The sequence below is a fragment of the Ricinus communis genome, chromosome 2 (assembly GCF_019578655.1).
Source record: "Ricinus communis isolate WT05 ecotype wild-type chromosome 2, ASM1957865v1, whole genome shotgun sequence".
NCBI lineage: Eukaryota > Viridiplantae > Streptophyta > Magnoliopsida > Malpighiales > Euphorbiaceae > Ricinus > Ricinus communis.
In genome coordinates this window covers 25491041-25552047 of record NC_063257.1, presented here as the reverse complement: position 1 = coordinate 25552047, position 61007 = coordinate 25491041, and the positions used below count along the sequence as shown (strand labels likewise).

The window sequence follows — 61007 nt, the reverse complement described above, 5'->3', positions numbered from 1 at the left end:
CTTGCTCAAATCCTTCCTTTCTTACATGTTCTTTGTCTACCTTTATTTTTTATAAAGATACTATTTGATCCTTATGCTTAGACTTGTAGAAATCCTGAAATCATACCTATATTACAATTTTTGTTTGTTTCTTTTGTACCTTAATGTCTAGTATGATGGTTCGTCTTATTTGGAGACCATAAATATGGTATTTGTTGAGTGAAAGCAACAATCATAGGCCGATCTAATGCTTAGAGGAATCGCGAAGAAAGAAAATTAGTTGATCGGTATTGATATCATTCGAATGATCATTAATGAATCTTTTTAGAGGAAAGAGGGAATGATGAGAATCGAGGCCGCGAGCAAATATTCTAATTCAGGATTTGTATCATTAGAATCTCCATCATTCATTGTTTCTCTAGCCACGGCGACATATGATGATACAAGGATTGGCGTAAGGGTGTGAAACACAAACGATAAGCAGTGTTGATGGCATTGGGGAGCAGCTTTCAATTCAAGCGAGACGAGACATAAATCCACTCGCCTTGATGGAGAATCATAATGTTATCAATGAATCCAAGCATAATATAATCGGGAATCTGAGCTTTTTGATCTTTAGGATGCATATAATTAAGTAATTTGGTTTGGAGTGTTATTAGGTAGGCCCACATGAATTTTCCCTTGTTTCATTAAGCTAGTTCATAAAATTTGGGATCTCCATCATTCCTTATTCTGAAAAGAGTGGTTAGCCACTCTCGTGAGTCCCAAATTTTATGACCTAGCTTAACAAAAACAAGGGAAATTGAGTGAGCCTACATAATAACACAGAGCCTAAATTAGTTCATGATATTCATCCCAGAATATCATAGCGCTCGAAATCCCTTGTATTATGCTTAGATTAATAAAAGACAACATTATTTCTCCCTTATGTGTCATCAAGATAAGACCTAATGCCATCGATCAAGCTTATTAATTACAATCCCATGATTCACTCCAGTCCTTCTACCGTGAGTCCTCGAGCTTGAAGGAATAGGGAATGATGGAGATTCCAATAGTGTAAATCCTAAATCGAATATTTGGTTGTGCCTCGATTCATGTCTTTCCCTTTTCCTCTAAAGCTTGTGATCATTGGAAGAATGATATTGATACACGATCAATTAATTTTATTTTTCATCTTGGTCGAACTATTCGATCGGTGCCTATGATTACGCTTCACGAGCTTTCCTTTGAACACTCATGCTTATGCTCCTAAATAAAACCCAACCATTATACTAGATAGAGATTAGAAAAGAGACATAAAAGAGCAAACAAATGAGAATAGATGGATTTCATATCCAATAAGGAAAGAAATCAAAATTTCTTTACTCTCTTCCATACTACTAAGCGTAAGGATCGAATCAAATTGATTTAAACACAAGGGTAAACAAACAACCACAAGAGAGAAACAAGGGCGTGAGAAATAAGTCTATGCTCTGGAGTAGATGAGTGTTGATAAGTCCACAAAGTTCTTGAAAGAACCCATAACTTGATTTCCATAAGGGTAGAAAAGCGAGATAATATGCTCATTGGCCTCAGTATTGATTGCATGCGATTTTATAGTGCAAAAGCCCTTATTCCATAAGATGAAGAAACTCTGAGCTAAATATGAATAAAAAATAAAAAAGATGAATAAAGCAAAGTCAAATCAAGAGCTGTAGAGGAGTTGGTGATCAACAACTCTCGTAGTCCTAAATTTATGAGTAAGTTAAAGAAAATATGGGAAAATTACATGGCTTCTCTAATAACACGCCAACCCAATTGCTTCATTCTATGTGTCCCAAAACATCAAAACACATATTCTCGCTTTATTTAATCGTAAACAACATGGTTTCTCTCTTACTCATGGATTTGGGTCTCCTATTGCTCAATCATTAAATTCATTTAGTACAAGTTGAGCATCAATTGCGCTCCCATGATTCTTTACACCAATCGTTGTGTCATTAGGTGTCCTCGTGCCTAGAAAAACAAGGAGTGATGGAGATCCCGATGGTGTAAATCCTGAATCAAAATATTTGGTACGTACTCGATTCTCGGCGTTCCTCTTTCCTCTAAAAGATTCACTGCGATCATTGAGGCATGATATCAACACTCGACAACTAATATTCTTTCTTTACATTTGTCTAAGCATTGGATTGGTGCCTATGATTGCCGCTTCCACGCCAACTCAACACTCACATTTATGCCATGAAATAAAACCAAACCATTATATATTATACATAGATTAGAAAGAGACAAACAAAAGAAACAAATAAATGAGAACATAGGTAGGACTTACGTGTCAGATAAGGAAAGAAATTTCAAGTTCTTTATTCTCGTCCTACATGGCTAGCGTAAGGATCAAAGCGAATTGATTTCAGCCCGAGGGTAGACAAAGACCACAAAGAAAGGAAGGACATGAGCGATAAGTCTAGGTTCACTCTGCGAATCTTCATAAGTCCACAAGGTCTTCAAAGAACCCATAATTTATTTCTTTGCAAGGTAGGAAATTGAAATAATATGCTCGCTAGCCTCAATTATTCAATTGCATGTGGTTTTCATAGTACAAAAGTCCTCATTCCATAAGGCGAAGAAACTAGAAGCTAAATATGAATGAATAAATAAATAAAGATGAAGAAACTAAAGTCCAATCAAGAATTAAAGATAAGTTGGCTGGCCAATAACTCTCGTAGTCTCAAATTTTATGAGGCAACTAACGAAAATAAGAGAAAATTCATGCGACCAGCGTAATAACCCTCCGATCTAAATTACATCATTATATGCATTCCAAATATCAAATTATGTGCATTCTCAATTGGATTAATTGAAAGCAACATGATTTCTCATTTTATTAGTTTATTTTGTGCCTCGCTTTCTAATCTTTGTCTAGTATGATGGTTTTATTTTATTTAGAGAACATAAACCACGGAGTATTGAGTGAAAGGTCATGGGCGGAAATCATAGGCACCTATCCAATGCTTGGACAAATCTGAGAGAAAGAAAATTAGTTAATCATGTATTGATATCATTCTCGAATGATCACGGATGAATCTTCTAGAGGAAAGAGCAAGCGATGAGAGTTGAGGCATGCCCGATATTTTGATTCAGGATTTTGCACCAGGTATCTCATCATTCCTTATTCCTCTAGGCCACGATAACTTCTAATGTCATAAGGATTGGCATAAAGGGTCATGGGAACTCAATTAACAAGCTTGGCCGGTGACATTGGGGCTTAGCTTGATGATCAAGCGGACGGGGCGTAAATCCACCACGCGTAAAGGGATAAATCATGTTTTCTTTATTAATCCAAGTGTAATATAGCGACAATGCGAGCATTTTGATGTTCGGAACACATATAATGAAGTAATTTAGGTTAGAGTATTATTAGGTAGGCCTATGCGAATTTTTCCTTATTTTTGTTAAGCTAGCTCATAAAATTTGGGACTCTGGTGACTGACCGGTCAACTACTCTCGTATTATAAAATCGCATGCAACTGAATACTTGAGGGTAGTGAGCATATTATTTAAGTTTTCTACCTTGTAGAAAAACAAGATATGGGTTCTTTCAAGAACTTTATGGACTTATCAAGACTCGCTTTAGCGAACATAAACTTATCACTTATGTCCTTCATTTCTTTTGTGTTCTTTATGCGACCCTTGTGTTTAAGTAAATTTGATTTGATCCTTTCGGCTTGCTTAGTATGGAGAGAATAAAGAACTTGTAATTTCTTTCCTTATCATATATGAAATCCACCTAGGTCTTCATTTTGTGCGTTTCTTTTGTTCCATAGTATCTAATTTCTGTCTAGTTTGGTGGTTTGCTTTTTATTTAACGAGAGATTGAAAGCGGATGGAAGCGGCAATCATAAGCAGCGATACAATGTTTGGACAAATGCGAATAAATAAAATTAATTGATCGAGTATTGATATCATTCTCGAATGAGCGGGAATGATACTTTTGAGAAAGAGGAATATCGAGAATCGAGGCCGCCCCAATATTCCAATTCAAGATTTGCACCCTTGGGATCTCTATCATTCCATGTTCCTCTAGGGATAAGGACTCCTAATGACACAAGGTTTGGCATAAGGAATCATGAGATGCAATTGACAAGCTTGTTGGTGGCTTGGGGTGTGACTTAATGATCTAGCGGAGATGAGACATAAATCCACACGCATAAGGGATGTTGCTTTTGATTAATCCAAGCTGGAATGTCGCGTGCTTTGATGCTTAGAATGCATATAATTATGTAAATTGGGCTGGGGTATTATTAGGTATGCCCACATGGATTTTTCCTTGTTTTTGTTATTACGGATTAGAAATTTGGGACTGCGGGAGTTGTTGACGGTCAACTCCTCTTTGTCTAGTATGATGGTTTGATTTTATTTGGGGAGTATAAACACCACTATTAAGAGAAAGTGCATGGGCGACAATTATAGACCACCGAATCCAATGCTTGGATGAATGCCAAGAAGAAAATTATTTTATCAAGTATTGATTTCATTGTCCAAATTATTACGGGGCAGATCTTACGGAGGAAAGAGGAAATATGAGAATCGAGGCACGCCTTGATATTTCAATTTAGGATTTGCACTATTGGGATCTCCATCATTCCATGTTTCTCAAGCACGAGGACTCCCTCTAAAATCAAAATTAAGATGATCAAGAATTAAAACCTAAAGAAAACTAAGTCCTTTAAACCCTAAGTCTAAACACGTATAAGGATAGATCAATTCTTTGATAAGTGAAAGGTGCATATTCAATATGAATCGAAGAACAAGCAAATTCGTTTTGCTTATATAAGTTCTAAATATTTCATTATTCTTTCTTGATGTCGACCAACATTCTTCTTAAAGAAGTGTTTAGGATTTACAAATAAAAGAAATGCCAAAATTACCCTTCCTAGTCGAATGGACAAGTTCCATTAAGAAAAGAAATCCAAATCCTAATCTAATAAGGCTTTAAAAGCCCAAACATAAGTGGCTTATTATTCAGAATAAGAAATGCCTAAATATGACCTTATTTTGTGCTAAATAAAAGCCTAAATAAATCCAAAATTAACTAGGATATGCAGCCAACCTATTAAAGAAAAGGATTTAGGCTTCCATAACATTAAACAAAGCCCAATCACATGGATCATTGTCTAGCCACAAAGTTCTTGGCTTGGGCTACAAGTTTTCTTGTAATCGCCTAATTGTGATGAATTAATGTTGGCCTACTCCCTGAACATAAGTGATCAATGCTCCTTGAAGCTTCTTAGCTCTACTCCTTGTAATTTGACCTAAAGGTAAGCCCGATGGATCTTTACTTGACTCCTTGATTATTCATGTCCTCTCCATCAAGCTCCTCTCCTATATGATTCCCTCATTCTTTGAAGATTCGTCCTCGAATCAAGCTCATTCCCTACATAAAAAGGATGCAAATTAGAAACATTAAAAGTGCCACTTACATTCCTCTCACCTCGCAAATCAATCTTGTAAGTGTTGTCATTTATCCTTTCGATGACTTGAAAAGGACCATCTCCCAGAAGGTTCAACTTTTATTTCTATTGATTAGGAAACCTCTCCTTACGAAAATGCACCCAAACCCAATTTCACGGTTAAAAATCATGGGTTTCCTTCTCTTATTCACTTTCTCTCCCACTTCTCAATTCTCTTTTTAACTCGACATGCAACTTATGAACAAAATCCGGCTTTGGTTGTACCTTCAACACTAACAGAGCTTGTTAAGAGGTAAAGGACTCAAATCAAAAGGGGTCGGTGGATTAAAACCATATATAATTTCAAAGGTGAAATGTGTGTAGTGCTATGGACAGCCCTATTATATGCAAACTCAACAAATGGTAATAAATCTTCTCATGATTGCAAATTCCTAGAAATTAAAGCACGAAGAGGCTGAATTAAAAGTCCTATTAATAACGCGGTTTGACCATCGATCTGTGGATGATAAGTAGTAGAAAACAGCAATTTAGTCTCTAATTTAGCTCACAACACATGCCAAATTACTTCATTATATGTATTTCAAACATCAAAGCGCTCAAAATTTTGGCTTGTATTATGCTTGGATTAATCGAAAACAAGATAATTTCTCTCTTACGCGCTTGGATTTACGTCTCTCCTACTTGATCATGAAGTTAAGCCCCAGTGGCATTGATCAAGCTTATTAATTGTGTTCCCTTGTTTCCTTATGCCCAACCTTACATCATCTAGAGTCCCTCGTGCCTAGAGGAACAAGGAAGGATGAAGATCCTAATGGTGAAAATCATGAGTCAAAATATTTAGGCGTTCCTTGATTCTCAGCATTCCCTCTTTCCTCTAAAATATTTATCTGCGATCATTTAGAGAATAATAGCAATACACAATCAACTAATTTTCTTTTTTCACATTCGTTGAAGCATTTGATTGGTGCCTATGATTGCTGCTTCCATGCACTTTCAGTCAACACTCATGTTTAAGCTTCCCATATAAACCAAACCAACATACTAGATAGAGGTTAGAAAGAAAGATACAAAAAATAAACAAACAAAATGAGAATATAGGTAGGATTTCAAATCCGATAAGACAAGAAATTAAAAGCTCTTTATTCTCTTTTTATCACGAGGCTAAGCGTAAGGATGAAATAGAATTGATTTAAACACAAGCATAGACAAAGAACACGGGAGAAAGAAAGGGCGTGAGGATAAGTCTATGCTAAGCAGATGCAGTATTGATAGGTGATATGAGCGTGGCTATCTTGTGCCAAACCCGTATTCAATGTTGATGTCTTCCCAAGGATCATTCATCTAATCAAGCAAAGAAACTTTAACTCCCAGTAAGACCCTTAAGTAACTTGTACCTAAGAACTTTAATTATAAAGAATTAAAGGTTGTTTAACATAAACAAAACTTTAAATGAAACTAAGTTTGTACAATACCAAGCCTTCACTTGATAAATTTTTCACCAAGTTCATAAAAATAAAAGAAGAGAATTAACTTCGAAAAATTAATATACAACAACTCCCTTTAGATAGAAATTTGTACTAGGTTATATAGGCTAAAGAAACCTAATTCTATAATGATAAGGAAGCAAATAACAATAAGACTAGGAGTAGAACTCCTAAACTAAAAGGATGACTTAAAAAAGCTCCGAACAGTTGAAAGACTTCTTTAAATGAATAAATACTTCTAACATTTGTCCAACCCTAGTCCATATAATAAACATGACAATTGGGCTCGAAGTAGCATGTGATATGCGACCCATTCTTGAGTATTGGACTCCAAATAGCTTGACTTGATTATCTTGGGCTTATCTTGTCTTGATCATGCCTCCATATGTTGGCTTGAGTTGATAAGAGTATCTTGAGGCCCATTGTCTTGATTAAGACCAATCTCACTTAGACTTTAAATCGGACAAGGACTCCTAGATGGATTAGGATTCCTAGTCGAAATCGATTCCTTTTATCACTTGAACTCCTAATATCATGAACTCTTTCTTTGGATTAGGATTCCTAATGGAATTAGGACACCTTGTTGAAGTAGGATTCCTTGAGCAAGTAGGATTTGTGTCATTAGGTTTTCTTGTTGGAGTAGAGTTCCTTGTGCTATATGGGTTCTCATCAGTAAGTCCACAAATTTCTTGAAAGAACATATAACTTGATTTCTTGCAAGGTAGAAAACTAAAATAATATGCTCATTAGCCTCAAGTATTCATTTATGTGTGGTTTTATAGTGCAAAAGCCTTCATTCCATAAAAAGAAGAGACTAGAAGCTAAATATGAATAAATAAATAAATAAATAAAGATTAATTAACTATAGTCGAATCAAGAACCGGAGAGGAGTTGGTGGGCAACAACTCTGCAGAGTCACAACCAAATTTATTTATTTATTTATTATTAATAATTAATATTCATTAGCATGTCATTAAACATGTTTTGATTTATGAAAATATTGATGATTATGTGTTTTGGAATTGTTTTAATCAAGAGTGAACATGCTATTACTTATGATCTTGAAGCTGAAATTTCTGGGCAGACTTTTCACCTCTGATTTGGTGACCTTATTAGAGGCTTAATCTCGAAAATTTCCAAACATGAAAGTTGTAGGTATATGTTTCAGGAATATTTCTGTAAAATGGTTTTTCGCGAGCGTTGAGTGAGTATGAACTTATAAGGTGACGATTCTTTCTTTGCTCTGTTTGTGGTTCAGCAGGTGATCTAGTTTTTGTACTAACATTTTGAGGCATTTAGAGGCTGAACCAAACAAAGAGTTAACATGAAAATTGGTCATTTATATTTCTAGTATATGCCTGTGAAATTTCATAATTTTTGGTTGAGTATAACGTGAGATATGTTGAACTTAATATGGCCTTCTTGAAGCTGTTTTAAGCAAAATCGGACTTAGGATTCAAAAGCTTGTTACTAATTGTGTGTTTCACAACTTGGGCTAGAGAAGTCCAAATTGAGTAAAATTAGTGTCTATAGAAACTTTAGGATGTTAACTTTATATTTGCAGGAGTTTCATCGGAAAATTTGTTCATTTGGCTGGTCATTTAATAGGAAACTTTTAACATTACATTTAAATGAAAATTGGAGCAGCTGTATTGAAAATGCCATAACTATTTTTATACCAATGATTTTGAAGTGATTCATTCTGCTATGGTATCTATAAAAATGGAAGTGTAATTCTGGAAAGATGAGATTTTTATTAATTGTACATAAGTTTTGGTGTAATTTCTAATTCAGTACCTACAAGCTGCCTTCAACAATAAATATGTTGATTTATTGTCATTCATCTCATGCATCATATTAACATCAAGAATATATGTTATTTTGTTGAAATCACGATGTTTTATGGATAATAAAGATATGTCTATTTATGCCTTGTGATTGAATTGTATTTGTATTGAACATGTGAATAGGTTAGGTCTAAAAGGCAAGGGAAGTGGTAAGAGAAAAGAATAGGATTACTTTCTTTTCCTATAAATTTTAGTAAGTATTTAATAGACTAAACTTTATGTATATTGAGTAGGAGCTAGCATTTGATTACTTAATAATCTCTTGGTTGGTGAGTTGATATTGATTATATTTTTGGCTGTTGTAAAGTGAATTGATTGTGATGTGTTATGAAGTGAATTGATTGTGATTAAGGATTGATGACTCTTAAATTGATATTATATGATCGGAAGAGCTGGTAGGAGGATGGCTACCCGAGTATGTGAGATGGCAAGGCCCGAGCCGGGGAGATAGTCTTGTCAAATGGTCCTTGAAATTTGAAAATGTGAGGACATGTAAGGATGAGTCATGTGATCCTAATTTGATAGAAATAATGTGGAATTGAATTATTTGACTTGGTTGAGTTTGAGATTATTTGCATTATGTGAGATGAAATTATTTGTTTATGTGAATAATTGAAATGGTTGATTTTGTGATTGTCAGTTAAGTGTTGGTATAAGTTTCTGTATTTGATAGAGACTTGATAATTCTAGCCTAATATACTATAGTTTAGTAAATTAAATGCTTATTGAGTCGCTAGCTCATTCCTTAGCAGATTTTTTTCCAGGTTAGTGCAGTTGTAGATAGCCTTAGCTGTGCATTGCTCTCTTTGCATCAGTCAACATTATCAGGTGGGCTAGAGGAGTTATCTCAAGCATTGGGGCATTTTGGGTACTTATGTGAATTAAACTAATGTATAAATATTCTTTATGTATATTAAGTATGTTATGCCACTTAAATTGTATGAATCTATTGTAACTAAGTAATAAATTATGTTTATAAAGTTAATTATATATATATTGCTATACAATTGGATGTTTGAGTTTGGGTGCGACCACCTTGATCCCAACTTTATGAGCAAACTTAACAAAAATAAGGGTAAGTTCGGGTGGCCCTACCTAAAAACACTCGACCCAAATTACTCCATTATATGCATTTCAAATATTAAAGAGCTCGAATTTCCGACTTGTATTATGCTTGGATTAATCGAGAACAACCGGATTTCTCCTATCGCTGGCGATGGATTTACGTCTCTCTTGCTTAATCATCAAGCTAAGCTCCAATGCCATAGGTCGAGCTTGTTAATTGCATTCCCATGATTCCTTACGCCCGACCTTGTGTAATCGGGAGTCCTTGTGCCTAGAGGAATAATGAAGGATGGAGATCCTAATGGTGCAAATCCCGAGGTCGGAATATTTAGGCGTCCCTCAATTCTCGGCGTTCCTTCTTTCCTCTAAAAGATTTCTTGCGACCATTCGGACAATGATATCAATACACGATCCACTAATTTTCTTTCTTGGCATTTCTTTGAAGCATTGGATTGGTGCCTATAATTGTTGCTTCCATGCACTTTTACATAACAATACTCGGGTTTATGCTCCCGTATAAAATCAAACCAACATACTAGATAGAGATTAGAAAAGAGACCTGAAAAGAAACAAACAAAATGAGAATATAGGTAGGACTTGGATCTAATAAGGATAAAAATCACGGGTTCTTTATTCTCTTCCATACGGCTAAGTCTAAGGATCAAATCGAATTAATTTAAATACAAGCATAAACAAAGAACACAAGAGAAAGGAAGGGCGTGAGGGATAAGTCTATGCTTGGTAGCGCGAGTGTTGATAAGTCCACAAATATCTTGAAAGATCGCGTAACTTGATTTCCTGCAAGGGTAGAAAACTGAAATAATATGCTCATTAGCCTCAGCTATTCGGTTGCATGCGGTTTTTAAGAAGAATAGAACTCTTACTTAACTAATATGACCTAATATGAGTTTCCTTACAAGCTTGAAGATTCTAAAATCTAACCAAATAGGATACTAAGAGCTAAACAAAGCCTTCATAAACTTGGACTTTTATAGTTCTGACCCTTAGTTCATAGGGGCTTGATCATGAAGCATTGATTCAAGGTCCTCGCCTAGCCTTTATTGGTCTTGTTCTAAAGGTAAGAATATTAAATAAAACCCATTTTGCCTCTATAAACTTGGACTTTAAGAACATCAGACAAAGCTCATTTTTATGAATTTCATTTACTTGTAGAATTCTATTGGACTTCCATTGTTAGCCCACTCTTGCATGTAGCCATTTAAGGACTCTTGAAGCTTCTTAGCCCTTAACCTTGTAATTGGATCTTGTGGCAAACTTAATAGATCCGTCCTTGATTCTTTCTTGTTGCCCTCATCATCAAGTCCATCCAAACCAACATCTTTAGGCCTTGGCTAGATCCATATCAGTTGTCGATTGCTCTCCCGGGGATTCTTTAAGCGAAAATAAGGAGAAATTTGTGTGGCCATACCTAATACCACTACGGCCCAATATGCTTCATTATATGCCTCCCAAACATCAAAACCACGTTGATTCATGCTTGGATTAATTAAAAGCAACATGATTTATCCATTATCGGAACCAAACTGGCACAACGAATCTTATTCCAACAAGGACCCTTGATGATGCAAATCCTACTAGCTCAAGGAATCCTAATCCAATAAGGAGTCCTGAATCAACTAGAAATCCTAATCCCAGAAGGAGTCTTAATGATATTAGGAGCTCAAGCAATGAAAGGAATCTTAATTCAACTAAGAGTCCTAGTTCGATTCAAATTTCAAGTTAATGAGGTTATCTAAGACAATTAGGCTAAGGACACATAATTAGATTTAAGTTCAAGATTCATTAATCTAATTTAGTTTATTGGGCTTGAATGAATCTAATTAGGCTTAGAAAGATCAAAGAAGTAGAATTGGAGCATATGAAGACTTTAGGACAAACTTGGCTTATGTTATGAGGCCCATCCACATGTCTTACATAAATTAGGATTTTATGGCTTATTTTGGGCGGCCACACATGTATTTTAACCTAATTAGGACTTTAATTTAGTTACCTCTTTTAGTTATGAAGGTTATCTTTATCCTAGATGGGATGTAAATCCTTTTTAGTTAAGATTTAGGGTTTTCTAAGGCCAATATATGGGTAGTACGAATTTTGATGTACAAAATTAAGTTGAATTGAATGATAATTGGTCATTAAACCTAAAAGCTATTTTGCTTTTGTCTTTTTGTTCTTATGTAGAATGCATGCTTAAGAGATATTCAAGTAGATTGGTCAACTTCTTATGGAGTTATATGTATGGGTTTACGTCTACGTCCTACTTACTCATCAAGTTAAGCCCCGATACCCTTTGGTCGAAGCTTGTTAATTGTGTTAGATGATTCTTTATACTAATCCTTGTATCATCAAGACTCATAGGACCCGGAGTAATAAGAAATGATGGACATCTTAATGGTGCAAATCCTGAATCAAAATATTTGGGGCGTACCTCAATTCTTATCGTTCCTTCTTTCCTTGAAGGATTCGTCCATGATATTAGGAGAATCATACTAATACTCGATCAACTAATTATTTTTCTTTGCATTTATGCAAGCATTTGATTGGTGCTTATGATTGTCGCTTTCTCTTGCGCTTTCACTCAACACTCATGTTCATGGTTACCAAATAAAATAAAACGATCATACTAAACAGAGATTAGAAAGTAAATTAACAAAATGAGAACATAGGTAGGATTTTGGATCCAATATGGAAATAAATCACAAATTCTTTGTTCTTTTTCATATGATTAAGCGTAAGTATCAAATTGAATTTATTTAGGTACAAGGGCAGACAAAGAACATAAAAGAACAGAAGGGTGTGAGGGATAAGTCTATGTTTACTAGCGCGACTCTTGATAAGTCTACAAAGTTCTTTAAAGAACTCATAACTTGATTTTTGGCAAGGTAGAAAACTGAAATAATAGTTTCTTTAGCCTCAAGTATTTGGTTACATGCGGTTTTTAGAGTCACGAGAGACCTCATTTGATAAGAAGAAGAAACTAAAAGCTAATAATGAAAAAATAAATAAAGCAAGATGAATAAACTAAAGTCAAATCAAGAGCGAGAGAGGTAGGCATCAACTCTTGCAGTCTCAAATTTTATGGTAGGCTTAATAAAAATAAGGGTAAATTTGCATGGGCCTCTGAAAAACACTCCAACCCAAATTACTTCATTATATGCATTTCAAGCATCAAAGTGCTTGAATTTCATCTTATATTACAATTGCATTAATTGAAAACATTAAAGCATACATGCATATGACTTAAACACGGTACATTGAGAAAAGGCTCATGGAAGGCGGCAATTATAGGCACTAATCCAATACTTGGACAAATCGCGAAGAAAGAGAATTAGTCGATCGGTATTGATATCATTCTTGAATAATCTCGAACCAATATTATGGAGGAAATAGAGGATGATGAGAATTGAGGCCGCTAAATATTACGATTCGGGATTTGCACTATTGAGATCTCCATCATTCCTTATTCCTTTAGGCATGAAGACACTGATGACACAAGGATTGCCATAAGGAATCATAGGAATGCAATTGACAATCTTGGCCGATGGCATTAGGTCTTAACTTGATGTTGGGACGTAATTTCCCGCAGCGTGTAAGGGAGAAATCATATTGCTTTTGATTAATCTAAGCACGAATGAGTGTGTTTTGATGTTTGGGAGGCATATAATAAAGTATATTGGACTGAAGTGTTATTAGGTATGCCCATGTGAATTTTTCCTTATTTTCGTTAAGGAATCATAGGAAAGCAATTAACAATCTCAGGCGATGGAATTGGGATGTGACTTGAAGATCAAGCAACACTAGATGCCCCAATGACTTCAGTCAAGCTTGTGAAAGCCCTCATTCCATAAGAAGAAGAAACTAAAAGCTAAATATGAAAAAAGTTAAATAAATAAAGATAAATAAACTAAAGTTATATTAAGGACAAGCTTAACAAAAATAAGGAAAAATCTGCATGGGTCTACCTAATAATATTCTGATCCAAACTACTTCATTATAAGTGTAACAAACATCAAAAAGCTGGCATTCCCACTTCTATTCGCTTGGATTTATTGAAAATATCATGATTTCTCCTTTACGAGAATGGATTCATGTCTCATCCTGTTTGATCATGAAGCTAATCCCCAATGCCACCAGTCAAGCTTCTCAATTGCATTCTCATGATTCCTTATGCCAATCCTTGTGTCATTAGAAGTCCTCGTGCCTAGAGGAACAAGAAATGATGGAGATCATAATGGTGCAAATAATGAATAAGAATATCTAGGCGTGTCTTGATTCTCGGCGTTCCTCTTTCCTCCAAAAGATTTGTTTATGATCATTTGAAGAATGATATCAATACTCTATTAACTAATCTTCTTTCTTTCCATTTTGTTTGAACATTGGATCGGTCCCTATGATTGTCTCTTCCACACGCTTTAACTCAACATTGATTTTATGCTCGCCAAATAAAAGCAAACCATCACAGAAGACATAGATTAGAAAGAGAGGAACTAAATAATGAGAAAATAGGTAGGATTTTATATCCGATAAGCAAACCATCATACAAGATATAGATTTCAAATCGCAAGCTCTTTATTTTCTTCCATGGCTAAGCGTAAGGATCAAATCAAATTGGTCTAAACAAAAAGGAGGGGAAAGAACACAAAAGAAAGGAAGGACGTGAGCAATAAGTATATGTTCGCTGCTGCGAGTCTTCACAAGTTAGCACAGTTCATGAAAGAACCCATAACTTAATTCTGTGCAAGCTATAAAACTAAAATAATATGCCCACTAGCCTCAAATATTCGGTTACATGTGGTTTTAATTGTGTGAAACCCCTCATTCCATAAGAAGAAGAAACTAAGAAGCTAAATATAATTAAATAAATAAATAAAGATGAATAAACTAAAGTCAAATCAAGAACTAGAGAGGAGTTGACTAGTCAACTACTTTCATAGTCCCAAATTCTATGAGCCAACTTAATGAAAATAATGGGAAATTCACGTTATGCTACCAAGTAACGGTCAGGCCAAATTACTTCATTATATGCATTCCAAACATCAAAATGTTCATATTCAAACTTGTATTACGATTGGATTTAATGAGAACAACATGATTTCTCCCTCACACGCATGGATTTACATCTCTTCCTGCTTAATCATCAAGCTAAGCCCTAATGGCATCGATCAAGCTTATTAACTGTGTTCCCATAATTCCTTATGCCAATCCTTGTGTCATCAGGAGTCCTCCTGCCTAGAGGAACAAGAAACGATGGAGATCCCAATAGTGCAAATCCTGATTTAGAATATTGGGGCATGCCTCGATTCTCAATGCTCCTCTTTCCTCCAAATGATTCGTCTACGATCATTCCAAGAATGATATCAATATTCGGTCAACTAATTTTCTTTCTTCGCATTTTTCCAAGCATTGGATCGGTGTCTATAATTGTCGCTTCTACGTGCATTAACTCAACACTCTTGTTTATGCTCACTAAATAAAATCAAACCATCATAAAAAACACAGATTAGAAAGAGAAGAACAAAAGAGAAGAACAAATGAGATCATAGGTAGGACTTCAGATATATAAGAAAACAAATAGCCAGTTCTTTATCCTCTTCCATGTTTAGGCATAAAGATCAAATTGAATTGATTTAGACATAAGGATAGACAAAAAACACAAAAGAAAGGAAGGACGTAGTGCGGGTCTTCACAAGTTCATAAAGTTCTTGAAAGAATCCATAACTTAATTCTTTACAAGGTAGAAAACTAAAATAATATTCTCACTAACCTCAAATATTTGATTACGTGTGGTTTTAGAAGTGTGAAAGCCCTAATTCCATAAGAAAAAGAAACTAGAAGCTAAATATAATTAAATAAATAAAGAAAGATGAATAGACTAAACTTAGATCAAGAACTATCGAGGAGTTAACGGATCAACAACTCTCGTAGTCCCTGATTTTATGAGCCAGCTTAACAAAAATAACGGAAACTTCGCATGGGGTTACCAAGTAATACTTCGACCCAAATTACTTTACTATATGCGTTCCAAACATCAAAATGCTCGCGTTCCTGCTTATATTATGCTTGGATTTATTGAAAACAACATGCTTTCTCTCTTATACGTGTGGATTTATGTCTCGTCCTGCTTGGTCATCAAGCTAAGCCCTAATGCCACCGGTCAAGCTTGTTAATTGCATTCCCATGATTCCTAATGCCAATCCTTATGTCAAGAGTCATTATGCCTAGAAGAATAAGGAATGATGGAGATCCTAATAGTGCAAATCCTGAATAAGAATATTTCGATTCTCGCCCTCTTTCCTCCTTAAGATTCGTTCGTGATCATTTGAAGAATTATATCAATACTCGATCAAATAATTTTCTTTTTTTTTTTTTTTGCATTTTTCCCAAGCATTGGATCGGTGCCTATGATTGTCGATTCCACATGCTTTAACTCAATACTCTTGTTTATGCTCGCCAAATAAAACCAAACCAATATACAAGACATAGATTAGAAAAGACGAACAAAAGAAAAGAACAAATGAGAAGATGGATAGGATTTCAGATCCGGTAAGGAAAAAAATTGCAAGTTCTTTATTTCTCTTCCATGTCTAAGCGTAAGGATCAAATTGAATTGATTTAAACACAAGGGTAGACAAAGAGCATAAAAGGCAGTCACGAATCACAATGCCAAGCTTAAAGACTCAAGTCATGATCCAAGCACAAGCATTAGATCGAATCCTACACCAAGCTCAATAGATCCTTTATATATTCAAAGTGGGCCAATTACAAGATCTAAGGCCAAATGCATGAAGGAAGCTCCTAAGGACTCATTCAAGAGATTTGGGCTAAGGATATATTAACCTATGGAGAATTAGATTTAATTAAGGCTCCTAGCCTTGTTAATTTAATTCAATATGATGGGCTTAATGAAATCAAGCATGGGCCCGATATGTGTGCACAAGGGGGACAGCTTAATACTTGAAGAGGGAACAAGGGAAACACCACTTTAGCTTCCTATTTGGCTAATGGGACGTGCCAAATCAAATAGGAAGCATGGCGGCACGTTTTAGCTTCCTCTTTTCCTAAATTGGAGTGTTCGTTATTAGGAAATAAGGAGGCAGCCGTACACTTTATTATTTAGAAAGTTTTGTTTGATTGTTTAGTCAATTTTTATTTAGTAAAAATTGACTATTCCTTATTCTATTATTTAGGAAACTTTTATTTAGCATATTTTTTAGAAAATTCCTAATTAGTTTATTTCTTTATGCTATTTAGGAATTAGATTTATTTCTTTCACTATATAACCTAAATGTAACCACATTATTCAAGGTTAATGAATATTTTTGAGTTAAACATATTTGTGAAAATTGTTCTTGCTTGGTTCTTTGGAAGAACTTTGAACTTATCAAGAACTTGTCCTTGTGGCGTTCAACATCGACTTATCACTCACCTTCTACCTTTCTTGAGTATTGCGTCAACAATCTTTCTTATACCAAGATTCAAGATACAAGTTATCTCTGGGTCAAGGTTATCAAAGTTCAGATTTAGATTTCTTGAGAATCTTGTTCCAAGTTTGCGTGTTGGATCTTGTCACAAGTTGCCAAAATTCACATAATTTGGTATTAGAGCTAAGTCTCTAAATCTGTTCTATCTATCCTTTACTTTACTCTTTTATTTTGTTTATTGTTTCTCCTATCTTTTCCTTCATTTTTTTTATCATAGCCGAGATTTATTATTGATTTCTTCTTCAAGGTCGAAAGTTTTGCTCAAACAAATTTCTATCCTAAAGTTGTTTAGTTTGCTTAAGTTTTAATTTTGTTGCTTATTGTGTATTCTTATTGAAGTATGGAAAAAGAAAAAAAAAAGAAATTGAAAGAAAAGAAAAGAAAGAAAATAAAAAGAAAAGAAGGAAAACAAAAGAAAATAAAAGAAACGGAAAGAAAAGAAAGAAAAGGAGAAAAGAAAACTCAAAAGAAGAGAAAAGGCACACACTTAGGCAAATCAAGTTTGTTTGCAATTTTTTTTGAGCATTCAACATAAATCGTCTTATTGATTAATTTTACTACTTTCACCCTACATTTTTATACATTCAAAAATTACACATCCATTGGTATTATTTATTTTGGCTAAAACTTGTCACCTTTTAGCCTACATAAACTTGTCTTTTATCGTCTATTCTTTTTGTCCAAGTGCCATAATCTAGAAATGCTATTAGGAGTGTTGATTCTGTCCTTTTGAATACTACACAAGTTGTTTGCAATTTGAGTTTGTGAGTTCAACTAAAAACTAAAACTAAGGATTAAGAATGGTAAAAGGCAAGAATAGTGAGCACAAAAGAGGGGAAGAGCTAAATTTTATGAAATATGAGTGTTTTAAGTATTTTTGAGTGTAAACACGTAAGGGAGTGGGTGAGGTTTTGTTTTGATCTTTGTTTTGCAGATTTGAATCATGTCCCAAAGCAAGGATAAAGGGATCTCGGATGATGAGCCATGGAAGGTCGATCTCAGACCCTATATGAAATCCGTTCAAGGTACCTTAGAATGCCTAAATCTAAGGTTTGACAACATGGATGAAAGACTTGAGCGAGTGGAGTCCAATTCTTAAAGAAGGCAGCCTAGGCACTTCAATAGCCATTAAAGGAGGCCAAGGCATATAGATCATGATGATTACTATGAGGATGACTACGAAGAAGAGGGGCAAGGTTCTAACTTGGATTGGGACAGATTTAGGAGAGATTATGGAGGACGAGATGAAAGAGGACCTAGAAGGCAAGATGGAAACTTGGGGACTATCAAAATGAAAATCCCTTTGTTTCAAGGCAAGAATGACCAAGAGCTTTATTTTGAATGGGAAAAAAAGGTTGTGCTAGTATTTAATTGCCATGGTTATTCTGAAGAGAAGAACGTGAAGCTACCTGCGATTTAATTCACTGATTATACAGTGGTTTGGTGGGACCAACTTGTGCTTTCAAGGCGACGGAATGGTGAAGGGCCAATTTCCACATGGGAGGAGATAAAGAGGGTCATGAATAAGAGGTTTGTTCCTTCTCACTATTATAGAGAATTGATAAGAAATTACAAAGTCTCGTGGAGGGATCTAAGAGTGTGGAGGACTATCACAAAGAGATGGAAATAGCCATGATTAGGGCTAATGTGGAACAGGATAGAGAGGCTACTATGGCTCGATTCTTACATGGTTTAAAGTGAAATATTGCTAATATGATTGAATTGCACCATTAAGTGGAACTTGAAGATATGGGACATATGGCCACTAAAGTGGAGAGGCAACTCAAGAATCAAAGCAACTCCAATAGATTCAATTAGGCTTCTACATCTACATGGAAACTGAATTAGAAGAAGGAGGAAGTCAAAGAAAGGTCAAGATATGAAAAAAGCCAAAGGATTCAAAGTAGTTCACTATAAAAACTTCCAGCAAGGCTGAGAACACCTAATTCAAGGATAAGGGACATCAAATTCTTTTGGTGGTTGGGGTTAGGACACATAGCTTCTCAATGTCCTAACAAAAGAGCCTTGATCTTGAAGGATGATGGTGGAGTGGAGACCGAGAATGAGGAAGAGGAAGATATGCTGCCACTTGAGGATTCAAGTGATATTGAGATGCCAGTAAGTGAAGAGATGTTAGTGGCACGAAGAGCCTTGAGTGCACATGCCAAAGTAGATGAGGCACAATGTGATAATATTTTTCATACTAGATGCCATGTAAATAACAAATTATGTAGTATGATTATTAATGGGGGTAATTGTATAAATGTTGCTTGTGCTGAGTTAGTTGAAAAGCTTGACTTTTCTACTTTAGCACATCCTACACCTTACAATTTGAAATGGATAAATGATTATGGAGAGATTAAGGTGACTAAATAAGTTTTAGTGTCTTTCTCTATTGAGCGTTATAAGGATGAGGTCTTATGTGATGTCGTACCTATGCATGCGGGTCATCTTTTTTCAGGGCGTCCTTAGTAATATGATATGAGAGTAGTTCATGATGGATACACTAACTGGAATTCTTTTGTAATGAATGGAAGGCCTATTACTCTTATTCCTTTGACACCTAAATAGGTGTATGATGATCCTATGCGTATGAAAGAGTGAAAAAAGAAAATAATCAAGAGTGAAAAAAGTGAGAAGGCCGAAATTTTAAAATTAAAAAAAAGGAGTGAGTGAAAGGTAGGTTCAATTAAGAGTGAAAAGAAAGAGGGTATGCACATGAGTGAAAATAAAGAGAGAAAGTGAGCTTTTATGCGAGGGAGAGTGAGATCAAGAGAGCTTTTTATTCCAATTAGCCTCTGAGGGTAAGCACTATTAATCTTGATTCTTCCCTACCTAGTCCTGTTCTTTCCTCGTTATAGGAATTTGGTGATGTGATTCCCGAAGATGTGCCTAATGGTTTACCACTTATTAGGGGAATTGAGCACCAAATTGACTTTGTACCTGAAGCTTCAATTCCAAATAGACGAGCCTATAGGAGCAATCCCGAGGAGAAAAAGGAACTTGAAAAGCAAGTTTAGGAGTTAATGACCAAGGGGCACGTGAAGGAGAGCATGAGTCCATATACGGTTCCTGTGTTACTAGTACCTAAGAAGGATGGATCTTGGTGAATTTATGTTGATTGCCATGCTATCAACAATATTACTGTAAAGTATAGATGTCCCATTCCTAAACTAGGTGACAGATTAGATGAATTTTATGAATCTTGTATGTTTTCTAAGATAGATTTAAAGAGTGGATATCATCAAATCTCCATGAGGGAAAGGGACGAATGGAAAACCACATTCAAACAAAATATGGGTTATATGAGTGGTTAGTTATGCCTTTTGGATTAACTAATGGATTGGCTGTCTAGAAATCACGTTATAGTTGATTGTTCAACGAAGGAAGTAAATATGGATATAGATGGGGAAATAAAAACTGTGTTTACGGGTGATAGGAAAATTATGCCTACATGTTTGATTTCGACTACTACTGCTTTGCATTTAATGAAATCTAGATGTGATGCTTAACTTGTGAATATGGTAGACACTACAATTGTTATTCTAGGAGTTTCAGAGTTACGGATAGTTAGAGAATTTCTAGATCTATTTCCAAAGGAATTACCAGGGTTACCACTTCAGCGAGAGGTAGATTTTGAAATTGAAACTATTCCAAGAGTTGCTCCTATTTCCATAGCACCTTGCAGAATGGCACCAACAGAGTTGCAGGAATTGAAGAAGCAACTTGAGGATTTATTGGAGAAGGGTTACATTCGATTTGTGATAATTGGGCATAACCAACAGAATTACAACAATAATTACTTACTAACATCATAAATATTTAAAATAACATATACTTAAAAAATTAGACGATTAAGAACACATAAATCCAACACAATAATACAACATCTACTATACACACACACACACACACACACATATATATATATATATATATATATTTATATATATATTCGATTTAATTAAAATTACACTATACTCAAATTAGTTATATTTTTTTTCAATTTGGATGAGACACTTTCAACATTAGCTGGTATATTTTAGGTAGAAATCAAGGGCTTATTTATACTTTTTAGATATTTAAAATTATTATGAGATTCTTAAAAGGAAAAATCTACAAAATGACTATAATATTGGTCTTGATAGTAAGATTAGATCTTTATGTTTCTTTTGGAATATTTATAATGACCTTAAACTATTTTGGAAAGATAGCTCTTAAACTCTCTCATTTATATTTGACTATTAAGTCAAATAATTGAAAGCATAAGGCGATAAATACTTGTTGAGAGTTTCTTTTAAAAGGACACAATTAAGAAAACTTATATTTGTTCTTTGAAGTGTAGAAAAAAAAAGAGAAAACAACAAGGCAGTGGTTAAGAGTAGACAACAAGCATCAGAACCTAGAAAAATAAAGAACACATACTTAAAAAATTGAAAGGCAATAAATAAAATTATTTGTTTACACCAATTACTAAATAACATTTTTATGCATTTAGTGTACAAAATTAAAAATTCAAAACAAATGAAAAAAAAATATTAACCTGCTATTGATAGGGTTGGTATTTGGTAAACCTATGATTAACAATATAAACTACGCTACCAACATAAGTAATTAAGTTTCACCGATCATCCAATACAATCTATGAGTCAAAGAGGATCAACCAAAAAAATATCTCAACAGGATTAACAAAAAAAAAAGAAATTAAGCTAAAATGAAGAAACTTGATTATAATAATATCTACCAATAATCAATAAGGTGGCAAATTACTTGCCCACATCATCAGTTTCTAAGGACACATTAACACAACAATTAAAAAAGAAAGAAAGAAAAGGAGCCCAATTTATATTTCTTGCCTCCCTACTGATAGTGATAATAATAATAACAACAACAACAATAATAATAATAATAATAAATAAATAACATTTGAGAAATTTATTGCTCGAGCCCAATTTATATTTCTTGCCTCTCATTTATATTTAACTATTAAGTCAAATAATTGGAAGCATAAGGTCTTTTAAAAGGACACAAATAAGAAAACTTATATTTATTTTTTCAAGTGTAGAAATAAAAATAAAGAAAAAGGAGAAACAACAAGGCAGTGTGGTTAAGGGTGGACAACAAGCATCAGAACCTAGAAGAATAAAGAACACATACTTAAAAAATTGAAAGCCAATACATAAAATTACTTATTTACACCAATCACTAAATAACATGCTTATGCATTTAGTTATAATATTAAAATTAAAAATAAATAAGAAATATTAATTTGCCTATCGATAGGGTTGGTATTTGGTAAAGCAATCATTAACAATATAAACCTGCCTACCAACATAAGTAATTAAGTTTCATCGATCATCCAATACAATCTAGGAGTCAAAGATAATCAACTAAAAAAAATGTCTCAACAAATTAACAAAAAAAAAATTAAGCTAAAATGAAAAAACTTGATTATAATTTATCTACCAATAATCAATAAGGTGGCAAATTACTTGCCCATATCATCAGTTTCTAAAGATTCATTAACACACCTATTAAAAAAGAAAGAAAGAAAAAGAGCCCAATTTATATTTCTTGCCTCCCTACTAATAGTGATAATAATAATAATAATAATAATAATAATAATAATAATAATAATAAATAAATAAATAAGATTTGAGGAATTTATTACTCGAAGTCAACCATCTCTACCATCCTTCTCTTTCGTCGTTCTCTCCTAAATTATTACATTCGAGATCAACAATAACCAAATTAATTTTAGGTTTTAAGAAATTAAACGAAACCATCAAGTTTCATTTCCATTTAAAGTAGCTTTCCGTATAAAATAAAAAAAAATTATTATGAATTCAAAAAAATTAACTAACCTACACCAACTATGAGACGTGAGATAGGCAGCGGTGGGAAGTTAAGGAAGGAAGGGAAGTTATAGTTATTTGAGGAAGAAGGTTAATATAATTAAAACGATAGAGTCTTGATTTAAAGTGTCTATAATTTATAAAAGTTAGCGACAAAAATTACATGAAATTAGTGACGGTTTGAAAAATCATCGCTAATTCATGTAGAAAATTGTACAAATTTAAATATTTACGATAAAAATAAAATAGTCGGTATATTAATCTTTTATAAGAATTTAGCAATGGTTTGACAATTTACCGATAATTTCATGTAAAATAAATTGTAAGAATTTACATATTTAGTAATAAAAGTAATATAGTAGGCAAATCAATTTCTTTTCCATGAGATTAGCGATGGTTTGCATTATCATCTGTAATTTCAAGTAAAAAAATTATAAGTTATATATTTAGTAAAAAAATGTAATAGTTGGTAACTCATTTTTTACATGAATTTAGTGAGAGTTTGAAAAATCATCACTAATTTTATTTAAAAAATTGCAAGAATTTATTTATTTAGCTACAAAAGTGAAAATAGTTAGTAAATTTTAGCAATTAGTTTAGTGACGACTGATTATAGTCGGTAAATTTTCTTTCTATATCGCTGGTAATTGGTTGCTAAATTATAGCACTAAGAGATAGTGACTTAATTATGGACGGTGCCATCGTTGTTAATAAATATTTGTCACAAAATAGTCGGTAAATTCATCGGTACGCAAATGAAATATTTATTTGTAAAAACCATTAGTGAATAGTCGGTACTTTTACTAGTTTAGCTACTAACTTGAATCCATCGGTAATTTTTAGTCGGTAAACTGTAACTTTCTTGTAGTGTGTGCCTCTCTTTCTAATTTCTGTCTAGTATGATAGTTTGATTTTATTTGGAGAGCATAAACATAAGTGTTGAGCGAATACGCATGGAAACATCAATCATAAGCAGCAATCCAATGCATGGACAAATGCGAAGAAAGAAAATTAGTTGATCTACTATTGATATCATTCTCCAAATAATCACGAACGAATCTTTTGGAGAAAAGAGTGAACGACGAGAATTGAGGTACATCCAAATTTTCTTATTCATGATTTGCACCATTGGAATCTCCCTCATTCCTTACTCCTCTAAAGATGAAGATTCTTGATGACATATAAAGATTGGCGTAAGGAATCATGGGAATGCAAATTCACAAGATTGACTGATGACATTAGGGATTACCTTGATGATCAAGCAGGACGAGATGTAAATCTATGCGTGTAAGGAAGAACTCATGTTATTTTCGATTAATCCAAGCATAATACTAGCCGTAATTCGAGCGCATATAATGAAGCAATTTAGGTTGGAGTAGTTTTAGGTAGGCCTATAAGAATTTACCTTTGTTTTTGTGAAGCTAGCTCATAAAATTTGAGACTACAGAGTTATTGCCTAGTCAAATTATGGGAATTTCATATTTCTACTTTGTAGGATATCAAGTTTTGGGTCCTTTCAAGTAAGACGAGATGCAAATCCATGAGTGAGCTTTGACTTTTGGTACACATATAATGAAGCAATTTCTACCGAAGTATTATTAGGTAGGCCCATGTAAATTTCACCTTGTTTTCATTAGGCTAACTCATAAAATTTGGAACTATGAGTGTTGTTCACCAGTCAACTCCCCTCCGATTCTTGATTTGACTTTAGTTTATTTATCTTTCTTCTTTATTTAATCATATTTAGCTTGTTCTTCTTATGGAATTAGGGTTCTCGCACAATGAAAATGAATGCAACTGAATATTTGAGGCAAGTGAGCATATTATTTTAGTCTTCTACATTGCGGAAAATCAAGTTATGGGTTCTTTCAAGAACTTTGCAGACTTATGAAGACTCGAGCTAGCGAACTAGACTTATCTCCCACATCCTTTCTTTCTTTTGTGTTCTTTATATACCATTATCTTTAAATCATTTCAATATGATCCTTATGTTGGCCATATGGAAGAGAATAAAGAACTTGTGATTTCTTTCCTTATCAGATATGAAATCCTCGCTACGTTCTCATTTTGTTTGTTTCTTTTTTGTCTCTTTTAAGATGTAAATCCACAAGTGTAAGGAGTAATCATGTTGTCTTTTATTAATCTAAGCATAATACAAGTTGGAATGCTAGTGTTTTGATGTTTGGAACGCATATAATTAAGTAATTTGGGTCAGAGTGTTATTAGGTAAGCCCACACAAATTTCCCCTTATGTTCATTAAGCTAGATCTTAAAATTTAGGACTGCGAGAGTTGTTCACCAGTCAACTTATATCTAGTCTTTGATATGACTTTAGTTTATTGATATTTTTTTTTCATATTTAGCTTCTAGTTTCTTCTTCTTATGGAATGGGTGCTTTCACACTATAAAAGCTACATGCAACTGAGTACTTGAGGCTAGTAAGCATATTATTTCAGTTGTCTACCTTGTGGAAAATCAAGTTATGAATTCTTTCAAGAACTCTATCGACTTATCAAGACCTATGCTTGCGAACATAAACTTATTGCTCAAGTCCTTCCTTTCTTTTGTATTCTTTATCTACCTTTGTATTAATAAAAATTCTATTTGATCCTTACCCTTAGCCATATGGAAGAGAATAAAAAACTTGTGATTTCTTTCCTTATCGAATTCGAAGTCCTACATATGTTATTATTTTGTTCGTTTCTTTTGTATCTCTATGTCTAGTATGATGGTTTGGTTTTATTTAGGGAGCATAAACACGATTGTTCAGTGAAAGCATGTGGAAGCGGCAATCGTGGACACTGATCAAATGCTTAGAAGAATACGAAGAAAGAAAATTAGTTGATCGAGTATTGATATCATTCTTTGAATGATCATCGACAAATCTTTAGGGGAAAGAGGGAAAGATGAGAATCAAGGCACGAACAAATATTCTAATTCAGGATTTACACCATTAGGTTCTCCATCATTCCTTATTCCTCTAGGCATGAGGACACATGATGACACAAGGATTTGCATAAGAAATAATGGAAACACAATTGATAAGCTTGACCGATGGCATTAGGGCTTTGCTTTAAGATTAAGCAGGATGACATGTAAATCCACACGCGTAAGGGAGAAATCATTATGTTATCAATGAATCCAAGCGTAACATAATTAGGAATGCAAGCTTTTTAGTCTTTGGGATGCATATAATTAAGTAATTTTGGTTTGCAGTATTATTAGGTAGGCCCACATGAATTTCCCCTAGTTTTTGTTAAGGTGGTTCATAAAATTTGGGATCTCCATCATTCATTGTTCCTCAAGGCACGAGGACTCTTGATGATGCAAGAATTACCATAAGGACTGGTTAACCACTCTCGTAGTCCCAAATTTTATGACCCAAATTAACAGAAACAAGGAAAATTTTGCCTGAGCATACCTAATGACACTCCGATCCAAACTACTTCATTATGTGTGTCCCAAACATCAAAACACTACCATTCTCACTTGTATTATGCTTGGATTTAGTGAAAACAATATCTCCTTTATATGCGTGGATTTATGTCTTATCCTGCTTGATCATGATATTAATCCCTAATGCCTCTAGTCAAGTTTTTTAATTGCACTCCCGTGATTCCTTATGTCTATCCTTGTGTTATTAGTAGTCCTCGTGCATAGAGGAATAAGGAATGATGTAGATCCTAATGGTGCAAATCATCAATAGAAACATTTGGGCGTGCCTCGATTTCTCGGTGTTCCCTATTTCCTTTGAAAGATTCGTTCGTGATCATTCGAAAAATGATATCGATACTCAATTAATTAATTTTGTTTCATCACATTTGTCCAAGTATTGGATCAGTTTCTATGATTGTTACTTCCATGCGCTTTAACTTAACACTCTTGTTTATGCACGCCAAATAAAACCAAATCATTATACAAGACATAGATTAGAAACAAAAGAACAAAATAAAAGAACAAATGAGAACATAGATAGGATTTCATATTCAAAGAGGAAAGAAATCACAAGTTCTTTTGATACAAATTAAACTAGTACAATGAATCCTACTCCAAGAAGGAATCCTAATCCAATAAGGAGTCCTAACTCTACTAGGAATCCTAATTCAGTAAGGAGTCCTGATGATATTAGGAGTTCAAGCAATAAAAGGAATCCTAATTCAACTAGGAGTCTTGGTTCGATTCGTATTGCAAGTCAATGAGCTTATCCAACACATTTGGGCTAAGGACACATCAAGGCTTGAATAATTGGATTTAAGTTCAAGGCTCATAAATCTAATTCAGTTTATTGGGCTTGAATGAATCTAATTGGGCATGAAGAGGGTAAAGAAGCTGAATTGGAGCATAAGAAGACTTTGGGCCTAACTTGTGGTATGAACCAAACTAGCATAACGAATCCTACTCCAACAAGGATTCTTGATGATGCAAATCCTACAAGCTTAAGGAATCCTAATCCAACAAGGAGTCTTGACTAAACTAGGAATCGTATTCCAGCAAGGAGCTGATAATATTAGTAGTTCAAGGAACAAAAGGAATCCTAATTCAACTAGCTGATTCAAATTACAAGTCGATGAGCTTATCCAAGACATTTGGGCTAAGAATACATCAAAACTTGAGGAATTGGATTTAAGTTCAAGGCTCATTAATCTAATTCAATTTATTTGGCTTGAATGAATCTAATTAGGCTTAAAAAGACCACATAAGTAGAATTGGAGCATATAGAGACTTTGGGCCTAACTTGGCTTATGTTCTAAGGCCCATCTATATGACTTATGTAAATTAGAGTTTTATGGCTTATTATGGGAGATCACAAATATATTTTAACCTAAATAGGACTTTGTTTTACTTATCTCTTTTTATTAGGAAGGTTATTCTTATCCTAGATAAGATATAAAACCTTATTAGTTAAGATTTAGGGTTTTCTAAGGCCTATATAAGGCTAGTACGAATTTTGATATAAAATTAAGTTAAATTTGAATGATAATTGGTATTTTTAGGTAGGCCCACAAGAATTTACCCTTATTTTTGTTAAGCTACCTCATAAAATTTAGGACTGCAAGAGTTGTTGCGCAGTTAACTCCTCTTTAGTTCTTGATTTGACTTCAGTTTATTTATCTTGCAATATTTATTTATTCATATTTAGCTTCTAGTTTCTTATTCTTATGAAATGAGGGCTTTTGCACTATGAAAACCGTATGCAACCGAACATTTGAACCTAACGAACATATTATTCCAGTTTTCTACCTTGTGGGAAATCAAGTTATAGGTTCTTTCAAGAACTTTGTGGACTTATCAGCACTCGTGCTAGCAAGCATAGACTTATCACTCACGTCCTTCCTTTCTTTTGTGGTTTGAATCTACCCTTGTGTTAAAATCAACTCGATTTAATCCTTAAGCTTAGCCATATGGAAGAGACCAAAGAACTTATGACTTCTTTGCTTATCGGATCTGAGATCCTACTTATATTCTCATTTTATTTATTCCTTTTTTGTCTCTCTTTCTAATCTCTGTCTAGTATGATGGTTTGGTTTTATTTGGGCAGCATAAGCAAAAGTGTTGAGTGAAAGCGTGTGGAAGCGACAATCATAGGCACCGATCAAGACTTGAATAATTAGATCTAAGTTGGATTCAAATGCCATAAATAATGAATTACTTGATAAGACTGAATTAGCTCTAAACAAGAACTAAGAATAGAGTATAAACTCATAAAATATATTAATCATCAATCAATCAACTTAGAAGTTCATACTAGTCTTTTATAGCCTTTAGAAAACCCTAATTTTAAGTTATTAAGAAATTACAACTCAAATAGGATAGAGATACATATCCTAACTAAAATAGATAACTAAAAACAAAGTCCTAATTCTCTCGAATTACAATATAGCCGCCCATTAGGAGTAAGAAGCCCTTGTTTCTTTAAACCACACGCATGGGCCATCTTTGGTAGAGCTAACTAGGCCCGAACTCCCTTATATGCTCCTTTATGCTTATTAAGCCCATATTAGATTTTTTCAAGCCCAATAAACTGAATCACATTAATAAGCTTTGAATTTGAATCTAACTCTTCAAACCTTGATGTGTCCTTAGCCTAAACATCTTGAATAAGCTCACTGAGAGCATCTTTTATCTTCTTAGCTTTGGACTTTATAATTGGGCCTCTATGGATGTGAAGTGGATCTTGAATTCTAGTTGAAGTACGATTCCTTGTATTGGAGTAGGACTACTAGTGCCAATAGGATTTGCATCATTCCCTCCTTCTTTAGCATGATTCGTCCTCAAATCATCACCTATGTCAAAATCAAAAAGAGAAACATCAGCAACATTAAAAGTAGCACTAATTCTGTACTCATTGGGCAATTCCAATTTATTATTAATCCTTTCAAGAACTTGAGATGGACCATCTCCTCGAAGAAGTAACTTGGAACCCATTTGTAAAGGAAACCTTTCCTTGCGCATGTGCACCCAGACCCAATCACCGGGTTCAAAAACAACCTTCACACACCCTTTGTTGGCTTGTTAAGCATAAAATTTATTCTTTCTTTCTATATTTGCACGCACCTTCTCATGCAAACTCCTCATAAAATCTGCCTTTTTCTTTCCATCTAGATTAACATGTTCACTCAAAGGTAAAGGAATCATATCTAATAGAGATAAAGGAATAAAACTATAAACAACGTCAAAAGGACAGAATTGAGCAAATGAATGCACACTATGATTATATGCAAACTCTATATTCGGCAAACATTCTTCCTAAGATCTTAGGTTCTTTTTAACCATACTACGCAACAAAGTACCTAAAGTCCTATTAGCTACTTCAATTTGACCATCAGTTTATGGATGACATGTAGTAGAAAATAATAACTTAGTTCCCAACTTTCCCTACAAAGTCTTCCAAAAGTAACTTAAGAACTTTGTATCCCTATCACTAATAATAGTTCTAGGCATACCATGCAAACACATAATTTCTTTGAAGAACACGTCAGAAATATATGTTGCATCATCAGTTTTATGACGTGGAATGAAATGAGCTACCTTAGAGAATCTATCAACGAAAACATATATGAAATCATTGTCACACCTATACCTAGGTAAACCAAGCACAAAATCCATAGAAATATCAATCTAAGGTGAACTAGGCACGGGCAATGGTGTATACAAGCCATGGAGTTTAGATTTAGGCTTTGCTTGTTTAGAAACAATGCATCTATCAAAAAATCTAGCGACATTTGGCTTCACATTAATTAGGCCAATAGAAAACATCATGCAAGACTTCTAAAGTCTTAGCAATTCCAAAGTGCTCCATTAAACCACCCTCATGAGCTTTCCTAACTAATACCTCATGCATAGAAAATATGAGAATACACAAACTATTTTCTTTAAATAAAAATCCATCATGTCTATAAAACTTATCAAAAGCACCTTTCTCACAAGCATTAAACACATTGCTAAATTTAGAATCATGCTCATAAATTTCTTTGATGTGCTCAAAACCAAAGGAATTTGGCATTCAAATTAAAAGGAAGTGCATACCTTCGAGATAACGCATCTGCAACAACATTATCTTTACCTTGCTTATATTTGATCACATATGGAAAGGTTTGAATGAACTCACTCCATTTAGCATGGTGTTTGTTATGCTTATTTTTCCCTTTCAAACGTTACAATGACTCATGATCTGTCTGAATCACAAACTCTTTAGGCCAAATATAATGTTGTCATGTCTCTAAAGCTCTCACCAATGCATACATCTCCTTATCATAAGTTTGGTAGTTCAAGGCTGCCCCATGGAGCTTTTCACCAAAATAAGCTATAGGCCATCCTTCTTGCATAAGAACAGCTCCAACAATTCTGGAAGCATCACATTCAATCTCAAAAGTCATGTCAAAATTAGGTAAAGCAAGTAAAGGTGCACTAACTAACTTAGATTTAAGCAAGTTAAAAGTCTTTTCTTATTCCCCACCCTTTTAAATCCCATATTCTTTTTAATTACTTCTGTTAAAGGTGTGGCTATGCTAGAGAAATCCTCAACAGAACTCCTGAAAAAACTAGCTAAGCCATGGAACGATCTTACATCCCCAACACTCTTAGGTTTCAGCCAAGACTCTATTGCCTTAACCTTTTCAATATCAACTTCTATTCCTTTAGGACTCACAATAAATTCCAAAACACTAGTTTATTAGTGCAAAAAGAACATTTAGCAAAATTGATATACTTCTCTTTATGTAAAACATCAAGTACCATGCGCACATGTTCAACATGCTCATCTACAGACTTGCTATAAATCAAGATGTCATCAAAATAGACAACCACAAATTTTCCAATAAAGCACGCAAAACATGGTTCATTAATCTCATAAAAGTGCTAGGTGCATTAGTCAAGCCAAAAGGCATGACTAACCATTCAAACAAACCATACTTTATTTTAAATGCGGTTTTTCATTCATCACCCACCTTCATCCTAATTCGATGATAACTAGATCTTAAATCAATTTTAGAAAAGATAGTCGACCCATAAAGTTCATCTAACATATCATCCAAATGAGGAATGGGATGGTGATACTTTATCGTAATCTTAATGATAGCACGACAATCAACATACATATGCCATGTTCTATCCTTTTTTGGTACAAGTAAGACGAGCATCGCACATGGGCTCATAATTTCTCTAATCAACCCTTTGGCCATTAAATTTTCCACTTATCATTGCAACTCCTTCGTCTCCTCATGATTACTTCGATAAGCTGGTCTATTTGGGATTAAAGCGTTGGCTATAAAATAAATTTGATGCTCGATTCCCCTTATTGGTGATAATCCTTTAGGCATCTCTTCGGGGTACAAGAGATTGAAATACACTAGGCAAACTAGTGCTTTCTTGGTAAGTGCTTAAATAGGCGCCCTTGTATAAAAATAGAATCATGGGTTACTTTGACAGAAAAGCTCTCTTCACCTTACCCTCTTTTGCATAGAAATTGCCTTTTTTCTCACAACTCACAATCACACTCTCTCCTTTTGCATGCGCCTCTCTCTCTTTTCTTCTTTGCACATCACCCTTTTTCTCTCCTTTTTCCTCTCTAGGCTCACATCTCTCATGGCTTTTCACACAACTCTCCTTTTCTTGCACTTTTAACTCTTCTTCCCTCTCAAGCGCTTTCTCTCTCTCTTTTAGCACCTTCTGATCCTCATAAACTTGCTTAGGAGATAATGGTATAAGTGTAATAGGTTTGTTGTTAATCATAAAAGAATATCGATTTGAATATTCATTATGTATAAGTCGCCTATCATATTGCCATGGACGTCCTAATAATATATAACTTGCATGCATAGGAATGATATCACATAAAACTTCATCATGATAACTTCTAATAGAGAATGATATCAATGCTTGCCTATTAAGCCTTATTTCCCTACAATCATTCAACCATAACAATCTATAGGGTTTTGGATGTTTAGTAGTAGGTAAATGTAACCTATCAACTAAACTAGCACTAGCAATATTGGTACAACTTCTCCCATCTATAATCAAGCTACATACCTTATCTTGGACTTGGCATCTAGCATGAAAGATGTTCTTTGTTCAAACTTTATTCTCTTCCTTTGTTTGCATATTACGAGCACGTCTTATAACAAATAACTCACCATTAGGCCCAATTTGCTCATCTATGTCACTTGCATCCTCAAGCTCGGGCATGCGTTCTTCATCATCATCACTATCACTCTCAATATCACCATTTTATATAGGCACCATTACACACCTATTTGGAGATTGTGATGCAATATGTCCTCGCCCTAAACATTTAAAACACTTAATATCTCGAGGTCTAGTGTTAGAAGTTTTAGGTTTACCTTTCGTTTTAGTGTTGCCCAAATCTTTCCCATTCCTGCTAATATATACTTTTGGCATGGAAAAGCTCTTGTCACTATCTTTCCAATTTGGTTTCCATATGGAAGTTGTATTTCCTGAATTGTACCTAGTCGTTTTACTCTTTAATTGCTTTTCAATCTTGATGGCTTTATGTAGCATGTCCTCCATCTCAATATATTCTTGCACTCTAACACATCAGTAATGTTCTTATTCAATCCACTCAAGAACCGTGCCATAGTTGCCTCTCTTTCCTCCTCTATGTTGCCTCTTACTATTGCAATTTCCATCTCTTGATAGTACTCCTCCACACTTTTAGATCCTTGTACGAATCTCTATAGTCGATTGCATACATCTCTATAGTAATGTTGGGGTACTGATAAGCATCATACTACACATGTTTCATGCCCGATTGTTTACATTTTTATGCATGATTTATCCCATTTTATGCTAGAATCACCTGTCTTTTGTTTCCTTTCTCGTTTCAGGTCATTTTCGAAGGACACCATCAATAATCGAGGGAAATACGTGTGATTACGGACCAAAATCCATCAAATTGGGTGAGAACTAGCACCCCGAGGGTTGAACACGGCCTGGACTCCGGCCGTGCTGAATTACCAAGAGGCTATCCCTAATTGTGCCATTTCAGCACCACTTCCGTAGCCACCACGGCCTCTAGCACGGCCTGTGGTGGCTCAGCACCGGCTTGGGCATGGCTTGGAAGGAGTCAGCACAACAGATTCCACAGATTCAAGACCTCGACTCGTACTTTGAATCATTACTGACGGACTCGTCTTTGAATCATCACAGCCTGGACTCCGGCCATGCTAAATCAACTATATAGGCAATTTTGAGTTCTTTTGGAGGGGGACGATTTTTGGACTCAATTCCAAGACACACACTTAATTAATTATTTCCTATACCTTAATTGTAGACCTTGAGAGATCAATTTCATCAATTGAAGGAGGGATTTCACTTGTTCCAACATCGAATTGAAGATCAAGACAAACTTTGGGAGCATTCAAGAGGCAACTAGGGTTTGAGATTTCGAATTTGCAAATTTAGGGTTTCTCATTCAGCTTGAAAGAGAAGGGTGTACATGCCTTTAATTTGTTTTTCCTTATTTTGTTCCCTAATTGCTTTAACCATGAACATGAGTAGCTAGATCTTTTGAATCCATTAGGGTTCACCTTTATTGATGTATTATGCTTAATTGTTAGTTTTTATAATTGTCATTCTTGCAATCTTCTTGCTATTCAGCAATAAAAGTTTGATTCAGTTAATTTGAGACGTTGGATTAATTGTTTATTAGGTTGTTTCTTGACATTGAGAAATGCTTGTTACAACTGGACATTGAATAGTAAGAACTGGTAGTTAACACTTAGAGATAAGGTTGATTTACTCGCCGGATTAAGAACTAATAACTCTTAATAGTTTTAAATCATACTTAATGCTAATCTGTAGTAATCCGATAGGAAGAGATTCCATTAGGTTAGTGCAGGTTTAGGAATCAGTAAGCTCCAGAGAGGAACAGGAGTTCAATTGAGTTTAGGCATGGGTAAGCAAGATCGGCAATCCATAAAATCCATCTTTAGAATTCCATCACTTAGGCTCCCTTTTGGGTTTGTTTCTCTCTTTGCAATTGTCTTTTGATTATCCATTGTTCTTCATTTACTTATTTGCACTCATAACCATTGGTACGTACGTTAGAACTTTCACACCCTATTTCGGACTAGATAACATAGCAAGCGGTAGTAACTTTAGGTTCACCCGATCTCCAGGGATACGACCTTGATACTCACTAGTGCTAGGCTGCATCGGTAGGTTCACTGCCTTAGGTGTAGGTTGCATAAAGAGCCCATCAAGTTTTTGGCGTCGTTAGGGAACACAGAATGTAGTGAACTAGAGTGAATTGTTTTGTGTTAATTTAGTCATTATTTGTTTATTCATTTATTCTTTATTTTTTATTTTTATTTTTTTTATTTATTATTTATTATTTATTATTTATTATTATATTGTTTTTGTTGATTGGTGGTTGTGTGGACTTTCGGTTTCAGGTAGTTTATGACCAAGAGCTCAAACTCGAATCTTATAGAGCCTCTATCTGATCCAGAACGATCCCTCAGACTATTAAGGAAGAGGTTGCAATTAGAAGAGGAGGAGATTGAGGTTGAGGTACCTGTGGATAGACTAGACACGATGGAAAACCATGACCCCCAGGCCAACGATGATCAGAGGACGATGTACGAGTTTGCTCGACCATCTTTAAATGGGACGAAAACGAGTATAGTCAGACCTGCTGTAGCGGCCAATAATTTTGAGATAAAGGCCAATGTTATCCAGATGATCCAGCAAAGCATGCAATTTGGAGGATTGCCCAGCGAGGATCCCAATGCACATATCTCCAACTTTTTGGAGATTTGTGACACATTCAAGATAAATGGAACAATTGATGATGCCATTAGGCTGAGATTGTTTCCATTTTCCTTGAGGGACAGAGCAAAGAGATGGCTGCAATCCCTTCCACAACAAACGATCACTACCTGCAAGGCGTTGGCTGAAAAATTTTTATATAAGTATTTTCCTCCCGCTAAAACTGCTAAACTTAGAAATGACATATCTTCTTTTGTGCAGTTTGATGATGAAAGCATGTACGATGCATGGGAGAGGTTTAAGGATCTTTTGAGATGCTGCCCACATCACGGATTGCCAGTATGGATGCAGTTCGGACCTTCGGTACGGGTTGAACCTTGCACGAGGCGAGATGGTGGATCTTTGCGGCGGTGGGGCGCTAAGCGAAGGCGGCGGGCTCGAACTTGATAGAGGAAATGGCCATGAACAACTATCGGTGGCAATCCTCTAGGAGCCGACCAGGAAGACAGGGAGTGGTCAACCAAGTGGACTCTACAACCTTGGCGGCTCAAGTGGAGCTTCTAGCCAAGAAGATCGACCAACTCCGGATCTTGGGTTCATGCGGTGACGTTGGCTCGCGAGTTTTGTGGTGGCCCGCATTAAAGGCGAATCTTGTGGGAGGTATGTTTGCTTCATCTTCTACTAGTTTTCCATCTAATTCTACTATGTCTTCTGATGTTGAACAGGTTGATTATATGGGGAATGCCCCAAGGCAGCAGAACGATCCTTACAGCAATACATACAACCCTGGGTAATTTGATAAGCATCCTACTACACATGTTTTCATGCTCGATTGTTTACATTTTTATGCATGATTTATCCCGTTTTATGCTAGAATCACCCGTCTTTTGTTTCCTTTCTCGTTTCAGGTCATTTTCGAAAGACACCATCAATAATAGAAGGAAATACGTGTGATTACGGACCAAAATCCATCAAATTGGGCGAGAACTAGCACCCCGAGGGTTGAGCACGGCCTGGACTCCGGTCGTGCTGAATTACCAAGAGGCTATCCCCAATTGTGCCATTTCAGCACGACTTCCATAGCCACCACGGCCTCCAGCACGGCCTGTGGTGGCTCAGCACCGGCTTGGGCATGGCTTGGAAGGAGTCGGCCTGAGACTCCGCAGTTGAGCCTGGACTCGGCCGGAATCATCACTGACTGGACTCGGCCGTCTTTGAATCATCGACTGGACTCCGGCCATGCTGAATCAACTATATAGGCAATTTTTAGTTCTTTTAGAGGGGGATGATTTTTGGACTCAATTCCATGACACACACTTAATCAATTGTTTCCTATACCTTAATTGTAGACCTTGAGAGATCAATTTCATCAATTGAAGGAGGGATTTCACTTGTTCCAACATCGAATTGAAGATCAAGACAAACTTTGGGAGTATTCAAGAGGCAACTAGGGTTTGAGATTTCGAATTTGCAAATTTAGGGTTTCTCATTCAGCTTGAAAGAGAAGGGTGTACATGCCTTTAATTTGTTTTTCCTTATTTTGTTCCCTAATTGCTTTAACCATGAACATGAGTAGCTAGATCTTTTGAATCCATTAGGGTTCACCTTTGTTGATGTATTATGCTTAATTGTTAGTTTTTATAATTGTCATTCTTGCAATCTTCTTGCTATTCAGTAATAAAAGTTTGATTCAGTTAATTTGAGACGTTGGATTAATTGTTTATTAGGTTGTTTCTTGACATTGAGAAATGCTTGTTATAACTGGACATTGAATAGTAGGCGGTAGTTAACACTTAGAGATAAGGTTGATTTACTCACGGGATTAAGAACTAATAACTCTTAATAGTTTTAAATCATACTAATGCTAATCAGTAATCCGATAGGAAGAGATTCCATTAGGTTAGTGCAGTTTAGGAATCCGGTAAGCTCGAAAGAGGAATCGGGATTCAATTCAGATTTAGGGTAAGCAAGATCGGCAATCCATAAAATCCATCTTTAGAATTCCATCACTTAGGCTCCCTTTTGGGTTTGTTTCTCTCTTTGCAATTGTCTTTTGATTATCCATTGTTCTTCATTTACTTATTTGCACTCATAACCATTAGCTGGTACGTTAGAACTTTCACACCCTATTTCAGACTAGATAACATAGCAAACAGTAGTAACTCTAGGTTCACCCGATCTCCAAGGATACGACCTTGATACTCACTAGTGCTAGGCTGCATCGGTAGGTTCACTGCCTTAGGTGTAGGTTGCATAAAGAGCCCATCAGGTACAAATCTCTTCTTCATTATGGTTTTCATCTCTTGCCAACTAATAATAGGTGCTTCTCCATTTCTCTGCCTACTAAAAAAAATTGATCCCACCAAATTATATCATCATCTGTGAATTCAACAACTACGAGTTTTACCTTTTTCTCTTCGGAGTAGTTATGACAATCAAAGATGAAATCTACTTTCTTTCCTCATTCCAAGTATGCTTTAGGATCGGCTTTGCCTTGGAACTTGGGAATCTTCATCTTTATATTTCCAAAGTTGTTATCTTGCCTTCTATGCCCTTGTTCATTATCATCAATGGACTCATCATCATGATTATCATGCCATCTCCCTCTACAAATTTGTCTAAGTGCGTGTTGGTTTATGTGGTTGGCATTGTTGTTGGGGCCATTTTGATTTGTTTCCACCCTCTCCACTCGATCACCAAATCTTGAAGTTGCCTCCTTATACACTCCAAATGCTACATAACTTGTAACATGGCTGGCTCCGACGGATCAACCTTAATGATACGAAGATGGCTAACTTGTGCCAAACCCATATTCAATGTTGATATCTTCACCAAGGATTGTTCACCTAATCAAGCAAAAAAAAACTCTAACTCCCAACAAGACCCTTAAATAACTTATACTTAAGAACCTTAGTTATAAAGAATTAAAGGTTGTTTAACATAAACAAAAGTTTAGCTTAAATTAAGTTTGTAAAATATGAAGCTTTCACTTGATAAATTCACTAAGTTCATAAAAAACAAGAGAAGAGAATTAACTCCAAAATAATTAATATTCAACAACTCCCTTTATATAGAAATTTGTACTAGCTTATATAGGCCTTAAAAAAACCTAAACTAAAAAGATAACTTAAAACAAGACTCCTAACTATTAAAAGACTTCTTTAAATTAGCAAATACTCCTACAATTCGTCCAACCCTATGCCATATAATAAACATGACATTTGGGCTTAGGTAACATGTAATAAGGGCCCATTCTTAAGTATTGGACTCTAATTAGCTTGACTTGTTTATTTTGGGCCTATTTTGACATTTCATGTCTCCATATATTAAATTAAGTTGATAAGAGTATCTTAAGGCCCATTGTCTAGATTAAACCAAATCTCACTTGGACTTTGGATCTCCAACCCAAGCTTCAACTCTTGCTTTGTGAACACTTCTAAAGCATCCTTGAACTTCTTCATGTGAGCTCTAGTCATTGATCCATCATATTTGAGTGGCTGTGTACAATCCCAGTTAGATTAGGATTCCTAGTTGGAGAAGACTCCTAGCTTGAGTGGGATTCCTAGTCAGAGTAGGACTCCTAGCTAAATCAGGATTCCCAGCTTCACTTGAACTCCTAATATCATTAGGGCTCCTTGTTGGATTAGGATTTTCATTTGAATTATAATTCCTTGTTCAAGTATGATTCATTGTGCTATATGGATTCTCATCATTCCCCCTTTCTTTGAAAAGATTTGTCCTCGAATCTTGTCCGAATATTGTGAAAGAAACAAATAAATAATCTCAAAGAATAATACAAGCTCATTATCGACGAGCAAATCATTCACAAAAGTCATTAAAGGAACTTTAGAACAAATAATATTTTCAATGCCAATAAAATCGACATGCTCAAACAACTCCATTGTATCAACCAACACAATCTCACTCATCACTAACTCAACTTTTGCCTCATCTTCGACAATGATTTCTTCAATTTTGGACTCACTTAAAGGTGCCAAATTGTTGTCTTCCTCACTATCTTTAATAATCACATCTTCAAATTCTTCATTGATATCAATAGAGAAATTTACCTTCTCTACATCATCAATATTAGTTTCTAAAGATGGCTTAGACTCGGCTTTATCTTCAAGATGATGTGAATCCAAGTTCAAAGCTTAAAGAGATCCAAGATCCATTAATAGTACAAGAAGGCCCAATCACAAGGTCCAAATCCAAGAAGCTTGAACAAGCCATATTGGGTTTAATTAGGGACATTTGGAACGCCCAAGAACTTCAACCCAATAAGGCATCCATGGAGGCCCAAGGAATAATATTTAACTTGTTTTTATGTTAATAAAAATTAGGGTTACATGTAGCCACCATACAAGTTAATGTGGTAATTAATACCAAGTAATGGCTATCAATGTGGGTAGTGGTTATTAAGAGCCACCATATACAAGTTAATAGGGTAATTAATACCAAGTAATGGCTATTAGTGTGGATAGTGGTTACTATGTGTGTGAGTCTATTTTAGTAGTGTGTGCATGGACTTGTACTCTATATAAACAAGTCCTTTTCTCTTTCTTTTAGAGCATGATTGAATTTGATATATGAAATTTTGTTTGAGTTTTATTGTGAGGAATTTTGTCTTTAATTTCTTGCTTGAACTTTGCGACTTATCAAGCTTTATTCTAGCTTGTGGTGTCAAAATCTAAATCTTTGTTTTCTTGTTATTTATCAAACTTTCTTGTTCGTGGCATAAGAGGAAATTCAAAGTCTATCTTAGTATCTTTATCCTTGTTGGTAAAGGGGTTAAGTAGCATCCATCTTCTTACTTCAATCTTTGAACGATCCGAATTTGTGGATTAAATTGGTAGTTTCTAGTTTTCTTCTAATTCAACTTATCATAGTATTTTTGCTATTGGGGAGTTTATTGATGAAACCTACAATTCCCATCATAAGTGGTATCAGAGCATTGGCTTGAGATTGAGGTTTGCGTATCCAATACTATCTTTTAATTCTCAATATCTTGTGTTCATCTTATATTTTGCACCTTTTGTCATCTATTGTTCTTGTTATTATTATTATTTTTATCTTTATTCTTCTTATCTCAAGATTTTGTTTGCATATATCAAAAAAAAAAAAAATCGTCCTGAAAGAAAAAAATTGTTATATTTGATATTTTTGTGTTAGATCTCAGAGTACATAAAAAGAATTTTGACTCTTCATATTCCATTGATATCTATCTTTATAATTCTGTCTCTTTGTGTTCTTGATGATCTATCTTTGTTATTCATTTCTATTAGCCTATTTGTTACAAATTGTTCATTTCTTTAAGCCTACCTTATTATTTTCTTGTTAGCCTACCTTTTTGTTTTTTTTTTATCATTGATTACTACATTCTTGAAATTTTGTTTGATTGAGAAACTTAGTTCATCTAAGAAATCAAAAGGCAAATTTGAGAGGTAAAAGGCAAGAGTGTGAGATCATTAGAAAACAAAAAGCCAAAATTGAGTGTAAACACGAGTGGTATACATCAATTTTGAGTGAAATACGTGAGAGTGTTGTGAGATTGTTTCTTTCTATTTTCTTTTGTTAAAATTTTAGGTTTTACAATCATGTCAAAAGACACAACTTCTTCTTATACAAATGATCATGTGATTCAAGCTATGCAACAACAATTCGAAAGAATGTTTAATATGATGGCGGGAGTCAATGAAAAATTAGAGAAGCATGATGGCATCCTTAACCAATTACATGGAGAGCCTAGACAAAGGAGACGTCCACCAATTGACCAAGAGGACTATGAAGGAGAGGATGATTTGGATGATGATCAAGTCACCTTGTTGGGACAACGAATCAATCCTAGGAGACAAGCTAGGAGAAGACATCCAAATGATGATGTTGATCACAACCTTGGAAGCATCAAAATGAAGATTCCTTCATTCCAAGAAAGAAATGATCCAGATGTGTACCTTGAATGGGAGAGGAAAGTGGAACTCATCTTCGAATGTCATAATTATTCGGAGGAGAAAAAGGTAAAACTTGTCGCTGTTGAGTTTAGTGATTATGCAATTGTTTGGTGGGATCAATTTTGCAAGGAAAGACGTAGATATGGAGAAAGACCCGTAGAGTCTTGGAGAGAAATGAAGCAAATCATGAGAAAGAGGTTTGTTCCAAGCCACTACTACAGAGAGCTTCATCAAAGATTACAAACTCTAATGCAAGGATCCATGAGTGTGGAGGAGTATCACAAAGAAATGGAGAAGGCTATGATTAGAGCAAATGTGATAGAAGATCGTGAAGCTACCATGGCAAGGTTCTTGAGAGGGCTAAACAAAGACATTGTTGATGTTGTTGATTTGCAACATTATGTGGAGATTGAAGATATGGTGAATTTGGCCATGAAAGTGGAACGACAATTAAAAAGAGAGAGGTATGATTCTAAACCAAATATGGGTTCTTCTTCTTCTTGGAAAACTTCTTGGGGAAAAAAGGATGATAAACCTTTTACTAAGTCAAAAGTGGAAGAAACTAAACCTAAAATTGACTTGGGTAATAAGGGAAAGGGTGAGAATCAACCAGCCCAAACTAGGGGAATCAAATGTTTTAAGTGTTTGGGTCATGGGCACATTGCTAGGGAATGTCCAAATAAGAAAGCTATGATTCTAAGGAATGGTGATATTGAGTCGGAGAGTGAGGGGGATAGTGATGATGATATGCCTTCTTTAGAAGATTGTAGTGATGTTGAATGTGCTAAGGGAGATAATCTTGTTGTTCAAAGAACATTGAGTTTGCAAAATAAACATGATGTCCATAGGGAGCAAAGGGAAAATTTGTTTCATACTCATTGTTTGATTTCTAACAAGTTGTGCAACATGATTGTGGATAGTGGAAGTTGTACCAATGTAGCAAGCACTTTGCTAGTGGAGAAATTGAAGTTGCCTACTACCAAGCACCCAAGACCATACAAGTTGCAATGGCTTAATGAAAGTGGAGTTGTAAAGGTAAATAAGCAAGTTTTAGTTTCGTTTCAAATTGGTAGATATAAGGATGAGGTGTTGTGTGATGTGTTGCCAATGTTGGCCAGACATATGTTGTTGGGGAGACCTTGGCAATATGATAGAAGGGCTAGTCATGATAGATTCAAAAATATGTATACTTTGACTATGGATGGAAAAAGGTTTAACCTTGGACCATTAACTCCAAAACAGATTTTCGAAGACCAAATGCGCATCAAGCAACAATATGAAGAAATGGGTTCTTCATTGGAAAACTCTTTGGGAAGGGAAACCTTTGAGAGTAAAGAAAAAGGTGAGATGAGTGAACCTAAAAATTCCAATTCTCTTGACCAAAATGGAAAACACAAGGTGAGAGAAAACAAGGAAGGTTCAAATGAAAGAAAAATGAGTGTTTATGCAAAAATGAGTGATGTGAAGGAAGCTATGCTTTTGAGGCAACACATGCTTGTACTTATGTACAAGGAGATTTTGCATATTTCTAACGAAATAACCAATTGTTTGCCTAGTGTTGTTGTTGATCTTTTGCAGGTTTATGAAGATTTATTTCCGGAAGAAATTCCAAATGGTTTGCCACCTAAAAGAGGCATTGAGCACCAAATTGATTTCATACCCGGAGCAAGCATTCCAAATAGACCAGCATATAGATGTAATCCGGAGGAGACCAAGGAAATCGAAAAGCAAGTGAGTGAGCTTATGGAGAAGGGTTATGTTCGTGAAAGCATGAGTCCATGTGTCGTACCCGTCTTGTTAGTGCCTAAGAAAGATGGAACTTGGAGGATGTGTGTTGATTGTCGCGCCATCAACAAAATCACGGTGAAGTATAGACATCCCATTCCTAGGCTAGATGACATGTTGGATGAAGTGCATGGTTCATATTTGTTTTCAAAAATTGATTTGAAATCTGGTTATCATCAAATTAGAATGAGAGAAGGTGATGAATGGAAAACAGGTTTTAAAACTAAACATGGTTTATATGAGTGGTTAGTAATGCCTTTTGGTTTAACTAATGCACCAAGCACTTTCATGAGATTGATGAATCATGTTTTAAGAGCATTCATAGGCAAATTTATTGTTGTGTATTTTGATGATATCTTGGTTTATAGCAAAAATTTAGATGAGCATGTACAACATTTGACTTGTGTTTTTGATGTGCTTAGAGAAGAGAAGTTGTATGCTAATCTAAAGAAATGTTGTTTTTGCACTAATGAAATTACTTTTCTTGGATATATTGTCAATGACAAGGGTATTCATGTTGATCAAGAAAAGGTAAAAGTAATTAGAGAATGGCCAACACCCACAAGTGTAAGTGATGTAAGAAGCTTTCATGGTTTAGCTAGCTTTTATAGAAGGTTCATTAAGAATTTTTCTACCATAGCTGCACCTTTAACTGAATGCATAAAAAAGAATGTTTGTTTTAAGTGGGGAATTGAACAAGATGAGGCTTTTAACTTGCTGAAAGACAAATTAAGTTCTGCACCCTTGTTATCTTTGCCAAATTTTACTAAACCTTTTGAGATTGAGTGTGATGCAAGTGGCATAGGTATTGGAGGAGTTTTGATGCAAGAAGGCAAGCCCATAGCATTCTTTAGCGAAAAGCTAAGTGGAGCAAGTCTAAACTACCCTACATATGATAAGGAGTTCTATGCATTAGTGAGGGTTCTAAAGACATGGCAGCATTACCTTGGCTACAAAGAATTCATAATTCACACTGACCATGAGTCCTTGAAGTATCTCAAAGGACAAGGAAAGCTCAACAAGAGACATGCAAAATGGGTGGAATTCATTGAATCCTTTCCATACATCATTAAGTACAAGCAAGGGAAAGAAAATGTGGTGGTCGATGCATTGTCAAAAAGGTATGCCTTGATCTCTAAACTTGATGCAAAATTATTAGGATTTGAATACATAAAAGATATGTATTCTAATGATCCTGATTTTGCTAATGTTTATGGGGTATGTGAGAAAGGGGGTTTTGATAAGTTCTATAAGTTTGATGGTTTTCTTTTTCGGGAAAACAAATTGTGTGTGCCACAAAGTTCTTTGAGAGAGTTACTTGTGAGAGAGGCACATAGTGGAGGTTTAATGGGACATTTTGGGATTAAGAAAACTTTTGATATGTTGGGTGACCATTTCTTTTGGCCACACATGAAAAGGGATGTTGAGAGAATTTGTGAGAAATGCATTACTTGCAAACAAGCCAAATCCAAAGCAATGCCTCATGGTTTGTATACACCTCTTCCTATACCAAATGAACCTTGGGTAGACATTTCTATGGACTTTGTTTTAGGATTACCTAGGTCCAAGGGAGGGAGAGATTCTATTTTTATTGTTGTGGACAGGTTTAGCAAAATGGCACATTTCATTCCATGTCACAAGACAGATGATGCAACCCAAATTGCGAATCTATTCTTCAAGGAGATTGTAAGGCTGCATGGAGTGCCAAGGACCATTGTGAGTGATAGGGATGTCAAATTCCTAAGTCACTTTTGGAAGACTCTTTGGGGAAAGATGGGGACAAAGCTTTTGTATTCTACAACTTGTCATCCGCAAACGGATGGACAAACAGAGGTGGTCAATAGGACACTTGCAACACTTTTGAGGGCTCTCATCCAAAGAAATCTAAAGAATTGGGAAGAATGTTTGCCACATGTGGAATTTGCTTACAATAGGAGTGTGCATGGTTCAACAAATTGCTCACCCTTTGAAGTTGTGTATGGATTCAATCCATTGACTCCATTAGATTTGCTACCATTGCCATTGGACAAAGCTAATTTAGAGGGGAAACAAAAAGCTGAATTCATCAAGACTTTGCATGAGAAGGTGCATGCAAACATTGAGAAGAAAACACTCCAATATGAAAAGCAACACAACAAAGGGAGGAAGCAAGTCATTTTTGAGCCTGGAGATTGGGTGTGGGTGCACTTGAGGAAGGAAAGATTTCCTAACCAAAGGAAATCAAAGCTTATGCCAAGAGGAGATGGTCCTTTTAGAGTGCTTCAACGCATCAACAACAATGCCTACAAGCTAGAACTTCCAAGTGAGTATGGCAATGTTAGTGCTACTTTCAATGTTAGTGACTTGTCTTTGTTTGATGTAGGTGATGAAGATGATGGAGCTGATTTGTGGATAAATCCTTTTGAGGAAAGGGGGAATGATGTGAATCCAAGTTCAAAGCTTACAGAGATCCAAGATCCGTTAATAGTACAAGAAGGCCCAATCACAATGTCCAAATCCAAGAAGCTTCAACAAGCCATATTGGGTTTAATTAGGGACATTTGGAAAGCCCAAGAACTTCAACCCAATAAGGCATCCATGGAGGCCCAAGGAATAATATTTAACTTGTTTTTATGTTAATAAAAATTAGGGTTACATGTAGCCACCATACAAGTTAATGTGGTAATTAATACTAAGTAATGGCTATCAATGTGGGTAGTGGTTATTAAGAGCCACCATATATAAGTTAATGGGGTAATTAATACCAAGTAATGGCTATTAGTGTGGATAGTGGTTACTAAGGCCATTTAAGAGTAAAAGTAATCCTATGTGTGTGAGTCTATTTTAGTAGTGTGTGCATGGACTTGTACTCTATATAAACAAGTCCTTTTCTCTTTCTTTTAGAGCATGATTGAATTTGATATATGAAATTTTGTTTGAGTTTTATTGTGAGGAATTTTGTCTTTAATTTCTTGCTTGAACTTTACGACTTATCAAGCTTTATTCTAGCTTGTGGTGTCAAAATCTAAATCTTTGTTTTCTTGTTATTTATCAAACTTTCTTGTTTGTGGCATAAGAGGAAATTCAAAGTCTATCTTAGTATCTTTATCCTTGTTGGTAAAGGGGTTAAGTAGCATCCATCTTCTTACTTCAATCTTTGAACGATCCGAATTTGTGGATTAAATTGGTAATTTCTAGTTTTCTTCTAATTCAACTTATCATAGTATTTTTGCTATTGGGGAGTTTATTGATGAAACCTACAATTCCTATCATAAGATGCTTAGCATAACGATGAACCAATCTTTTAAAACTTCAAAACTATTTCTAAGGGAATCAAGGCTGCTCCTTAAAGATTTTATATCCTTTGAATGTTCATCATTGGGATCTTGACACGAGTGTCTTTCTATCTTCTTTAGCTTAGTTTTAGGATTATAAGAATTTTGTCGACACTTTTCATAATAATCATCATTCTTTCATCCCCACAATATATCATAAGATTGATAAAGATCTCGATGTCCTCTAGCAAACTCCTCTTGACAAAACATCTCACACACACAATCTCACGTGTTTAACACTCAAAGTAAAGATATTTACACTTGTGTTTCACTCAATTAGGCTTTTATCCACTAATGAGCTCACCACTTGAATTTTACCATTCAATCTCTACTCTTTGGCACTTATAAAGGCTAAAATAATCAAATACCAAACAGCCAAAGTTGTAACGACTCAATAACCAACGAATCAGATTTAGAATACACAAGAACACAAACTAAGAGACGAAACTAGACTTAATAACCAAGATTAAGTCTGAGCATAATAAAACACACAAGAATAAGATGAATGAACGAAGAACAAAGTTTAATGAACGAATTAAACGAAAAGGACATATTTGATTTATGTAGAATAAAGAACGTATTTAACACTTAGAACAAAGGAAAAAATGAATTGGCTCTAAAAAATAGCAAAAAATACGAATTGAACAAATAAATTACTCTAGAGAAGAAAAAGAATAACAAAGAATAAGAAAATAATGGATTGATAATTGTTTTTGTTTTTTTTTTTGTGACACTAAAAAAATGAATCAACTAACAAAATATAGGATACATACTTGATTGATGAGCCAAAGCTCTAATACCAAATGATACGAACGTGGCTAACTTGTACCAACCCGTATTCAATGTTGATGTCTTCACCAAGGATCATTCACCTAATCAAGCAAAGAAACTATGACTCCCAACAAGACCCTTAAATAACTTGTATTTAAGAACCTTAATTATAAAGAATTAAAGGTTGTTTTAACATAAATATAATTTTAGATTAAACTAAGTTTGTAAAATACCAAGCATTTACTTGATAAATTCACCAAGTTCATAAAGAAAAGAAGAGAATTAACTCTAAAATAATCAACATTCAACAACTCCCTATACATAGAAATTCGTACTAGCTTATATAGGCCTTAAAAAAACGTAATTCTATAATGATAAGGAAGCAATTAATGATAAGACTAGGAATAGAACTCCTAAACTGAAAAGATAACTTAAAACAAGACTCTTAACTATTAAAGGACTTCTTTAAATAAGCAAATTCCTCCAGCCCTAGCCCATATAATAAACATGACATTTGAGCTTAAATAACATGTAATAAGCGGCTCATTCTTAAGTATTGGACTCTAACTAGCTTGACTTGTTTATATTGGGCCTATTTTAACTTGTTCATGTCTCCATATAGGAATTAAGTTGATAAGAGTATTTTGTGGCCCATTTTCTTAATTAAACCAAATCTCACTTGGACTTTAGATCTCCAACCCAAGCTTCAACTCTTACTTCACGAACAATCCTAAAGCATCCTTGAACTTCTTCATGTGAGCTGTAGTTATTGGTCCATCATATTTGAGTGGCTCGTGTACAATCCTAGTGGGACTAGGATTCCTAGTTAGAGTAGGACTCCTAACTAGAGTAGGATTTCTAATCGGAGTAGGACTCCTAGCTGAATCAGGATTCCCATCTTCACTTGAACTCCTAATATCGTTAGGGCTCCTTGTTGGATTAGGATTCCTAGTTGAATTAGAATTCCTTGTTCAAGTAGGATCCGCTGTGCTACATGGGTTCTCATCACTTGACAATCTACAATAACACAAAAAGGAACAAAGAAATCTAACAAATAACAGTCTCTCGCATGTTTACACTCAAATGATATGACTCACTGATAGGAAATCATCATCTTAGCAACCATACACCCCAATAACTAATGAGTTATGATACATGTGGAATGAAAGAAAATACCCTCCAATCAAGACGACCCCAAAACCCAAGGATCTCCTCAAGTGAATTTAGAGAAAACTAGTTCCAATAATCAAACTAGCACTTGAATTCAACTTCAAACGCCACAAACCAAATATGATTTGATAAGTTAAGAATCAAACATAAGATTTTGACTAAAGAAAGCCACAAACTAAAAAAATAATTTGATAAGTTCAAAGTTCATGCAAGAACTTAAGCAAAAACACTCACAAAAAGTAAATAAAGATTATCATTCGTTAATTGATTATAACAAATTAATTTGGCTTTGATATTTATAGTCGAAACAAGATAAAGAACCCTAAATGGATGTCTTTCAAGCTCTCCTATGCTTTCTCCTTTAATCCCCATTAAAACTTATTAAAAGTGGTTGTTTTTACATTGATTGCACTCATTTTGTAACTCCCAAATGACAACTAATCATGTGCATCCATTTTATGACTCCAAATTATAACTAATCATGTGCATCTATTGTGTAACTCCAAATGACAACTAATTCCACTCTAACTTAAGAAAACCTAATAAAAATGAACATAAAAAGGCTTCAAATGAATTGTAAATCTTTGAGTTAAGCCCAAACTTATTGCACTAAATTGATAATTTTGGTCCCTTTTTGCAATCCTAAGCCGAGCCTTGTTGTGTTTGAACACTCCAAATGTTTTTAATTAAGCCAACAAAGCTTCTTACATCCTTTTGGACTTGGATCTTGTCATTGGACCTCCTTGAAAGCTTAAAGGATCATTTGTAGTTCTTGCTTTTGTTGCATCATTCCCTGTCTCCTTTTAAGGATTCGTCCTCGAATTAGCCTCATTATCAACTTCATCAACTACATCAAATAAAGAAAGATCAGCAACATTAAAGAAGAACTTACATTGCCATACTGACTTGGCAAATCTAGCTTGTAGGCATTGTCATTAATTCATTCAAGGACTTGGAATGGCCCATCCTCTCTTGGCATTAACTTAGACTTCCTTTGGCTTGGAAATCTTTCCTTCCTCAAATGCACCCAAACCTAATCAACCAGCTCAAATACAACTTCCTTTCTCCCCTTATTGTGTTGTTTTTCATATTACTGATTTTTTTTCTCTATTTGAGCGTGCACCTTCTCATGTAAGCTTTTAACAAATTCAGCTTTTTGCTTGCCTTCAAAATTAGCCTTATCAATGCGTAATGGCAGTAAATCCATAGGAGTTATGGATTGAACCCATATATAATTTAAAAAGGCGAACAATTTATTGTAGTATGAATACTCCTATTGTATACAAACTCAACATGTGGAAAACATTCTTCCCCATTCTTCAAATCTTTTTGAATTATTGCCCTTAATAGTTGTGAGAGAGTCCTATTAACCCCCTCTATTTGTCCATCCATTTGGGGATGCCAAGTTGTTGAAAATAGAAGCTTTGTTCCTAACTTGCTCCAAAGTGTCTTCCAAAAGTGGCTAAGGAACTTGACATCTCTATCATTAACTTGGAACTCTATGCAATCTCATAATTTCTTTACAGAACAGACCGCAATATGAGTTGCATCATCTATCTCGTGGCATAGAATGAAATGTGCCATTTTGCTAAACCTATCAATAACAGCAAAAATAGAATCTTTTCCTCCCTTTAAGCTAGGTAATCCTAAAATAAAGTCCATAGAAATATCTACCCAAGGTTCATTAGGTATGGAAAGTGGAGTATACAACTGATGAGGCATCACTTTAAGTTTAGCTTATTTACAAATGATGCATCTCTCAAATATTTTTTCAACATCTCTTTCCATTTGTCGCCAAAACAAATTATTACTTAAAACACCTAAAGTCTTTCTCACACCAAAATGCCCCATCAAAACCCCACCATATGCCTCCTTCCTAAGCAACTCTCTTAAAGAAGATTGAGGCACGCATAACTTGTTTGCTTTAAAAAGAAAATTATCATGTCTATAGAACTTGTCAAAACCCCCTCTCTCAAATGTCCCATATACATGAGCAAAATCATGGTCTAAATTATATAATTCCTCACTGAACTCAAAACCCAATAATTTTGCATCAATTGTAGAAATTAGAGCATACCTACTAGATAGAGCATCGACAATGACATTCTCTTTACCTTGTTTTTACTTGATAATGTATGGAAAGGATTCAGTAAATTCCATCCATTTAGCATCCTACGGCTTAGCTTCCCTTGATGTGTATAATGAATTCCTTATACTAAAGATAGTACTGCCATGTCTCTAAAACTCTTATGAAAGCATAAAACTCTTTATCAGAAGTTAGGTAGTTTACACTTGCTCCACTTAGCTTCTCACCAAAAAATGCAATTAGTCTTCCTTCTTGCATCAAGACTCCACTAATACCTATTCCACTTGCATCACACTGAACCTCAAAGGTTTTAGTAAAGTCAGGCAAAGTAAGTAAAGGTGCTAAACTAAGTTTATTTTTTAGCAAGTTAAAAGCATCATCTTGTTCTTTTCCCCGCTTGAAACCCATATTCTTTTTAATGCATTCAGTTAAAGGTGCAACAATTGTAAAGAAATCCTTAATGAATCTCCTATAAAAGCTAGCAAGACTGTAAAAACTCCTAATATCATGTACACTAGTAAGTTTTGACCACTCTCTAAGTACTTTTACTTTTTCTTCATCAACATGAATACCCTTTTCATTAACAATATATCCAAGAAAAGTAAGTTCATTAGTACAAAAAGTGCATTTCTTAAGATTAGCATATAATGTCTCTGCCTTAATATGTCAAAAACAAGCTTTAAGTGTATTATATGCTCATCTAAAGATTTGCTATATATAAGAATATCATAAAAATAAACCACTACAAACTTTCCAATGAAAGTGTGCAAAACATGATTCAGTAATCACATAAAAGTACTTGGAGCATTAGTTAAACCAAACGGCATGATTAACCACTAATATAATTCGTGTTTTGTTTTGAGAGTAGTTTCCATTCATCACTCTCACGCATTCTTATTTGATGATATCCAGATTTTAAATCCACTTTAGAAAACACAAAAGCACCGTGCAATTCATCCAACATGTCATCTAGCCTAGGTATAGGATGGTGATACTTTACAATTATTTTCTTGACGACACGGCAATCAACACACATCCTCCATGAACCATCTTTCTTAGGCGCTAAAATTATAGGAAGCGCACATGTACTCATGCTTTCTCTTACGTACCCCTTCTCTTCTAGGCTCGTTTTGAATCCTTGTTAAAAGTGGTTCTACCATTAAATGTTAAAAGTTGTTTAGAATGAAATAGGCAAGACACTTAAATTTGCTGAGCCTCAATTCTAAACAACCATTAAAACTTATTAAAAGTGGTTGTATTTACATTGATTGCACTCATTTTGTAACTCCCGAATGACAACTAATCATGTGCATCTATTTTGTAACTCCAAATTATAACTAATCATTTGCATCCATTGTATAACTCTAAATGACAACTAATCATATCTTAACTTAAGAAAACCTAATAAAAATGAAAATAAAAAGGCTTCAAATGAATTGTATTGAACCTTTGAGTTCAACCCAAACTTATTGCACTAAATTGATGATTTTGGTCCCTTTTTGCAATCCTAAACCTTCGGCTAAGCCTTGTTGTGGTTGACCACTCCAAATGTCTTTAATTAAGCCCAACAAAGCTTCTTGCATCCTTTTGGACTTGGATTTTGTCATTGGACCTCCTTGAAAGCTTAAAGGACTTTTTGTAGTTATTGTCTTTATTGCATCACTCATGCTCATGTTTTATTTAAATAGGCTTTTACCCTCTAGTGAACTGGCCACTCCTCCTTTACCACTCAGTATCTAGTCTTTGGTTCTTATAAAGGCTAAAACGATCAATTATCAAACAATCAAAATTGTAACTATTCAATAACCAATAAGTTAGATTTAAAATACACACAAAAACCAAAATAAGAAGACTAAACTAGACTTAATGAACAAGATTAAGCCTATACGCAATGAATGACACAAGAATAAAGGTAATAAAAGACTAACTAAGCTTAACAAAATGAAGAAAATAAAAGGCATAAATTTTTTTTATTGTTTTTGAGAACCAATCGTAGAATCGGTCGTAGAGCCGGTTGACAACAACTTTTTTTTCTTTTTTTGTTTGATTTTTTTCTTGGCTCTTTTTCCTTTTCTTCTTCTTTTTTTCGAATGCACTTGACCAAAGAATTTGGAACAAGCAAATATGTGATTAGAACAATTAATCACAAACAATCATAAAATAAATTTAAATAAGATCACAAGAATGAAACTGACTTATTTTTAATTTGAAATAAATTTGGATAGAGAAGAATGACAAAAGAAGATAACAAAAAGAATATGCGAAAAATTAAGATACGTAACCTAATTTAGAAGTCAAAGCTCTGATACCAAATGATATGAACCTAGCCTATATCAAAGCATTAAACCCGTATGCAAATTTGGTTTCATTGCCCAAGATCTATCTAGAACTAGATCAATGGATACCTTATACCTTCAAATATATTAAACTATCAAATCTAAGGTATTAAAGGTAGAAGACGCCACAATTTATTATGGATTCTAAATTGATAAGTCGAATTTGAATGTCATAAACAATGAATTGCTTCATAAGTTCGAATTAGCTCTAAATAAGAACTAAGAATAAAGTATAATCTCACAAAATATATTAATCATCAATCCACCAACTTGAAAATCCGTACTAAGCTTTTATAGCCTTTAGCAAATCCTAATTCAAAGCTATTAAGGAATTATAACTCAAATATGATAGAGATAAACATCCAACTAAAATAGATAGCTAAAATAAAGTCCCAATACTCCCAAAATACTCTTTAGGCGCCCATTAGGAGTAAGAAACCCTAGTTTCTTTAAGCCACACGGATGGGTCATCTTTGATGGAGCTAATTAGGCCCAAACTCTCTTATGTGCTCCTTTATGCTCATTAAGCCCATATTAGTTCAAACCTAATAAACTGAATTAGATTAACGAGCCTTGCATTTGAATCCGACTCCTCAAGCGTTAATGAGTCCTTAGCCCAAACATCTTGAATAAGCCCATTAAGAGCTTCTTTTATCTTCTTAGCCTTGGACCTTGTAATTGGGCCTCCATGGATGTGAAGTGGAACTTGAATCTTAGTTGAAATAGGATTCCTTATTGGAGTAGGAATCCTAGTGCCAATAGGATTCGCATCATTTCATTATTTATTGATTCATATTTAGCTTCTCGTTTCTTCTTCTTATAGAATGAGGGCTTTCGCACTATAAAAACCACATGCAATCGAATTCTTGAGGCTAGAGAACCTATTATTTCAATTTTCTACCTTGTGGGAAATCAAGTTATAGGTTCTTTCAAGAACTTTGTGGACTTATCAACACTCGCGCTTGTAAGCATAGACTTATCCATCACGTCCTTCCTTTCTATTGTGTTCTTTGTCTATCATTGTATTTAAATCAATTTGATTTGATCCTTACACTTAGCCATATGGAAGAGAACAAAGAACTTGTGATTTCTTTCCTGACCGGATCTAAAATCCTACTTATGTTCTCATTTTATTTGTTTCTTTTGTGTCTCTCTTTCTAATCTTTGTCTAGTATGATGGTTTGGTTTTATTTGGATAGCATAAACACGACTCTTGAGTGAAAGTGTGTGGAAGTAGCAATCATAAGCACCGATCCAATGCTTCGACGAATGTAAGAAAGAAAATTAGTTGATCATGTATTGATATCATTCTCTAAATGATCGCTGACGAATCTTTTGGAAGAAAGAGGGAACAACAAGAATCTAGGCACGACCATATATTCCAATTCAACATTTGCACCATTGGGATCTCCATCCTTCCTTGTTCCTCTAGGCATGAGGACTCTTGATGACGTAGGAATTGGCATAAGAAAATGTGGGAGTGCAAATTGATAAGCTTGATAGACGGCATTAGGCCTTAGCTTGATGATTAAGTAGGATAAAATGTAAATCCATGTGCATAAGGGAGAACTCATGTTGTTTTTTTAATTAATCCAAGCATAATAATAGCGAAATTCGAGCGATTTGATGTTTGAAATGCATACAATGAAGTAATTTAGGTCAAAGTATTTTTAGGTAGGCCCATACGAATTTACCCTTGTTTTTGTTACGCTGGCTCATAAAATTTGGGACTACGAGAGTTATTGCCCAGTCAACTCCTCTATCGTTCTTCATTTGACTTTAGTTTATTTATCTTTATGTATTTATTTATTCATAGTTAGCTTCTAATTTCTTCTTCTTATGGAATGAGAGCTTCCGCACTATAAAAATTACATGCAATTGAATACTTGAGGCTAATGAGCATATTATTTCAGTTTTCTATCTTGTGGGAAATCAAGTTATCGATTCTTCCAAGAACTTTGCTGATGCAAATCCTAGAAACACAAGAAGTCCTACTTCGACTAGGAATCCTACTCTAACTAGGAATCCTACTTCAACTAGGAATCCTAGTCCCATGAGGAGTCCTACTCCGACTAGGAATCCTACTTCAACTAGGAATCCTAGTTAATCCAACTAGGATTGTACATGAGCCACTCAAATATGATGGACCAATGACAGAGCTTGCATAAAGAAGTTTAAGGATGTTTTAGGAGTGTTCGTGAAGCAAGAGTTGAAGATTGGGTTAGAGATCCAAAGTCCAAGTGAGATTGGGCTTAATCAAGACAATGGGCCTCACGATATTCCTATCAACTTAATTCAATATATGGAGGCATGAACAAGTCAAAATATGCTGAAAATAAATAAGTCAAGCTAATTGGAGTTCAATACTCAAAAATGCGCCTCTTATTATATGTAACTTAAGCCCAAATGTCATGTTTATTATATGGGCTTGGTTTGGACGAATTTTAGGAGTATTTCTTCATTTAAAGAAATCTTTTAATAGTCTGGAGTCTTGTTTTAAGGTATCATTATAGTTTAGGAGTTCTACTCTCAGTCTTATTGTTATTTACTTCCTTATCATTATATAATTAGATTTTTCTAAGGTGTATATAAGCTAGTATGAATTTATATGTAAAGGTTGTTGAATATTGATTATTTTGGAGTTGATTCTCTTCTCTTGTTCTTCATGAACTTGGTGAATTTATCAACTGAAGGCTTGGTATTTTACAAACTTAGGTTAATCTAAACTTTTATTTATGTTAAAAAACCTTTAATTCTTTCTAATTTAGGTTCTTAAGTATAAGTTATTTAAGGGTTTTGTTGGGAGTTAGAGTTTTTTTGCTTGATCAGGTGAACGATCCTTGGTGAAGACATCAAGATTGAATACTGGTTTAACATAAGTTAGCCACATTCGTATCATTTGAGGATTTATGAAGACCTGTACTAGCGATCCTAGACTTATCGCTCATTTCCTTCCTTTCTCTTGTGTTCTTTATCTACCCTTGTGTCTAAAATCAATTCAATTTGATCCTTACACTTAGGCATGGAAGAGAATAAAGAACTTGCAATTTCTTTCCTTATCAAAATCCAAACTATATTCTCATTTATTTATTTTTTTGTTTGCCTCTTTCTAATATATGTCTTATTTGATTGTGTGGTTTTATTAGGTGAGCATAAACACGACTGCTGAGTGAAAGCGCATGGAAGCATCAAAATATAAGCATCAATCCAATGCGTTGACAAATGCGAAGAAAGAAAATTAGTTGATCAACTATTGATATTAATCTCCAAATGATCGTGGATGAATCTTTTTGAGGAAAGAGGGAAAGATGAGAATCAGGGCACGCCCATATATTATTATTCATGATTTGCACCATTGGGATCTCCATCATTCCTGGCTCCTCTAAGGACGAGGACTCCTGATGACACAAGGATTGGCATAAGGAATCCTGGGTGCCCAATTGACAAGCTTGACCGGTGGCATTAGGGATTACCTTGATCATCAAGCAGGATGAGGCATAAATCCATGCGTGTAAGGGAGAACTCATGTTGTTTTGGATTAATATAAGTATAATACTAGCCAGAATTCGAGCGCTTTGATGTTTGAAATGTAGATAATGAAGTAATTTAGGTCGAAGTGTTTTTAGGTAGTCCCACGCGTATTTACCCTTATTTTTGTTAAGCTGGCTCATAAAATTTGAGACTCCGAGAGTTGTTGCGTAACCAACTCCTTTCTCGTTCTTGATTTGACTTTAGTTTGTTTATCTTTCTTTATTTACTTATTCATATTTAGCTTCTAGTATCTTCTTCTTATGGAATGAGGGCTTTCCCATAAAAACCGTATACAACAGAATACTTGAGGCTAATGAGCATATTATTTTAGTTCTCTACCTTGTGGAAAATTAAATTTTTGGTTCTTTCAAGAACTATTTGGACTTATCAACACTCGCATTAGCGAGCATAGACTTATCCCTTACGTCCTTCCTTTCTTTTATATTCTTTATCCACCCTTGTACTTAAATCAAATCGATTTGATTCTTACACTTAGCTGCATTGGAGAGAACAGAGAACTTGTGATTTCTTTCCTTACCATATATGAAATCCTACCTATATTCTCATTTTGTTTGTTTCTTTTATTTCTCTCTTTCTAATCTCTATCTAGTATGATGGCTTGGTTTAATTTAGGAAGCATAAACACAACTATTGAGTGAAAGTGCATGGAAGCGGCAATCACAGGCACCGATCCAATGCTTCAACGAATGTGAAGAAAGAAAATTAGTTGATCGTGTATTGACATCATTCTCCGAATGATCACATATGAATCTTCTGAAGGAAAGAGGGAACGGCGAATCGAGGCATGTCCAAATATTCCGATTTAGGATTTGCACCATTAGGATCCCCATCATTGCTTGTTCCTTTAGGCATAAGGACTCTTTATGATTGATGATTTTGCATAAGGAATCATGGGAACACAATTTACAAGATTGATCAGTAGCATTGCGGCTTAGGTTGATGATCAAGCAGGACAAGATGTAAATCCATGTGCATAAGGGAGAAATAATATTATTTTCGATTAATCCATGCATAATAAATCGAGAATTTGAATGTTTTCATGTCTAGGACACATATAACTAAGTAATTTAGGTTAGAGTGTTATTAAGTAGCCCCACTAGAATTTTTCTATATTTTTATTAAGTTTGATCGTAAAATTTAGGACTATGAGAGTTGTTGACCAGACAACTCCACTCTTGTTCTTAATTTGACTTCAGTTTATCCATCTTCCTTTATTTATTTATTCATATTTAGCTTCTAGTTTCTTCCTGTTATGGAATAAGGGCTTTCACATTATAAAAAACCACATGCAACAGAATACTTAAGGCTAATGAGTATATCATTTTAGTTTTTTCTACCTTGCGGGAAATCAAGTTATAGGTTCTTTTAAGAACTTTGTGGACTTATCAACACTCGTGCTAGCATGTATAGACTTATTACTCACGTCCTTCCTTTCTTTTATGCTCTATATATGTCCTTGTGTTAAAATCAATTTGATTTGATCCTTACTCTTAATTATATAGAAGAGAAGAGAGAATTTGTGATTTCTTTCCTTATCAGATCTGAACTCCAAATTTTGACTCATTTTGTTCGTTTCTTTTGTGCCTCTCTTTCTAATCTATGTCTACTGTGGTGGTATAGTTTTATTTGAGGAGTATAAATATGAGTGTTGAGTGAAAGCACGTGGAAGCGGCAATCATAGGCACCGATCCAATGCTTCACGAATGCGAACAAAGAAAATTAGTTGAACGAGTATTGCTATCATTCTCTGAATGATCTCAGATGAATCTTTTGGAGAAAAGAGGGAATGAAAAGAATCGAGGCATGCCTAGATATTCTTATTCATGATTTGCACCATTGGAATCTCCATCATTCCTTGCTCCTCTAAGGACAAGGACTCCTGATGGCATAAGGATTAGTATGCAAAATCATGGGAGCATAATTGACAAGCTTGACCGGTGACATTATGGATTACCTTGATGATCAAGCAGGACGAGACGTAAATACAAGCGTGTAAAGGAGAACTCATATTATCTTTTATTAATCCAACCGTAATACTAGTGAAATTCAAGTGCTTTGATGTTTGAAATGCATATAATGAAGTAATTTGGATCGGAGTGTTTTTAGGTAGGCCCATGTGAATTTACCCTTATTTTTGTTAAGATGGCGCACAAAATTTAGAACTATGAGAGTTGTTACCCAGTCAACTCCTCTCTCGTTCTTGATTTGACTTTAGTTTATTTATCTTTCTTTCTTTATTTAGTAATAATTAGCTTCTAGTTTCTTCTTCTTATGGAATGAGGGCTTTCGCACTATAAAAACTACATGCCACTCAATACTTGAGGCTAATGAGCATATTATTTTAGTTTTCTACCTTATGGAAAATCAAGTGATAAGTTCTTTAAAGAACTTTGCGGACTTATCAAGACTTGCACTAGTGAACATAGACTTATCGCTCACACCCCTCCATTGTTTTGTGTTCTTTGTCCACCCTTATGCTTAAATCAATTCAATTTTTTTCATTATCGGATCCCGAATCCTACATTTTTTCTCATTTTATTCATTTATTTTGTGCTTCTCTTTCTAATCTCTATCTAGTATTGATGGTTTGGTTTTATTTGGTGAGTACGAACACGAGTGTTGAGTGAAAGTGCATGGAAGCGAAAATTATAAGCACCGATCTAATGCTTGCATAAATGCGAAGAAAAGAAAATTAGTTGATCAAGTATTAGTATCATTCTCCTAATGATCGTAGACGAATCTTTTGAAGAAAAGAAGGAATAATGAGAATTAGCGTAAGGAATCATCGAAATGCAATTGACAAGCTTGACCAGTGGCATTGGAGCTTAGCTTGATTATTAAGCAGGATGAGACGTAAATCCACACATTGGGATCTCCATCATTCCATGTTCCTCTAAGCATGCAACCAAATACTTGAGGCTAGTGAGCATATTATTTTAGTTTTCTACCATGTGAGAAATCAAGTAATATGTTCTTTCAAGAACTTTGCGGACTTATGAAGATCCGCAATAGCGAACCTAGACTTATTGCTCATGCCCTTTCTTTCTTTAGTGCGTTTTGTCTACCCTTGCATTTAAATCAATTCGATTTGATCCTTATGCTTAGACATGGAAGAGAATAAAGAACTTGCATTTTTTTCCTTGTTGGATCCGAAATCTAAACTATATTATCATTTATTCGTCTTTTTTCACCTCTTTCTAATCTATGGCTTGTATGATGGTTTGGTTTTATTTGGCGAGCATAAATAGGAGTGTTGAGATAAAGCACATGGTAGTGATAGTCATAGGCACCAATCCAATGCTTGGACAAATGCAAAGAAAGAAAATTAGTTGATCGAGTATTGATATCATTCTTCAAATGATCGCAGATAAATCTTTTAGAGTAGAGAGGCAACAGCGTGAATCAAGGCACGTCTAAATATTCCGATTTAGGATTTGCACCATTAGGATATCTGTATTGCATGTTTCTCTAGGCACGAGGACTCCCTGATGACATAAGGATTGGCGTAAGAGATCAGCGGAGCGCAATTGACAAGCTTGACCAGTAACATTAAGGCTTAGCTTAATGTTCGGGATGCATATAATGAATTAGTTTAGGTTAGAGTGTTGTCAGGTTGGCCGATGCAAATTTTCAATTGTTTTCGTTAAGCCGGTTCATAGAATTTGGGATACGAGAGTTGTTGACCACTCAACAACTATCTGGTTCTTGATTTGACTTTAGTTTATTCATCTTTCTATATTTATTTATTCATATTTAGCTTCAAGTTTCTTCTTCTAATGGAATGAGGGTTTCAAACTATAAAAATTGCATGCAATGGAATCATTGAGGCTTATGAGCTGATGAGCTTCGTATGCAACTACAACTAAGGCAGTGAACCTATCGATGTAGCCTAGCACAACGGCAAGTATTAAAATATCGTATCCCTCGGGAAAGTGAAATGCTAGAGTTACTACTTCATTCTTTTTTATCTAGACTAAAATTAATGATGGATGGTTTATAGATTTACTAATGACTAAAAACTAAGTTCTAAATGGAATGCGAAAATAAATGAGTTAATAGACCAATTAAGAAAAGAAAGCAAGCCCAAAGGGGACCTAGACTAATTGGCAATCAAACAAAAGATAACAGATTGTTGAGTCCGATGAGGCTACCCATGGACGGATTCTTAATTGAATTCGGTTTCCCTCTCGAGACAATCGAACTCCTAAACATAAGAACCTAAAGTTGGAATCTCTTCCTAACGATTGATTATTAAGTTAGCCTTAAGCTTTAATCCGCCTCTATTAAGCTTTGTTAATTCTTAATCCGGTAAATTAATTAACCTTATCCTTAACTGAAAATTAACCTGATCTTGCCATTAAATTTCCAAACTCAATTAGAATTTCTCAATTGCTAAAAGAATTTCTCAAAGCCTTGATCTACACTGCAGTTGATCTCTAGAATTGCTTCTTGATTTGCTCCAAAACTCCTCCTCAACCTTCAATCCAAAACCCATATCACGAATCTGATGTTCCAAGGTGGAATCAGTTTCTTGGAAGCCCCCTAAAATGCCTGACAACGTCTAGCAAAATTATAATGGAAGATCAAAAGTCAAAATCGCCGATCCATAACTCTCTTTTCTCTTTTTGGTTC

General features: G+C 34.8%; 2 protein-coding genes and 1 non-coding gene across 3 annotated transcripts in view; 1 reads left to right on the top strand and 2 right to left on the bottom strand.

Moving 5' to 3' along the window:
• Positions 1-20848: 20848 nt before the first annotated feature.
• Positions 20849-45675, top strand: LOC125369308 (the record flags this gene model as incomplete). Its single annotated transcript, XM_048371326.1, has 6 exons — positions 20849-21074; positions 40997-42519; positions 42940-43206; positions 43654-44271; positions 44401-45170; positions 45321-45675. Coding segments are annotated over exons 1-6 (3759 nt in total), but the record flags the coding sequence as incomplete, so codon positions are not given.
• LOC112536271 lies at positions 35639-35745 on the bottom strand. Its single transcript, XR_003080317.1, has one exon. It is a non-coding gene; the product is annotated as a small nucleolar RNA R71 (small nucleolar RNA).
• Positions 45676-60780: 15105 nt separating the features above from the next.
• Positions 60781-61007, bottom strand: part of LOC125369307 — a 3499-nt gene continuing 3272 nt past the window's right edge. Inside the window, exon 3 of the mRNA XM_048371325.1 lies at positions 60781-60936. Within this exon, the coding sequence (XP_048227282.1) occupies positions 60781-60936 (156 nt within the window). The remainder of the gene's footprint in view (positions 60937-61007) is intronic.